Source organism: Lissotriton vulgaris, chromosome 9 (genome assembly GCF_964263255.1).
Source record: "Lissotriton vulgaris chromosome 9, aLisVul1.2, whole genome shotgun sequence".
NCBI classification, from domain to species: domain Eukaryota; kingdom Metazoa; phylum Chordata; class Amphibia; order Caudata; family Salamandridae; genus Lissotriton; species Lissotriton vulgaris.
The window spans coordinates 710283099-710355187 of record NC_141697.1 but is presented as its reverse complement, the minus strand read 5'-3'; the positions used below and the strand labels follow the sequence as shown (position 1 = coordinate 710355187).

The window sequence follows — 72089 nt, the reverse complement described above, 5'->3', positions numbered from 1 at the left end:
CTATCTCGACCTTGAGGTCTTTGTCAAGGAGAGTTCCTTACACACCAGGCTCTACCGCAAGCCTACGGCTGGCAACACCGTGTTACACGCGGCGAGCCACCATCCGAAAAGCATGATCAAGAATATCCCCTTCGGAGAATTACTGCGTATAAAAAGAAATTGCTCAGATTCCAGCGATTTCAGGCAGGCACGGGAAGGGGCGGTAGCCAGGTTTAGAGAGAGAGGGTACTCTAGGTCACTCCTCACGGAAGCAACTAGGCGAGTAGACCTTATTGACAGAAAAGACCTCATACAGACTATCACGAGGGATAAAGTGGAAGACTGTACAACAAGGATGATCACCAGTTACAACATGAGATCAAACGAACTGGTGCAGATATTCAATAAGAACTGGCACATCCTAGGTACAGACCCAGTAATGAAGAGAGTTATACCGGCAAAGCCATCTATTACTTACAGACGCTGTCAGTCCCTCAGTGACCATCTTGTAAAAAGCCACTATGTAGACCCCCCCAAAAGTGTAAAAAATAAACCCATCAACGGTTTCTTCCCATGCATGTAATGCAAGGCATGTAAATACAGCAAAAAAAGAACCAAATATGAAGGGAGAAGCAATGACCCACGGCCAATGAGAGAGATAAAGAAATTTCTAAATTGCAACTCTGAGTTTGTAATTTACTGCCTGGTATGCCCGTGTGCCAAAAGGTACATTGGGAGCACCATCAATCAAGCCAAGAAATGCATCCTGGAACACATGCGTGCCATCGCTAATAAGGATAAGAACTACCTGGTGACACGCCATTTTGAGACCCACCATGGAAGTAATAGGGACCTATTATCCTTCTACCTAATAGATCAGCTGGAGAGAAGGGAACGAGGTGGGGACAGGATAAGGTTACTAAGAGCGATGGAGTCCAGGTACATCATTGACTTTCAGAGTATGCAACCAAAAGGGCTTAACAACGACGAAGAACTCTGGGTGCATCTAGAATAGACAGTACTCACTCCCAATTTGGTTCGGGAAGGTAAATCTATACTGCAAATAGAACAACCCAACACTGTAAACTAATATGGGTAACTTTCCAGTTGGCAGCAAGTAAGCTGGTATCAATAGATGAGAATAATATGGATTCCTGCCCATACAGGGCATCACAACTTGTGCAAGGTAACAGGGTCAATAAAATAACTGTCCATTGAGCTCATCCAGGGCACAATTCTGTACATTAATGAATTAATTGTAAATATATTCAATTCCTCCATGTACATGGGCGAAGGAAAGTGCATTATGAACTGTTGATGTAAAATATGTATATAATCAATGGACACTAGTAGACATACACCCTGTCACTTGACCTTTGTTTTAAGGAATTTTTATTTCTAATGAATGTTTTTGCACTAGAACTTTTTCCAAACGCCATTTGTCCCCCTGTATACACTGTAAATAGTGTTATTGGTGATATGTTGAATTGCACGTTCAAACATGGCCGCCGTAAAACATCTTGGCGAGCATTAGTCCACTGTCTATGTTGTGAGAAGTGGTGGGGGATTTAATGGCGACATGCACAAAGAATGGCTGACACTGAGGAAGCCAAATAGGTGAAACGCGTCTGTCGAGGGGCAGGGGGGTCTGCCAATAAACCATCCTGGTTAATACACTGACTTGGAGTGCCGTCCTTTTTTGACCTCTGGGCGAATCACGGAGGTGTGTGGAAACATATATATATATATATATATATATAAAAGTTAGGAATTAGCATTAAAAAAACCTATGAAATTCACTGAAAAAAACATAGGTTTCACACCAGTTATAGTTAGGAATTAGCATTTAAAAAACCTATTAAATTCACTGACAAAACCAGTTATAGTTAGCTGGAAATTTTACTGATATAAAACCAATGAAATTCCACGTTATAGTTAGTTGGACTCACTATAACTTGCGCGTGCAATGCACTGCTGATGACGTCACATATTACATCACTCATGACATGGTCAGTGACATCACTCATGACATCACTGATGACACCATCCAGTGAATATGTGTCTTTCTGAAAAATAAATATTAGTGAGTAATGTTTAAATATTTAAATATATATATTATTGTTTCACTTTGTGTATAAGTGGCTACATGTGTTGGTAAGTAGCTACATGCGTATGTATATGGGTTATTAGATGTTTCTCTTAGTATCAGTATGAGTGTCTATATGGTTTGGTGGGGGTATTACTTAGCACATAGATGCATGAGTGACTGACTCGCTGTTTGTATGTGTTTTGAAGACAGCATATGTGCAGGACTGTATGGATGGATGAGTGTGTATATGTGTTTGTTAGTGAGTGAATGACTGTCTCACTAGTGTCTTTATCAGTAACTACATATGTTTTAATCTAGTATATGTGAATATTGATGTATATAAGTGAGTATATGTGAGAGTAAGAGATTGTAAGAGTTCCTGTTTAAATAAGTATGTGTTTCTATAAGTGATTGTTTAAGAGAATAAATATGTGTAATTTTCAATACAAGTAAGGTGGAAGTGTGTGTATAACTCTATATTCAAATAAATGGATGTTCAATAGTTTATTTGCACGTGTGAGTATGTGTGTGAGTAACTTTTGGATGACTGTCGGTGTGTAACAGGATGTATAGGTGTATCACTTCATATGATGAGTGAGTATATGTATGAGTGACAATATAGAACTGTTGGTGAATGACTGGATGTGCATATAGATGGTGGAATTACTGAATTGCTTGTTGTAACTGATATGGGTATCTCCATTTTTTTTTAAATTTCAGTTTCTATTTTTGAATATGTGTTTCAAGGGTTACATTACAGTGAAAGGAGGTCTGTCACTATGTCACAAGGATGGTGTCATCAGTGATGTCATGAGTGATGTCACTGACCATGTCATGAGTGATGTAATATGTGACGTCATCAGCAGTGCATTGCACGCGCAAGTTATAGTGAGTCCAACTAACTATAACGTGGAATTTCATTGGTTTTATATCAGTAAAATTTCCAGCTAACTATAACTGGTTTTGTCAGTGAATTTAATAGGTTTTTTAAATGCTAATTCCTAACTATAACTGGTGTGAAACCTATGGTTTTTTCAGTGAATTTCAAAGGTTTTTTAAATGCTAATTCCTAACTATAACTGGTGTGAAACCTGTGGTTTTTTCAGTGAATTTCAAAGGTTTTTTTTAATGCTAATTCCTAACTATATAAGACCTGAAAGCCCACCAGGAATCTCCAGTATGCGCCAGGGGACTGCATTGCAGAGAGGTGTAATGAAGCCACAACCCTTTTTACACCTCTCTGCAACGCAGCCCCCGTGCATGTTTGAAGAGGGGAAACTAATTCCCCTTGCATACTGGGGGCCCCTGGGGGCCAATTAGCCCACCTGGAACCTCCAGTATGCGCCTGGGGCTGCATTGCAGAGGTGTAATGAGACTATGCCCCTTGTTACACCTCTCTGCAACGCAGCCCACTGCCGCGTTTGCAGAGGGGGAACTAATTCCCCTTGCATACTGGGGGTCCCTGGGGTCAACTAGTCCACCAGGAGCCTCCAGTATGCACGAGGGAGCTGCATTGCAGAGAAGTGTAATGAGGCCACACCCTTGTTACACCTCTCTGCAATGCAGGCCACTGGCGCCTTTGCAGAGGGGGGACTAATTCCCCTTGCATACTGGGGGTCCCTGGATCATATCTGCCCAAACACCGATATTCCGAACGATTGTAAATGACTTTTCTTGAGAAACATTTGGATTTGGATTATCATGTCCTATACTTTGGAATTTTTGAAAGACTGACTTTGAGGATGCTATAAATTACTCAAGTCTGCCCGAATTGTGTGGGTAAAATTGATACCTAGTCACTTTTAATAAGAATATACTTATGTCTCGTCTAACATTTGGAAGAAATATCTAGTTATATGACAACGGGATACCGACATAACTTGAAGGAAATAAGAACGCCCTGAAGAAGTTCTGTTGTACAGAACGAAACGTTTCGGCTGGCTGTGGTACATAAACTTAAGGAAAATAAAAGCATTTGAATATACACCAAGATTCAGCGCTTCAATAAGTACTCTAAGTGATATGATTTGATTGGACTCATTGTGAAAGTGGTGCTGTGCCAAACTTTGGAATATTCTCCACTACTCTCTACTACTTACTCTCTCCCACTCTCTACTACTCACTCTCTACTGCTCTCTACTACTCACTCTACTACTTATTCTCTGCTACTCTCTACTACTCAGTCTCTACTACTCACTCTCTACTACTCTCTACTACTCACTCTACTATTCACTCTACTACTCTCTACTACTCACTCTGCTACTCTCTCTACTGCTCTCTACTACTCTCTACTACTCACTCTCTACTCTCTATTACTCACTCTCTACTCTCTACCTCTCTACCTCTACACCTCTACCTCTCTACCTCTCTCTACACGCACACATATAGACATATATGCATATATATATATGTGCATATGCATTTATATATATGTATGTGTATATATAAAAAAAACAACTAAACATTTTTTTTTCTAATCAGCTACTTTTAAAACTGTCATTCTTTTTCCCCATGGTACACTCCCCGGTACGCTTACCGGTGCGCGTACCGGGCGCTCACCCCGCGAAAATCAAAAATTTTTTTTATTTTTTTTTTGCCCCGTGGGGCCCTTTTATGGCCCCCACATCAAACCTAGGGGGTCAAGGGGGGTCTACTCTGCCCCCTTATGGTCATTTCCCCCTTTGTTTTGGCCACCTCTTGTGTCTTGATCCTACCGAGACACAAGATGGCGGCCGCTCCGGACTGTTTAGAATGTTTACAGACACCCCAGAGCCAATCAGCTTTCTCCGCGCAAGTCGCGTGACGCGCCCGGTGCGCGTACCGGTGCGCTTACCGGAGCGCTGCTATAGATATATATTTTTTTTTGAACCTTAATTACTCAAAATCCACTGGAGCACATATCTTGAGACATAGCAAAGGCACATCGGGCTACCAGTCCCTACAATTTTGCCAAGTTTGGTGGAAATCCATTCAGCCGTTCGGGCTAAAAGTGAAATCGACCGCCCTATGGAAATTAACATGGGGAAAACGCGTTTTGGGACCCCCCTTTTATCTCGGCCCCCGCTTGACGAATCCCCCCCAAACTTTCAGGGAAGGACCGGAACGCCGCGAGGCCATTTTGAGGAAATTTTCAGGCAGATTCGTCAACCGGCGCCAAAGTTATTCCAAATAGAATTTTCAGATTTAACATTGAAAAAAATCCTAACTATAACTACCTACTGGCGACCGCCAGTAGGTAATATATATATATATATATATATATATATATATATATATATATATATATATATATATATATATATATATATATATATATATATTTAAATATCGAACCAGATCACATTAACTGGATGATGTTATCAGTGATGTTATTTGAGATGTCATCAGTGATGTCATCAGTGATGTCACTGACCATGTCAAGAATGATGTAATATGTGACATCATCAGCAGTGGATTGCAGGCGAGCGAGTTATAGTTAGTAGAACTAACTATAACGAGGAATTTCAATGGTTTTGTACGAGTGAATGTTTTTTTCAGTGATATATATATATTATACATAGCAACTGAAAGCCTTAACCAATGCAGAAAAAAGTATTACACGATGATTGAAGTATTTCTTCCATGTCTATGGCAAATGGTTAGCACGTGATTCACTTTTTGAAAGCACTGTCACTTTAAAAAGCCTTCGTGTTAAAATGAAATTGTCGAGTGAACAAGCGGCGTTCGCGCCGCGAAACGCGTCTCAGACATCTTGGCAAAATAAAATAACAAGCAGCACGAAATTTTGGGTCCGTGTCCTGTTTTGACTCCAGCGCGTGAATAGAGACGTGGCGTCTTCTACAGGATTTGTTGTATATTAACTGGTTGTTCTGGAATACCAGTTTAGCACGGGACCCCTCCTCCAACGTTGGGCCAGCGGTGAAGAAACGGAACCGTCTTCCGGATTACCCCGGGGGACAATTAAAAGTCCTGGAAAGGAATTACCGCGGCCCCCTCAGCACCCAGAACATCGATTGGGTGCCTGTATCGGATGTGACACGAAGACACCGGCCGGCTGCGAGGGTTTCTGCTCTCGCAAAAAGCAAGGAGTTCCGAGGTCCAAACCAACAGGTACTGTTTGAAGCGACATTGCGGGGGTGGAGGAGTATGCGAGACTGTTGAAAAAAACACGTGAAAAACGCACTTATAGAGACCCGCGTTTTAGCAACAAGTCCGAATAAAACAAACAAAGCCAAGATGTCGAGCGACATCGTGAGAGAAAGGGAGGCGGCTGCCACCGGAATGTTCAAAAACGTTCCAACAGCAAGCAGCAGTACAAAACCAAATGATAATGTTATAGCACATCCACCAGACTCTGTGGCATATAAAATGAAAATATTGGAAAAGAGAATGCGAATGGAAATGTCTAAGTGGTGGGAGTAAAGGTCCCTACAAAGTTATATAGAGGTGGGTAGAATCCCACGGGGACTTCGCATCTTAACTGCACCCACATATGAGGAGCCACATCCTGAATTGATGCGCGAGTGGGCAGAAGTGAACCTTGACTCATCCCGTAGACTTACATTATTATTGATTAAATATGCAGACATTTACAGGGCACGCCTGCTGACAGAAATAGATGCCCTTAATGAAGAACTAGCAAGCATGGGCCAAGATGAAGAAATTGCCTGTCTAAGAAAAGAGATTACAACTCGACTAAAGAAAGAGGAAGATAAAATAAAGGATAGAAAAACTCACAAATTCCAACGAGACAAAGTTGATTATGAGATGGGACAGATCTTTACCTTTGCTCGTAAATTCGACATTGTACGCAAGAATCAACAAAAACAGGGGCGAGGTATTCCAAGTATATCCATTAACTGCCAGAGGAGAACAGAGGATGATGCTGCAACAACATCAAGTGAACAATATACATCCAACAGTGAAGATGATTCGGAGTTGAGAAACGCCCCTACTGCCCCAGCTGGGGCCAGACCATCGCCAGGGGAAGAGATGGAAATTTTAGCCGCCCAAAGAATGGCAACTTTGAGGCCAATGACCCGCTCGCAAACACACAAAAGCGGGCAAACATCAAGCGGAAACAGCGGCGCAATGCAGCAAAACACAAATACAAATCCAAATCAACCGCGACGGAAACGAAATTACTTGAAAAAGAAGTAAGACGAACAATAATCAATTTATCCAACCTAAAATTGACTCAAAAGGAAGAAAATACTTTGAGTCTGGGATTATCATACTGTCCACCAAACAACTTTGATTACCCCAATACCCGGATGGATGTATACAAGGGAGTGAGAAAGTTGAAACTCGATAAATTATATGCAATGAAAAAAACAAATTCAACACATAAAAATCCTGATACTCCTCTAACAACAACGCTACCTCTAGAGGCCGACATGGAACGGGAACTAGAGTAACTATGGAACCAAGAGAGTGTTCAAGTCGGAACGCAAAATCTGTCAAGTGCAAATATTTCAAACAAAGGAGCAGGCCTGACAAATTTCAAACCAAAGTCAAAATATTGCCCTATCATGCTGCATGATGCCATAGATACGTTCCATGAAGTTATCACTCAAAAAAAATAAAAAAAAATAAAAAAATTGGAACCAGTACAATTATTCAGAAACATCGCAATCAAGACCATATGTATTTCCAACTAATGAAAACATTAACTAACAACAAGGAAGTCATAATCCGTAACAGTGACAAAGGAGGAAATATAGTGCTATGGCCGCATGATGAATATATGAAAGAGGCCATGAGCCAATTGAATGATAGATAATGCTATTCACAAACTGATGTTGGCAAATTGAAAGAAATGTATCAAGCCTACTGTAAAAAATTATCAAGTTGGCGTAATAAAAAACTCCTAAGCGAGAATGAGTATAAGTATTTAAAAAACGATAATCCCACTGTACCTACAATATACTTTATACCCAAAATACATAAGGATAGTAAGAAACCACCGGGGCGTCCTATTATCAGTGCCAGAAATAGCATTCTAGAAAAAACATCAGTCTATGTAGACTTTTTTCTTCAAGACTATGTATAATCACTGGAATCCTATGTTAGGGATACAAGTGACTTTCTAAACAAAATAAAGAACTTTCAATGGAACCCTGAATACATCATGATGGCAATAGATGTATCATCATTATATACCAGCATAAAACATGATGACAGCATCCAAGCTGTGGAATATTTTCTCAAAGACAGAGAGCCCATTTTTCATCAACACAGTGAGATGCTGGTGGCAATGATAAAATTCTGCCTACACAACAACATATTCATGTTCAATCATCTATCGGACTCCCAAATACAGAGAGTAGCCATGGGGGATAACTTCTCCCCGAGTTACTCATGCCTACATATGGGCAAATGGGAGAAGCTAGTCCTAGGGGAAGTACATGGTGATATAATGTCAACCAAAGTCAAAATTTGGTTAAGATTTAATGACGATTTGTTTGTAATCTGGCACGGAACAAGGGGGAAGCTGAAAATTTCATGTGTGATTTGAACAATAATGATCTTAACTTAAGATTCACTGCAGATATAAGTAAATCAAGGGTGAGTTTTTTAGACACAGAAGTGTATATAGACAATAACACTTTACAAACGACTTAACATCGTAAAAAAAACTGCTGGAAACTCCCTATTACACGCCTCAAGTTCACACCCACATCATTTAGTGAACAGCATTCCCTACAGGGAAATGCTCAGGATAAAGAGGGTATGCAGTACACACAAGGAATTGCAACAAACCCAAAAACAGAGTAAAGAAAGGTTCCTAGCCAGACCAGAGGTTATGCCAAACAAACTATAGACAGGGCCATTGCCAAAACAATGTTAGTAGATAGGGAAAGTCTATTGGTTAGCAAAAGAGACAAAAGCGATAAAAAAGACAATGAACATCAGGTAAGCCAGGCAAATATGGAGGAAAAAAAAATTCGTTTGATTTTAGGGTACAGTAAACAACATAAGGCAATACAGAAAATCATTCAGGATGAATGGCCTACACTTTCGAGTGACCCAGTATTAGGACCCCTGCTTCCGCAGAGGGCGTCCATTACTTATAGTAGGTGTCCCTCAATGGGAGATTGTTTAGTTGTATCAGACCCTGAAATCATTGGCAAACCAACTTGGTATCAAAATTTGAAAGGTTTCAAAAAATGTCCCACATGCAAAGCTTGTACACATGGTACAAATACAAAAACATATCTCAGTCCCTTTAAAACCAAACCTTACGTGATAAATAAAATGCTGAATTGCAAGACAGAATTTTCTGTATATGTGCTAACGTGCCCATGTGGGTTAAACTACGTGGGTTCGACCAAACTGCAAGCACATGTTTGAATACTTCAGCACCTTCAAGCCATCACAAACACCGACAACACCTACACGGGTGCCCGACATTTTAAAACATTCCACGGGTCAAATAACAAAGGTTTAACATATTACCTAATAGATGCAATTCCCCCCAATAGACGAGGAGGGGACCGTGAGAATAAATTTAAGAAACTAGAGACCAGGTATATCCTACTGTTAGATTCAAAACATCCGAATGGATTGAACCTAACAGAGGATTTATACACCTGTCTATTTTAAACAAACACGAGGAGAAAAGATTCTGAGATAGTGAGAAAAAAAAAACAGTCAAATATGAATCCTTCAGAACAGGAAATTAATTTGATATCCCGTAGATAAAAAACACACAAAACAAACTACCAGATATAAAAGAGGAATAACGAGGTGTTTTATGTTGTAAATAATGTATATATGTATTTTATGAACAATTGGGGTATAAATGATTTTAAGATTTGTATATATCTTATAATGATTGTTTTTTAAACAATATTTATAGATGTGATCAAATATAACTATCTGGTTTCTAAGGGATACATAGGAAGATTGGCACTGGTAGCTATATTACACATGTGGGACAAGACGGGTAGATGAATATCGATATATACCAATGAAAAATGTTCAATGATAAAATAATTGGAATGGTGAACCACTATTTGAGAATGTTAATAATGAGATAAATGGAGAGAAAAATCAATAAGATAAAAAAGAGACATGTGATATATGATATATGGAACGAATGGATCAAAGTTAAAGCAATCAAAGTTAAGAGGATGTCTACAATATGTAGACAGTAAATGAAATAATTTTTAACATCACTATCACTGTAAAGCACTTTAGTTATGAATTTTGGCCATGGTAAATGGATAAATCAACAATCTAGTCAATGTAAAGGTTAGAGGGCCAAAGTATTTTACAGAAATTTACAATATCAACAAACAAAAAAGATTACATGAATTGTATTTTATACTTGTTTGGGTTGTATGTAACTTTGAAAAAAGTGTATTTTACGTATATTATACATAGCAACTGAAAGCCCTAACCAATGCAGAAAAAAGTATTACACGATGATTGAAGTATTTCTTCCATGTCTATGGCAAATGGTTAGCACGTGATTCACTTTTTGAAAGCACTGTCACTTTAAAAAGCCTTCGTGTTAAAATGAAATTGTCGAGTGAACAAGCGGCGTTCGCGCCTCGAAACCCGTCTCAGACATCTTGGCAAAATAAAATAACAAGCAGCACGAAATTTTGGGTCCGTGTCCTTTTTTGACTCCTGCGCGTGAATAGAGACATGGCGTCTTCTACAGGATTTGTTATATATATATATATATATATATATGGAGTCTTCAAGTAAACTTATGGCTATCCTGGTCAAGTATGCCGAAAAGGACCGCTGCAAGATACAAGCAGAATTTGAACAACTGGAGATTGAGATAGCCAATTTGGGGACGAGTGAAGCAACGGACAAAATGAGGGCTGACATGATGATGAGGCTTGGCAAAGATAAGGACATGATTAAAAAATGGAAAGTGTACAAATTTGAACGAGACCGCATTGACTATCTTAACGGGCACATTTTTACCTTTGCCAAGAGGTATGAGAATGTGAAAGCGCGAGCTAAGAAGACTCACCCAAATCAAGCTGAAGATACCTCAGCCACAGTGTATGATTGGTCTTTTCATCGCTTTCTGTGTCCCATTAAGTATGTAATTTGTTTGAAGATAGACTTTGCATCCTCTGTGCAATTAAAGAACCTCTTATTATTTCTAATTACCTTACCATCTCTACCCCCCCAACAAGACAATAGAATGCTCTTGGATTCATTTGAATATATTAATGAAACTACAGTAAAAGAAAGGACTTCCTATGCTATAATTATTGGAGATTTTGATACAAAGATCTCTGATACAAGTCCACAGATATTTTGACTTGGAAGAAAGTTGAAGAATTCCTGAAGCACAGTTTCCAAGGACATTTGGAGCAGATAAACAAGGACATATTTTACAGGGAGAAATGAAATCTTTGGGACTCTTCATTTTGAATGGTAGGATGGCTCCAGATAGCCCAGCTAAAGCTACCCAATAGGATCAGCTGAGTTCCACTATCATTGACTATTTATTAACATCCTATCCACTATTCGATTGAGTTTCAGATTTGGCTATAGTAATTGTAGGAAGGTAGATATCTGACTATATGGTTACCCCAACTTTTTGCCTAGTGTTTAGCTGGTTTTCGACTTAGTTGGCCTGGGATCCTGCTAATCAGGGTCCCAGGCTATCTGCTCTCTCTGTAAAATGAACTCCATGTACTTTAGGTACATATCCAATTGGGTATTGGGTCACCTTTGTGAGCCCCTGTATAGTGTACCATAGGTACCCAGGGAATAGGTGCATCCAAGGCCTACCAGGGGCTGCAGCATGTATTATGCCACCCCTGGCTGGCCATCCACATTGACACAACTGGCTGATCACTCAGCTGGGACAAGGTTGTGTAATCACCCCTTGCTTAGGTATAGTATCCCTGTACCTACCATTATATATAGACACATATATACCTATAAGTCACTCCTCTGGCAGGCCTTGACAATCCTGAAGGCAGAGTGCTTGTTTTTATGTGAGATGCTGCTCTAGCATGAGCTGAGCCTATCTGCAGCTTTCGGAACCATGTCCTTATAGCTGTTCTATGATATAGTATTCAGAGATATCTCCCTCAAAACGACACGCCTCAAATCACTGAAATAACTAACATACAATGAAAATGACGGGGCCCAGCCCAGCCAACCTCGGCCACTGAGGGCCACAGAGGGCCCGCCCTTTGCCCGGGCTTAGCCCCGGGCGCTCCCGAGTGCTCCCGCGACGCGGGTGGTGCTGGTGGTTTTGAAGGCGCCTCCGGGCGCTCCTGCGTCACTTCCTGTCCCCGAGTGCTGGGGCACCTGGGAGATGTAGTCTCCCTCCACTCGGCGGCCGCGTTTGGAACTGCGGCGGAGGGAGGGAGACAAGTCAAGCAAGCGGCGAGTCCTTTTTGCTGGAATGGCGAAGGCAAGGTGAGTGTCGAAAGTCCCCTCGCAAAGAAATTGACTGGGTAGTAGTATTCTGCTTAATTCAGATGCTCTGTCCATCACTGCCCCCTCTTCTGAATCGTTTTGTCCTCCACAAGCGTGGAAGGGTATGCTCAGACATGAGTCCCTTGCTCACTGCACCATCAGGATTCAAACAAGCCGGGCCGAAGACAGCTGTAATGCCAGAAACCGGTCCACGGAAGCTTGTTTCCTTTCCAGTAAAAGAATTGGCTTGGTAGTTTGGTCTGCCCTGTTCCCATGATGCACTGGGCCAGGGACAGACTAATTTGCATGTAGCCAGGTTCTGAGCTGGGATGGTGCAGTGAGCTAAAAAACGGTGATGGATTAAGCCCTGATCTACTGACTGGGTAGTAGTATTCTGCTTAATTCAGATGCTCTGTCCATCACCACCTCCTCTTCTGAATCATAGTGTATTGGGGGCAGGGTGGGTTGAATGAAATGAGACACTGCTTGGGGCATGCAAGGTGCTCCATGCATAGCCCGGTTCAAAACAGTTGCTGCAGTACTCCAGCCTCAGCTCTGACGCGAAACTGGACAATGGGAAAGGTTTGTAATCACCCTTTCCCAGGTTCCACCCATGGGAGGGACCTAGCAGGTAATCCAGCCCCTTAGATTTGTATAAAGCTAGGAGCTGAGTCTAGAGACTTTAGATTATCCTAAACTGAAACTCTGAACGAAACTCTGGACGTTCGACATTCTACTGCAACTAGAAGACTGAAGAATCTCCCTTGTGGTCAAGGAGTGACCACCCTGTGCAAACAGGCACCAACTAGTGAATTGCCAGTTTGCTTTGTCATCACTCCTGAAAGATCCCAACAACTCTGCTTCACAGGACTGGACTTCCAGACTTCTCAGACCTCGACCCACACCTCCAGCAAAGCTGAGACCCGTGAAAGACACGAAAGACGCTGGACCGGACACCTGGCCTTTTTGCTCTTTGCTAAACTGTGCAGCTTCTGAGGCGTCCTTGGATTTGAGAATTGGGGATTGAGAAGCCCCAACCTCGAGTCGTAAGTGCACTGAAGCTCAGCCCTCCACACTCCACAAGTGCTGCGTCGGGCCCGCTCTTGCATTTCTTCTTGATTCGTCTTTGCAGTTGCTAACACGCTGGCTAGTAGCCCCCTGAAGACATCTTTATAAAACAACACCACTTGCCTGGTTGCGTCGGGCTTGCTCCTGCTTTCCTGTAAAGGGGAAGCTCTCCGGACCTTGCTGGTCTGAACAGAAGCCGATCTTCCCTTCCTGTGTTGGTTGCCTTTGCCAAGGCTTGTTGACTCAAATCCGGAAGCCAACACCGCCAACAGCGAGATCCTTTGTGGGACAGTCCGTATCTAGCTCCTAGTCATTGTCAGATACAGATAATTTAACATAGGAGAATGCCAAACAATTTAAGTGTGTTTTGAAGAATGTGATGTATGAATGTATAGGGGCATGTTAGTGCAACTTCATGCAAGTGTGGTAGAATGGCCTTACTGTGAGCTCTGTATCTTTATAAAACTGTGTTATGTGGGGAGGTGGGGTTAGCAATCTGCTGTTAGTTATATTAATTTGCTTAGTGCTTTCTGCATTTGTATCATGGATATATGTTTAAGTTGTTTCTTTTTCTGTTTTAGTATGCCACTGGTAGAAACCCCCAGAGGAAGGTTAAACACCGAAATGCGTTGGTGACAATTATGTCATTTTTAACCAGTTTTTCCCATAAAATATTTGCAATTGACATTCAGTCCTGTTGCTGTATTGATTTTTGTCAATTTCTTTGTGTGGCTATACCCATATGGAAAAAGATTTATGAAGGATTTTTCGAACTTATGACTTCAAATGTGTATGTCTGTGAGTCATTTTAGTATATATTTTTTATATCAACGATAAATTGTGTAAGGAGACAAATAAATAAAAAATAAAAAATATATATTTTTGTAATATATACGTGTGAAGTATAGTCTTTACCTGGATATCTATGATATATTTGTGGCACAAATGAACAAGTAGCACCTTTGCCCAGTGCTGACCTTTTTTCCAATTAAGTTGTTTTCCTTGTTAGGATATTATCCTTTATAACAGGGGGCCCTGTGTGCTTTGTCAGAAATCCTTCCTGGTTCCTTCCTGGTCACTGGCTAGTGACCCAGACTATGACCCCTCTGCTTTCAGGTTCTTCACTGCTTCGATCCACCCTTGGATCCAACCTGACATCTTCCTCCTAGTCACCTACAGCATCTTCTTGCAGCTCTCCATAGGATTTGACGACGAAACCCGGCACGAAAGATCACCTATGCACCCGGCTTCCCTGGGTGAGGTAACTCGATTACTCCGGTGCTCCCGTGGGTAATAACTATCCAAGTTTCCTACTTTAACTGGGTTTTCCCGTAGTCCATCCGGAAGTGCCCGAAATCAACTACTTTGTTAACTATACGTTCCCATTGAAAGTCCATGAGAACCTGCGTGTGTGTTTAGACACTAAACACGCATCCTGTGAGACTCCTACTTCCTAACCTGGGGTTGTTCAGTGTAGTCCCAGCGATTCCCTAGGCCTTAGGCTATTCACCTGTCCTGAAGTGGTTCTTATACCACTTACTTAGTATATGGTTTGTGAGGCCCCTAGGGCAGAATTGTATTTGTGCAACTTATAGTATGCTTATTGAGTAACTTGTGCTATATCTCAAACTCTGACCTCATAAAGAGTGCAGGGGGGTTGTGTCAGTAATAAATACATATATGTTTGATATATACCTTGTGTGGTGTCCTTTCATTTGGTATTCAAGGAGTTATTATTGGTAAAACAATTGGCTTCATTGCTCTCTGAAGTATTACCCTAAGACAGCTTTGTCGATGCTACCACTAGGATAGCTGGTCTATAAGGTTGACTTTACAACCATCACCATAAGGGCTGTTTGGACTGATACAGGGTGCCTACTAGAATAGTGGACATCACATATCAGGCCAACTTCTCACATTGGTGTGCAGTGGTTGGGATAGGAGCGTTCTGATTGTTTTAGCATAATATCTTGAGATATCATTTGAAAGATCACATTAAGGTACCTTGAGGTACATACAATACAAGTCTTAAAATACTTAAATTCTACTGAACTTAGTTGTTGTAGAGCAAAGGGCCTAGCACATCCTGACTACAACTCCTAGAGAGGTTGTAGTAGGTAACACTTAGTGTAGGTAGGTGCACATACCACACCTCACTAGATCATGTCTCTGAGAGCAGAACCAATTAATACTCTCAAAGTGGAGGTAGATCCTACAAGGATAGCTTCCAGATATCATCCCCTAACCTTCCATGATTTAAGGCACTTGTGCACATCTAGGAGGTTGAAGCAGGGTTCTAACCCTACCCTCAAGCACCTGATTGAGCTCATGGAAGAATATGATGCTCAGAAAGACTCTAATACAGGTCTGTCAGGTAATGCAGAAGAGGGACAGCCCTCAGCAGAAGATTCCTCTGATCAGAATCTAATTGATGAAGATGAGGTAGAAGAGGAGGACTCTGGGGAGGATCCTGAAAGCCATGTCCAAGTGGGAGAACTTAGCCAGGCCAACTTAAGCCTACATGGGGCTGGAGGGGGCGTAGCCCCATACAGACCCCCAAGCAGGCTTAACACTGAGAACAGGAGGAGGAGATCCCTGCCCAGGGACTCCCAGCACTATAGAGTCTCAAGAGGGTCAGATGCTCTCAGGAGAATGACTTCCCCTGAAAGAAGAGAACATCAGGCCAGAATGAAAGAAGTCAATCTGAGGATTGAGAGGCAAGAACTTGCCCCAGCCAAAGAGAGACTTGCTCTTGCAAGAGAGCAAAAGTTAAGTGGGTTAGAATCCACTGGTGGCAGCAATATCCCTAAGGATTAAGATAGGATTAAGCACCGTCAAACATAAGGGAAAAGGCAATATTAAATCAGATACAAAAATTGAAAGCAAAGTTCAATAATCTTAAGCTAAAATAAGCTAAAAATATGTATGAATGAATATGTATGAATGCCTACAGTGGCCTCAAGTCTAAAAATAAAAACAAAACTTTCGAACCAAAAGTCATTCGCCAGGTCTCAAAAATATGAAAGTAAGACCAGGTCGCATCAATCCAAATGTCTGTAAGAGAAAAAACAAGGCACTTATCCGATATCCAAAGTCATGTGCCACAATGACGTTATCCTCAGCGACATCACGTGATTGAATTCTCCATCAGCTGAACACACTCCATCTCTCCAATTCAGCGAGGAGAAAGTCATATTTCACAACAAAGCACTCCTCCCAGGTATGTCATGAATGGAAAGTATATGCAAAGAAAGTTGCAACAGCCTCCAGTATGAAATCACTGCCATCATCCGAAAATAGTTCAGCCATCCAATTCAGCAATGGGAAAGAACATACGTGCTCCTCCAGCATCGGATCCTCCTGTAACGCCAGAGGACAACTCGGTGGGTTCACCAGATCGCTGTGTGTCAGAAAGGCATCCGCCGCTGCAGAGATCTCCCATTGGCCCAGAACTCCATTTATTGCTGCCAAGGCCATAACTCTCTCGCCAGAACAGATCAACTCATGAGCCACCACGGGACGCATTAGCTGATCAAAATCGACGTCAGGAGCAGTCCTCAAGCATAGGCACAAATCAATGGCCCAATCGAACTCGCAGTTCAGGCAGTGAAACACAGGTTGGACACACGTGAAGTCGGTGAACCGAAATGACAATCTATAGGCCGTGCTTAATGCTGCAAGCGGCAATGTTCCATAGTAATTGAGCATCCGATTACGGCACAGTGTCAGGAGGCGTTGAACGGCGTCTTGTGCAGGATGGGCATCCATGTTTTATGAAGAAAAATACCAACAGAATGCCTGCGGCTACAGCCAATAACACAGGTAGTCCACCAAACAAACTCGAAAAAATAGTGTGAAAAAACGTGGGAATGATCCCAAAAACCTTCTCAAACGTAGTCACGAGGCCACTGCTCACTAACTTGAAAAAATGTGCCAGCCCAGTCGTTGAAGAAGCATTAAAAATCTGGTGTACCAGCTCGCAGAAATGAAACGGCAAATCAGTATTTAAAAGCGCCTGCACCTCTGTGCGGGTGTTGGCTATGTGAAGGACATAAGTTTCCCGGGCCGAACTCAGGGTCACTTGTTTTTGAGACAAAAGGGCCCTTATTCTGCTTAAACCATTGAATTTTGCTTCCAAGGTTAGAATCCGTGGCCAGATGGAGGCATCTGAAGAACCATGCGTGGGTGGGTATAGAACATTCTTGCAGCACACTACACGCTCTGATACAGTTACCACATATGCCACACCAATTAATAAACCACAACATAATTCGTTGTTTAAAAGTAAATAACTACCATTAGCTAACAATGTAAATGTGGGAACCACTGCTGGAACTGGCGTGCCTTTTAAAACACATGCTAAATTTGGGCGGTCCTGATTACAAGAACCGTGTAACTGAATGTGTCTGCATATTAATGAATGGTCAGGTGACTGTGTGCATTCCTCCCCATTGAGATTCACTTCTTTCCCATCCTTCAGACATCTGTATGTGTATGGTAATGACCATGTCTCATGTAGGAATGCATTGCCTAGTGGTTCATATCGTCCTATAGCAATATATCGCATACAGTTAGTAAATTTATATAAAGGAAATGGTAATGTAATTAAACCATGAATAAGCCACGTGGCAGTAGTGGTTTCAGCAACAGAAAAAGGCAAGGATTCTAGCTTCTCAATATGTAACATAGAAAATGATGCATCACGCATTGAAAGCATGCGCCGTTTTTCAGTAAGATTAAAAGGGGCAAAAAGTGATGAAACGTTCAATGAGGTCCAGGGAACTCGACCAGCCTTAATTGTCTGTAGAGTCCAGGCAAACTGCATTACAGAACGCAATTGATTTTGACCATGGTATAGCGTGGACACTTCATCATGTACAATATCAACAACAGAAGAAACAATATTATCCAATGTGTAAATTCTGGAAGAAAGCGTGTTAATACTGTTATCGACCACTGCAAGCACTTTTTCCAAATTGGCTTGATCAATAGCCCTCAGGCGTTTAGCTGCTTCGACTTGTGAAAATTTCCAAATTTCATTGTAAATAGCATAAATAAAGCGTTTAGACCTACCCATAGTCGGGCCTTTTATAAAATCATTTAACTCTATGTTCTCATTCAACTGGGACAGATGCAGTTTAACTGCAGCTAAAGTGGAATGTTGTAACCAGTTCTGACACAATTTGCCTACTGAATAAGTTGTAACAGTGTGATCTGAGTCAAACCTGGGATCTGGCCTGATGCGTGTAAAACCTTCAGACAAACCCAAAAAACGACGTTGGCAAGAATCAGAGCTTCTTTGCCATAAAAGCCACCCATCTGGATCAAAACTGGAAATATTAAAGGAGGAATTCTGCAAAAGTGCTTGTATCTCACTTATGGACAATGTAGTGAAATTACTCCAACCTGAATATTCTTCCAAATCAGGGATAGTAGGGGTATTTAATTTTTTAGATGTAGCCAATCCAAAACATGTTGTTTGGGAAATAGTCGAATTTAAAAACAACATGTGATTCGGGATGAGACATGCACGATGCAAAGCCTCAGTGCCTTGTACCTGCCAATCTTTGGTACCCCAAACCGATTTAAGGCCAATAGCATCCTTCCATAACTCATAGCCATCCACAGATAACCTTTCTAGAAAGGACTTTGAATACAACAATTTTGTGTCAGTCAGTCTAACTTTTGGCATGGATTTCTGTTTCACTTTGAAATAAAACGACTCAGGATTTGATTGATTAAAGTCTGTAAAGTAAGAGTATTTTCCCAGAAAAGTACTTGAGCTCCCCTGTAAAGGAGTAGGGCAATGTTCCCACTGAGTGTAATTCACAGGAACCCGCCTGGAACTTGTCTTGTGCAAGAAATGATTTCCATAATGTTGGTAACAAAACAAATCACCATAATTGACAGAATCTAAATACAAATCCTCATCATCAAAGGCCGCATAATATTTCAAATCAGAGAACAATGCTTCTACGGCCTGAAGATCCCAATCATCAGAACGAATATTTTGCTTAATCACATCTCCCATGTTTACTCTAAGCACATTAGGAACATTAATAACTTCTGTGGGGCCATGTATCTGAAACCTAACCGCATCCCACACAATCCCATCAAGGACAGGCCAAGCAGTAATTTGTACTGAATGTAAGTCTCTCTTTAGTCTGTGTGCTGAATGTGAGGAGGAAAGAGGGGCCAATGTTCCATTAAGGTACCGAATTCCTGTTCTTTCTCTCACATAATGGCCATCAATCAGGCGGAAAAAATAAAACACAAAACCAATTGACATAAAAAGATAAAATGAAAATAGTATCAGCCAAATGTATGTCCAAGGTGGAATTAAAAAATGTTTTTTAAACAACGTGGCATATTTTGCAATAGTCGATGGTTTCTTTGAAAGTTCCGAATCAGAGTCAAAAGAGAATCTGGACTGGTTAGCCAAACGAGCATGTAAATCGGACATAGATAAATCAGCAGGATCTGCATAGGTCACCTCATCAATGTTAGTAACAGGAATAGTATTTAATAAAGGACTTGATATGGCAGGCATCTCGAGGGACACCTCCTGATCTGCACCAGATGTAATAGCCAGCACAGAGTGCCTCACCATGGAAGGACAGGATACAGCCGGTGTCATGCTATGAAGAATCGGCCACCCTGTGTGTCTTGACATTGTCAATAGAAATAAATCTGTTTTCTTTACGACCTGGAAGTGGTGGTAAAATGACTGTTCTTGTGCCCTTCACTCCAAGGACCCGAACCGGCGCTCGATATGAGGGACCAAACTCCTTTTTGTTATCGATCTTCTCTCGAACCAGTTCTCCAACTTGGGGTAGCCAGCCAACTACCGGGATCTGCAACGCATCATCCGACGTGGAGGGCAAGTGTTCCTTTGCAAGACTGTCTCTGGTCTTTTGTAGATCCTGTAAAACATTGCAATGTTCATCTACGTCAAAGGCCGCGGCCTGGGCCTCGCAGTCTGCACCATCAAGGTCAGGGACGTACATCTTGATACCAAAGAGCATTTCGTATGGGGTCCGCCCACCCAGAGACCTTCTAGGGAGATTATTAAGCGCACGCTGCACGCCATAGAGGTGGGTCAGCCAGTTTCTACCAGTGCCTATAACTCGGGCTGTCAAAGATTGCTTTAAGTCGCGGTTCATTCTTTCTACCACAGAATTGCCCTCAGGCCTGTAGGGGCTTGAAAACTTCACCTGTACTCCCAACGAAACCATAGCATCCTTATACGCCTTAGAGGCGAAAGCCGGACCCTGGTCCGAATGGAAAGCACCACAAGCAAAGATTCCCACAAAGACACGCAAATCCTTAATGACAGTCCGTGAATCAGCGCTGCGATGCGGCCATAACCACACAAAGCGTGTGCATGAGTCAACTGCTACTAAGATGTATTTATACGCAGTATCAGAAGAAAAAGGACCGCAGTGATCCAAATAAACACATCCAAGTGGTTTATTAGAGATGTACAACTGTGTCTGAGGCGGACGCGCAGCAGTAGAAGGCTTAATCTGCTGACAAATGTCACACATAAGGACATAATCGCGCGTCTGTTTGTACAGTCCCCGCCACCAGAACCTCTGTTGTAGCTGAGATACAGTGGCTGAGACGCCCGCATGCGCAGACGCCACACCTTCATGAGCCGCTGTAATCAGAGAAGCTCTGCGATCCGAGTTGGGAACTAGACGCTCTCCAACTTCAGGAATTTTCACATAAGGAACCTTATCGGGACTTAAGTGGTATGTGTACTTCGAAGGGAACCCCGCAGGATATTTACCTCCCTTCGCCGTGGCAGCAACAGCCGCCAAGATGTCATCATCTATTTTGCTTTTGGACCTTGTGACTGCTGCAACTATGTATTTTGATACCGCTGACTTCGCTGCTTCATCAGCAAGCGAGTTGCCAACAGCGTGGACTCCCACGCGCTGGTGGCCCAGAGTATGAATCACAAACACGAGCGGCAGCTTTTCTTTAAGTTCCGCCACTCGGACCCAGATCATTTTATGTTTTATTATGCTACCTTTGGAATCACGAAAATCATTCTGAATCCAAAAGAACAAGTTCTCATTGTAAGACTGGACACAGTAGTAAGAATCACTTACGATTAAAGTCGTCACACTAGGATCTGCGTACTCCAATGCGAGCATAAGAGCACGGAGCTCTGCTAATTGTGCGGTGCAGTCTCCAAGCGTCTGCGTGTGCACGACACTGGACTTGAACTCATCGTTCACCATGGCACCGACCACAATGGCGCAAGCGGAAACGTAGGCATGTTTAGAGCCATGCGCAACCTGCGCCGAACCATCCGTGTAAATGATACAATGGAAATCCTCCAACGGCCGCATTGCTAAAGGAGCAGGATGAACAAACTCATACTGCAAATACTCCTGCGACCGTAAAGCGGCGTCAAAAATAAACGTGACATCCTGAGATGTCAAGGATGTAGCCCACTGAATCCACCGAGGGTGCAAAGCTTTAGAATTAGGTACACTGGCTTTCGTGACCGCCTCCAAGGCAGGACACGGGGTAACAACCAACATGCGCTTTCCCTGCGACAGGGCACGTTCTTTAAGAATTGCCATCTGCACAGCCGTTAACACTTTCTCCACAGTGGAAAAACGCAGTTCAGCCGAAGTGTACAAGTGTGACTTGTAAGCAATAGGTACAGTATCCCCCTCATTGAAAGTCAGGTACGTGAAACCCACCGTCCCAGGGATAATTCTTATCAACAGGTTGGTCTGGTTATCACGGGTCAGTAAGTAGTCAGAAGTGAGCAAATCAGCCTGCAAAGACTGCAGAATGGCTGAATGCTCAGGCAGCCAGCATGATTTGGAAAAAGATGGTTGTACCAAGGCATATAAAGGCTTGATACGCTGGGCATATTCCGGAATGTATGTCCTCCCGAAATTTAAAAAACCCAGTAAAGACTGTAATTTTTTCAGAGTTGTCGGAGAGCGCAACTGCGCGCACTTCTCCAGGAAGTGAGGAGCCAATCCCTTTCCTTCATGGTTAAGTTCATAACCTAGAAACAACACTGTGTACTCCGCAATGTGTGACTTCGCAAAGTTAAACTTGTAACCCATGTCTGCAAAGTTACAAATTATGCTGTTTACTCGACACAGATGCACCCAAAGCTCGTCGTCTGTGAGATAAATGTCATCCACATACGAACATGCAACCGGATCGAAACTCTCCAAAAGAGAGACTATGCGGGCGGAAAACACTCCAGGACTATTTTTATATCCCATTGGGAGTCGTTTAAACATTTTTTGTACGCCGCCGCACGTAAAACTGGTCCATTGGGAACTTAGACCATCTAATCTATGTGCATAAAAACCATTGGAAATGTCAAGCGTGGTTTTGAACCGTTTACGCTCAAGACTATTCACTAGGGCAGAGCCGTGAGTATTCTGTACTGCACAGTTACGGCAATGCGAGTTCAAATGCCGGTAATCCAAAACCAGACGATACGAGCCGTCTGGCTTGTTAACAGTAAAAAGGGGATTATTCATTGGTGACACACACGTTTCAATTACACCTTGATATTCCAATTGTTCAAGGATAGCCGCGACCGAAGTTTTTGCTTCACGCCGTACGGGATACTGGGGTTGTGGCTGAGGCTGTGACCGTAAAGGAATCTCATGGCTAGGGGACAATTTATCCCAGCCACACTGATTTCGGTACACAGCCGGCGCAAGCGCCAGAGCCCACTCTTCTGCAAAATGCAGCGCTTCCACTCTCGGTACAGTGTGCGCGAAACTGGGGAGGATTACCTCCTCCCCTCGCGGAGCTGCGAGAACAAAAGGTGGGGGCCAGTCAGCCTCCGAAAGCAAAATGTCATACGTATCCGAAAGATTCTCCCAAAATACCCCTTTTACAGTTCGCTGCATGTCACCTTCAATTAACAGGACAATTTCAAAAAGTCTTTCAGGGGGAGCAACATGTGTATCAGCTGTTTCGATTACAACATAAGTGTCAGTCGCTGTCACCTTCAACAGTGGACGGAGGGCCTCTCTCACTATGGTAATCTCCGCCGCGCTGTCCAGCAAGGTCAGAGCCCACGTCAGATTCCGAAGCCGCGTTCTCACTATCTGGGGCATATCGATGCGCCGTTAAGGCTGCGACTTTCTTCTTGGCAAACTGCGGTCTCTTTGGCGTAGAGTCGTCCCGCTGGTCCCCTTCACTTCGCGTGCGGGGCTGGCCACGTCCTTGCTGACCACCCCTGCCCCTGCCGCCCCCTCCACCACCGGTTGACGGAGCCGATGAGTCCTGAAAGGAACGAGGAGAGCGTTGGTCAGATGCCTGATATCTGTCAGGCGATTTAATCGTAGCGCGATCGCGCAATTCATAAACTCGCTCTGACTGCGCAGGTTGTGAAGGCGCCGGACTCGAGACCTGTGTCTGTTGTTGTTGTTGCTTACCCTGATTCTGCTTTTTAGGCCAATTTTGTTTCTTGGACCTGGGCTGTCCACCTGTTTCCGAAGACTGCCCCTGGGGCTGCTTCTTTTCTTTATCAAGAAAAACCTTCGCACCCTTAGAATTGCGGCCAACCATTTTATAAGCCGCCACAATTATTCTTGCCAGCTGACGGGGTTTCTCGGCATCGGGAATTAACGCCAGACCATTGGCCACCTGAAAGTTCACTGCATCCCCTTTTACATTGGCAAGGATAATACCGCAAACTGTCTCAAATGAACCGTTCAGGCGCATACCCAACTCAACCGCCGACTCAGGTCCGTGATCATCTTGAACACGTTTGAGGATCGCAGACAGGTTCGACACTGACGGTGTGCCAAAGCACCGCGAGTAAACCGCTGCAAAAGTCTTACCCCATGTCTCACAGTCAACAAGTTCCGGGGCTAAATCTTTCGGTAAACTAAGCGTAAGAATCCGGTGTTTCTCACCCGGAGTCGTATTAGGAAACACAGCCTCCAGCTGGTCGAATTTCTCGGCAAGCCAGTAAGGAAAATCATCCTTATTTTCTGGCTTTCTGCCCATAACGGAATTCACCAAGACAGGACTGATTTTCAAACCAGCCTGTTCTGCTCGAAGCTGCGCACCTGCGGGGGCTGCGCCATGAATATTACGACCAATGTAATGAACAAGCGCTCTAATCACTCCAACCGCGACCTCATGAAGACGCCGCAGGTCAGCCACATTACAAGTGGTGCGATTAGGATGAGGAGTAAATCCACCCAAAGCGGGCCAATATGTGCCCGGAATGGATAAGGGACCTAACCTCGGAGCCGTTAAAGAATGGGGTAGGGCGCCACCAAACCAAACTCCGTGCTGCCAAGCATCGATAGGTACTTCCAGTGCCCTGTACGGAGCATAAGCCGCCGGTACAGCCGAGGCAGTGTATGAATGATAGACACCCGAATTAGCGTCCATTTCCGGAAAAGTCACCCAGGAATAAAACAATTCGTACGGGTACGCATGTTCCGCACTCACCACTAGAACCACAGCCAAGCCTTCCGCAGGTACATTATATGCCCGCAAGTGGTCGCGAACCGCGACTCGGCTATGCTGCGCAATTTCCACGGCCATGTTAGCACAGGAAGTGTAAAGAGACAAAGAACAGTTCGTAGCACAACTGGGCAGTAAGTCAAAGAAACCGTTTATAGAAAAATTCAAGCTTGAAAAGACCTATTTCAAAAATAGGTAGGTTTTTCCGACACCACCGTTTACCGGAAACGGTAATGAAGGTGTTAAGGTTTGAATGAGAAACTACTCGAGTGTCATGAAATACGGCCAACCAATCCGTTGGGCGCCATGTAGCAGGGTTTCCGTTCTCCCACAGAACTGTGCATAGAGATCTAGAACCTCAGTGAGTTAGGATGATCCAAAAACTCATCTCAGTGTCAGAAATCTCGTTACCTAGCTAGCTACAGTGTCTCATGGATCATTATGGAATGATCCATGTATTAGACAAACCAGAACATGATCTTTAGAATACCTCAGGAGTCGTGGAACACATGAACACTCTTTCGTTATATAATCATTTCAAACCAAAACTGAGAGTCAAAGAACACAAGTGCAAGTTTGAAATATTTATTATTCAATGCAAAGTTCTCAAACGCAGTATCTTGTATAATACCAAAATGCAGATTATAAAAATCAGAGTCAGCAGCATAGTCACTAATCCATAGTAAGCAAAAGGTGCTAGCATGTTATAATGCAATTTCTATAGAACTCTATATCACCTATATTTCGCGCACCCTATCTAGCATATTATATTATATCTAAGAAGGTCTCATTCGGGCTTTAGCAGGGCGGCCCCATACCTCTCAATGTCAGTAGGAGCAGTTCACATCAACCGCTACCAGCTCTCTTCATGCGCAGCACCAAGTGTCTACGTTCATTCCGTGTAACTCTATCTTAAACCCGCGTAGAGCCCAAAATGTTGGCATCAACATTATTTGTGTTATGTCTAATGTGGTGCGAGGATCAAGCCTCCCAGCAACCTTGTGTTAGGTTAATTTTAGAGTGTGCAGCTCTCAGTGTGCAGACAGTTGTACCAAGTGTACCAGGCAAAGCTGATAGCATAGAAATAACATATTATTCTCAAATAAACCACCTCACCGCTTCTAGGGTGAAGGCGACAACAACAAGTATGTGTCGTGTGCAAAACTGAAGCCGAAGGAAAAAAGGCTGTTTAAACATGTAATGCACTCATGCTAACTTAACGCAATATATGTAACGAAGTATCCATATGACAATAGGTGCTTTGGAGAGGGCTTGCAAAGTACAGCAGGTACCCCAAAGACAGCGGGCAGCAATCTTATGGCTCTCCTTTTCAGAAAAAGGTAGAGATAAGCTCCTCACAGTTAGTGATGAGGATGCTATTAACTACAAAGTCCTGAAGAGTGCTCTGAATGATGGGTTTGGCTTAACCACTGAGCAAGATAGGTTGTTTTTCAGGGATACCCAGAAGACACAGACTCAGGACTGGACTGATTTTGTAGATTGTGCTACTAAGGCTCTGGAGGGCTGGTTGTTGAGCAGCAAAGTACATGACTATACAGGATTATATCATTTGATTATGAGGGAGCAGATCCTTAGTAATTGTCAAACCCAGCCTCTACACCAGCACCTGTCTGACTCTGATCTGACCTCTCCACAAGAATTGGGTAAGAGGGCAGACAAATGCGTCAGAACCAGGATTAGGTGTAAAAATCAGGGTGGTGACCAGAAGAAAGATTCTACCAAGCCTCAAGGGAAAGGTGGGGATAAATTTAAGGACAAGTCCCCTGCAGGGCCCCAAAACTCCACTGGGGGGGTCCCAAAACACTTCCTCGAACCCCAAGAAACCTTATTGCCATGTCTGTAAAAAGCCTGGCCACTGGAAGACTGACAGTAGTTGTCCAAAGGCCAACAATAAGGAGAACATTCCTACAAGTAACACTCCAAGACCTCCTATTACTATTAGTAGTAATCCCCCAGGTGGTGGGAGTACCCCCAAAACTGTGGCTTGGTATACTTGGGGAACTCAGGTGGACTCTGGCCTAACCAGGTCCCCTAAAACAAAAACCCTAGCCTGTGAGGAGGGCATGGGATTTGCCAACTTTCCAGCTTGTCCCAACACTTTGGGAAAGTACAGACAGGAGCCCCTCATCAATGGCCAGAAAGTTGAAGCCTACAGAGACACGGGGGCTAGCATCACTATGGTGACTGAGAGTCTAGTCCCCTCAGGACAACTTTTACCTGGGTTCACCTACCAGGTGATCAACATTGATGGAGTAAAGACAGATCATCCCATGGCAATAGTAAATCTCAGCTGGCGAGGTGCCACTGGCCCCAAGAGAGTGGCAGTGTCTACAAACTTGCCTGTAGATTGTCTACTGGGAAATTATCTAGAGATCTCAGCCTGGGCTGGGGTAGAACAAGAACCCATTCCAAAATGGTAGGCCTTCCAGAAAAGGTTAGTGGGGCTGTGCTGGTCGCACCCCCAGCTCAAGCAGAATTCCTCCCTGAAAAGGTTGGAAGGGCTGTGATGGGCACAGCCCAAGCTCAAGCAAAATTCCCTGAAAAGGTCGGCAGGACTGTGATGGTCACAGTCCACACACAAACAGAGTTCCTTCCTTATAAGGTTGGTAGGGCTGTGATGGTCGCAGCCCAAACTCAAACAGATTTTAGTGTTGTGAAGCCTGAAACTATAGATCACTCCACTCAGACAGAGAGTATTGGTGAGGAAGAAAAGTCTCCCTAGAACCAGACATTAGGTGAGAGTCAGCCTCCTCAGGGAACTGACCCTACCCCTTGTGAAGAAACGGCCCCAGAGGTAGTCAGACCTAGCCTGGCAGAGCCTCTGATGTCAGTGGACCCTTCCTAGGTGGGACCCAGTCTAGAGTAGGTAACCTGCCCCTCTCTACCCTGCCTCAGTCAGCCCAGGGCTGTAGAGGTCAGGGAGGCCAGTGGACCCGAAATGGCCCCCTGTCCACAGGAACACCCCCATCAGCAGATTAGGGGCACCAAAGCTAGCAGCCCTATTAAGGTGACAATTCAAAAAACTTCTGAGGGATCTCCCTTCCCCTTAGGTAGGAACCTTCCCCAGATGGACACTGTTGGGCACAGCCAAACATGGGACCTTGTGTCCCCAAACCTGACCTGTCCCTCCAGTAAGCCAACAAAAGGGACCCAGAGTGCAGCTGTAGGTAGCCAGAGGTTGACCCTGAGAGCACAGTGCAACTCAGTCCTGGAAAGAAAGGCATACATGGTGGAAAATTATTGGAGGAAGCTGAGTCCTACATTAGAGGAGCCTCACTTCAGTACTCCATCTCAACACCAGCCTTTTACTTTGCCAAAACACACCACAGGTAGAGATTACCTATGGTGGAGACCCTATGATACCCTTAGGGTAAGGGATTGCTTAGTGGACCATGAGATAGGGGGTAACCATACTAGTGCAGGTACTTCCTTATATGGACACTTAGTCAATATAGGCTTACCTGGTCAAGGATAGCCTTATCTCCTTTATTTATTTTTGGGGGGGGGGGGTTGTGTAGGAAGGTGGATATCTGACCATATGGTTACCCCAACTTTTTGCCTAGTGTTTAGCTGGTTTTCGACTTAGTTGGCCTGGGATCCTGCTAATCAGGGCCCCAGGCTATCTGCTCTCTCTGTAAAATGGACTCCATGTACTTTAGGTACATATCCAATTGGGTATTGGGTCACCTTTGTGAGCCCCTGTATCGTGTACAATAGGTACCCAGGGAATAGGTGCATCCAAGGCCTACCAGGGGCTGCAGCATGTATTATGCCACCCCTGGGTGTCCATCCACATTGACACAACTGGCTGATCACTCAGCTGGGGCAAGGTTGTGTAATCAACCCTTGCTTAGGTATAGTATCCCTATACCTACCATTATATATAGACACATAAATACCTATAAGTCACTCCTATGGCAGGCCTTGACAATCCTGCAGGAAGAGTGCTTGGTTTTATGTGAGATGGTGCTCTAGCATGAGCTGAGCCTGTCAGAAGCTTTCTCTGAAGCTTTCGGAACCATGTCCTTATAACTGTTCTATGATATAGCCATACCATATACTCTTAAGTGCATTATAATCCTCGCGGTTAATGCTAACTTTGGTTTGGCTTTATCAAAACATGTCTTGTAAGGTGTCATACGCTTTGGAATACTACCCCCCTCCCCCGCCAGTCCTGGCTGCGGGGGTAGCATTCCACCCTTCTAAGGGGAGAAAACATGTATTTGTAGCTTTACCCGGTTAAAGGTAAACAGAGCCTCAGCATCACATAATGGATGCTGCTGCCATAGACACAAGTCTGACCTACTGCAGCTGGGAGCCCTTCCATCGAGGGAGACCTGGACAATAGGTTTCCTGCCTTGGGAGGTGCTAGAACCCCCCCAGACAGGCCATAGTGTATTGGGGCAGGGTGGGTTGAATGAAATGAGACACTGCCTGGGGCACACAAGGTGCTCCATGCATAGCCTGGTTAAACCCAGTTGCTGGGGCACTCCAGCCCCAGCTCTGGCAGGAAACTGGACAAAGGGAAAGGGGTGTATCCACCCCCTTCCCAGGTTACACCCATAGGAGGGACCTAGCAGGTAATCCAGCCCCATAGATTGGTATAAAGCTGGGAGCTGAGTCTAGAGACTTTAGATTATCCTGAACTGACACTCTGAAACGCAACTCTGGACCTTAGACATTCTACTGCAACTAGAAGACTGAAGAATCTCCCTTGTGGTCAAGGAGTGACCACCCTGTGCAAACAGGCACCAACAATTGAATTGCCAGTTTGCTTTTCCGATGCTCCTGAAGGATCCCGATGACTCTGCTTCACAGGACTGCACTTCCAGACTTCTCGGACCAGACCCACACTTCGAGCACAGCTGAGACCCGTGGCGGATACGAGAGACATGGGACCGGACACCTGGCCATTTTGCTATTTGCAAAACTGTGCAGCTTCTGAGGCGTCCTCGGGGTTGTGCATTGGGGAGTGAGAAGCCCCAACCCCGAGTCGTAAGTGCACCGAAGCTCAGCCCCCCACACTCCACGAGTGCAGCGTGGGGCCCGCACTTGCATTTCTTCTTGACGCATCTTTGCAGTTGCTAGCCCGCTGGGTAGTAGCCCCCCTGAAGAAATGTTTATGAAACAACACCGCTTGCCTGGTTTCTCCGTGCTTGATCCTGCTTTCCTGTAACGGGAAAGCTCCCCAGACATTGCTGGTCTGAACAGAAGCCCATTTTCCCCTTCTGCGTGGGTTGCCTTTGCGAAGGCTTGTTGACTCCAATCAGAAGCCGACACCGCCAACAGCAAGATCTTTTATGGGACAGTCCGTATCCAGCTCCTGGTTGTCGCCGATGCCTCCTGGTCCACGTGGCTGCAGAGACAAGCTTCACTTCTTTACCTGTTAGCTCCTCGACATCGCTAGTTCCTTCCTGGTCACTGGCTAGTGACCCAGACTCTGTCCCTTCTGCTTTCGGGTTCTTCACTGCTTTGATCAACCCTTGGATCTAACTGGACATCTTCTTCCTGGTCGCCTGCAGCATCTTCTTGCAGCTCTCTATAGGATTCGACGACGAAACCTGACACGAAAGAACACCTATGCACCCGGCTTCCCTGGGTGAGGTAACTCGAGTACTCCGGTGCTCCCGTGGGTAATAACTATCCAAGTGTCCTACTTTAACTAGGTTTTCCCGTAGTCCATCCGAAAGTGCCCGAAATCAACTACTTTGTTACCTTTACGTTCCCATTTAAAGTGTATGAGAACCCTCTTGTGTGTTAAGACACTAAGCACTCATCCTGTGAGACTCCTACTTCCTAACCTGTGGTTGTTCAGTGTAGTCCCAGTAATTCCCTAGGACCTAGGCCTATTCACCTGTCCTGAAGTGGTTCTTGTACCACTTACTTAGTATATGGTTTGTGAGGCCCCTAGGGCAGAATTGTATTTGTGCAACTTATAGTATGCTTATTGAATAACTTGTGCTGTATCTCAAACTCTGACCTCATAAAGAGTGCAGAGGGGTTGTGTTAGTAATAAATACATATATATTTGATATATACCTTGTGTGGTGTCCTTTCATTTGGTATTCAAGGGGGTAATATTGGTAAAACAATTGGCTTCACATGCTCTCTGAAGTATTAGCCTAAGACTGCTTTGTTCAGGCTACCACTAGGATAGCTGGTCTATAAGGTTGACTTTACAACCATCACCATTTGGGTTGTTTGGACTGATACAGGGTGCCCACTAGAATAGTGGACATCACATATCAGGCCAACTTCTCACAGCAATGATTTTTGATACTATTATGTCCTTCTCCAAATGGATGTTTCCCTCCCTATCAGGAATGCTTATAATTTATCATTAAAAATGGAGATGAAAAAAGAGATAATCTTAAAACTAATGCAACAATTTATTGGGATCCAAGAAATATACTGTTTTTAATATACTAATTGACAGCATTCATATAGTCCCAATGGAATCTTCAGTTACAGATCCAATTGTTTCTATTGAATTCGTCATGTCTGACTAGGTGGAATATATGACAAATAAATCAAAAGAAATATCAGTCTCTAAAAAGCATGGGAAGGAAGAAGAGGATGCTGTTTTATCAATAGAAATAAATAATTTGAGAGAGTATCCATTTATTTTTATATTCATCAGATCATGCACAAATGATTAGATCTCTAAGAAGGAAATGCGACAAGCTGAGGGCAGGCCAAAGGAATAGGCAGTGTGATCAGATATTGTATGAGTTACTTTGTGCCGCATATAACAAAAATAAGAGATCCTTCTGGAACATTGTGGCAAAACATTGCAACTCGACAGTGAAGCCTAGGGCAAATTCAATTGCAACACAAGATTGGATTATCTATATTACAAATCTTTATAAAGAGAATCCAGTCTGTTCCCTACAATTCAATTCATCAGTGAACTTTGTGATCAACCCTCCCAGTTATAGGGAAATTGTGAGCCACATAAGAGTAGTCTAGTTTATTAAATTAGCACAGTTAATTAAAACCATTGCAGTAAAATATCATCATAGCGCTGTTACCACATTGTAAGCAAAAACAAAGAAAACCATCAAATTTAAATTCATACAAATATTACTGATGAGGCAGTCTCGTAGTTACTATTGTAATCACAAGACAGGTTTCCAAAGCTAAGGATAAAAAAATTTGGCACAGGGATGCTAGGGCAGTGGGCAAAAAAAGTATGTGATACAATTATTTTTTTGGGGTGGGGACTGGTACGGTGGTGTCAGGAGAGGGTGAAAGCAGATTGTCCAAGAGTCTCACATATGTTCCAGACCTTGCAAGCACTTGAATGTCTGGGGAAGTGCAGCAGAGGGCAGATGCCTCCCAGCATGTCCTCATGCCCCCTTTCAAATAGAAGGGTTTTAAAAGAAGTCCTCTGGGAGAGACAAGGGTGGGACAACAGCGCAGAAGATTCAACCATGATTCAGACCTGTAGTTGCACAGTCTGCAGGCTCCCTCCTCACTTGTTGGAGCCCATCGGTTGAAGGCAGTGAAGGGCAAACCTAAGAGACACATGAAAATTATATTTTTTTGGGCCACTGCATTCAGACTATCCAGAAATTAAGATTGAGGTACCCCAGGGAGTTATGAGTCATTCAAGAGAATACGGATAGTTGTTGTTTTAAGGACCTGAATGTCCATCTGGTAGGAAATTTGTCTGACTTGCTTGTTGATAACCCTTTTCCAGACTGTGTATGGAGTAGAGTCAGCAGGTAGTAATGATTCATTTATATGTAGCGTTCTTATGGCCTTTACAATTTGACGGTTCCACAAATTCCCAGAGCTGGCAAGAGTTTCTTTTAACCGGGCTTTAGGGGTGTTGTCTGCAGCTTTTAATGTCCTTATATAATATTTCAGGTTTTCAGCCCCACAGAAAATGGATTGTCTTTGAAGCCCCAGCTCCAGTCGTAGTCTTGCCTTGTGGATGTAATTCGGGAGATGGAACAATTTTTTATAAATTGAAACCTGGGCGTGGTCGAGACTTGCTGAGCATGCACTAGGAAAGGCCTGATGCCCATAACTTAAGCAGGGAGAAGAACGGCTTTAGTCAATTTCTGAATGGGTTCAGCAGAAGGACTACTCAGGGACTGGTTGAGTCTAGTCAGGCTGTATGTTGTTGCTCCAGCTCTCTTTTTCAAGGCGGCCAAGTGGACTGATCTTCTGGATGACTCGCTAAACCAGACCCCAGGTAGTTGTATTTTGATGTTGTTTTGATATTTGCGGGCCCAGTGTTCCATGTTAAACTTTTATTTTATTTTGTAACGACTGAAAAACAAGACCTTGGTCTTATCCTGGTTAATTTTTAGAGCGTTAGCAGTTTTGTATTTGTGGAGCATACTCAGGTTTTTTTTAGGCCAGATTTTGCCTGGTCCATTATAACAATATCATCAGCGTATTGCAGAATGTGCAGGTTCATTTTTGCGAGGCCCAGTTTTGGTGGAAGGAGACTGATTTTCTCTAGGAATCTCCCCAGATCGGCGGTGTAAAGGTTGAACAAGAGGGGAGCAAGAACGCATACTTGCTTTAGGGCGTCTGAGCATGCGGTTGGAGGCTCTCAATGGGAGTACCCATGGAGGCTGTAAGTATCATGGGAGACATAGAGACTAGGTTTACAGCACAACAAGCGTTGATTGTTAGTGTATGAAATGTTTATAAGGTTATCCACTTTTGAAGCGTCTGGCAGACAAACATGGGTTGCACCCGCGACCCCTTCAGAACACTGGTGTTCAGCCTCACTGGATCATCCTGAAGAAGAACGTGGGGATATTTTTGTTGGAGAGGGGCCAGCTTTTTATACCTCAGTCTTCAAAGAGTCATGCTTCCCCCAAAATTTAATCCCTTAGGGATTCTTGTGATCATATTGCAACAGTTGCTTCCGAAGCAGGCATTGAGGCAAATTTGACTCATGTAAGATAAGTAGAAGTAATCCCAGAAAGCGCTGGGACATGCTTGAATAGGCAGATGAGGTTGTTTCTATTAAAAGTGTTGTGTGGGCCCTTGTGGGCCCTTGTGTGCAAAGTGAGAAAAAAAACTCAAGGTCTGCATCTTTTGCCGGACTTTGGTATTTCTGTTTCCCAACTATTTCAGACAGAGGCAAAGGGGCCTTAAGATGTTCGGGTGTAACTTCAGATAGACAGTAATTCCCCACCAATTGACTTTGCCCTCAGTGGCCTGTATCAATTGAGACTGAGAAGGCCTCAGCATTTGTGTAGGGTAGTCCCGAAGAGTTTTGGTTGGGTCACCTGATGAGTAAGATGGAGAAGGGCCCATCAGTACTCCATCTGTTGTAATTTGGAAAACGACTTGGGTATGGTTTGCATTTTCCGAGCAAATGTTTGGGCCGTTCCATTTGTTTGGGGCTTCCCTTAGAGGCTGAACTATGATGTATTGCCTGCCCAGACTTTGGCCTTGAGAGGCTGTCCCCTTGATTTTTCTTTTACAAAGATCCATGCTTCAGAATGGTGGGGTATAGTTCAGTAACTCCAGGGTCCAGGGGGGTCCCCTTGGGTGCTTCCTGTGTTAGATACCGGAGGTTATCGGTGGAGTCATTATTGTCAGTGAGAGTCATTCTAGTCTCAGGGGTTTTCATTTTAAGTTTTAAGGCCTGGTTAAAAATGGGGAAGTAGGATAGCCCTCTCGCTTCAGAAGCTGGCATACCAGTGACCTCTGTCCCATCAAGCCCCAATCTCCGTTTTGCTAGACATTGTCTTTTGGTTTACTTTTTGAGTTTCTTTCTCTCCCTCCTAGAGAATGGTGGCTTCGTGGGGAGAATAGAGGGCAGGTGGGTGATGTTTGAAGGAGCTGGTTCAGTGAGATTAGGCTGAGTAATCGCTAATGGGATGGTCATTAGACTGCTGATGTTAGCAGTCTCCAAGCCAGCTTTGGGATCACTTGTGCCGGTCGCCAATGACTAGCAAGACGAGAAAGTTGAGTTTTTGAGGTCTGATTCCAAGGGGAGGGAGATAGTTCTTCTCGCTGATGATAAAGAATCTAATGTTGCTAGGCACAAGGACTCCTCAGAGGGAGAACCAGTTTGACCCTCTTGAGTAGATTTCGGTTTCCTGTTGCTGTTGGTATTAAGCTTCACGCTGTCCAAAAGCGAGCCCAGAATTTCTGGATGAGATGAGAGTTTGAGCTATTGGGAGGCCCTACAGATCTTTCGAGAGAACTTACCCTGGAGCCCAAGTCAGACAATGTTTAAGACAAAGCTTTAATTAAGTCGATTTGTAGTTCCATTTTCTGGGATTGCCATAATAGAGCTGTTGCAATAGAGTCTTGTTTTGCGTGAAGGGACGTCAACAAGATAGAGAAAGGACTTGTAGGCCCGAGGGCATAGGCATAGGCGGGTCCTTGTTTTCTTGCACAGTACTGAAAGAATTGTAATGAGGGCTGAAGCCCAGAGTATGCACCAGGGAAGCCTCAATTGGGGCTTCTAGGGAGGCCAACAATCAATCTGATAGGTTTTTGGATGACAAGGGGCTTTCATAAATTGGGCTCTTCCTTAGAGATAAGGAATCATTGGGATCAATTTGGTGTGCACCCGGGCTGCAGCACGGAGAGGGCTTGGATGATTAGTGAGCTGCTGCCGGGTCACCGCTGCTTTCTTGAAGTTTTAAAGGGGCAGACGAGGTGCCGTCATAGACTTGAGCCTCAACTTGTAATTTGGCTGCAGTAGCTGTTGCAGTAATTCTTGTAGAGTCTAAGACAGGGTCTGGTACAGAAATATTTCCTGCACCGATGGGGTGGACTCTTAATGAGTCAATGGAAGTGTCCTGGATCGTGATGACATCCTCCTGGAAAGGCCATTATGGCGGTTGATTCTCAGGTGAAACCTGAGCCTCAGGCTAGCACAAACAAGAACCCTCAGAAAATAATCTTTTGATATGGCCGGGGCTGTGGGAGGAAAGCTATTCGTGGTCCTTGGCTTCTACATCGCGCTGCGATGTCCTGGTAGGGGCAGGGCCAGTTTGAGAAGCAGCATTGGAATAGCTAATAGGTCTCGCCTTTGGGACCTTATAAGCGTTTCAGTATGCTGCACATTATTCTAAGTATTGTATTGCTAGGAATTGAATAGCTGTGCAATTTCTATATATTGTGTTATGCTTGCCTCTTCCGGGTGCTGTATGCATGCATTTCAATTTAATAACATTTGTATCTCCTCTTTTGTCCCGATGTGCTACTGTCAGTGTGTGCTTCCTACAGTGCATTCTTTTGTGCCACTGCTTTTGTGCTCTACTGTACTTGGGACTTATGGCCCCAGGGCTTTAAGTGGGCCGGGTCTCAAGGGGTCTGAGCACCGGCAGTTTTTTAAAGGGAGCCTCGAAACGGGTCTCTATCGGGCTCTGTTTTGAGCCCTGGCGCAGGCGCTCCGTTTTTTTCCGGACTGCAGTGACAGCAGTTTTCTGTCAGTGCAGTCCAGAAAAAAGTGCCAGGGCGCACAGAGCCAGATAGAGAACCGTTTGAAGACAGCAGGCACATCGGTGTGTCCTGCTCACATTGCTCACTTCTCACTAGGGGAGAAGTTACGGCATGACGTCATGCCAGGTGAGTGGTGTAGTGGGAGGGAAATCCTTTAAAGAGTCATTTTCTTTCTGGATTTCCCTTCTATTTCTGAAATGCTAGAGCAGCAGCATTGCGGTAGGGTCACCAGGGCTTCAATTGGAAGCTTTTTCAATGTTATATGTAACCAGCCATAGTTGCTGCTTATTTATCTTATGCAACTAATAACCATTGACAAAGCCAATAGTCCTTACTTGTTGTAGGTGTAATGTGACTTGTTGTCTCACATATTTGGATGCAATGACAGGAACAGCAAAATACAAGTCGGGCGGCACACTTTTAACGTAAGTGTGTTAAAGCCATGCCCCTAATTACATTGACCACGCCCCTGTGAGAGACCCCCCAGTTTTTTCATCCCACTTAAAGCCCTGTATGGCCCATTACTGCTGCCTGTACTGTCAATATCATCCGCATCACCCTTCTCTTAGTGTGACAATTCAGACTATTCCAGGCCTTCAAAGCACTTGCAAGGCAGGAATGTGCTATTTTAAGGTATATTGAATTAATAATCAATAGTTGTTGTGCTCTTTTCTATGTAAGACAAACAGCACCACCATGTGGCAGACTGCTATAAATTCTGGCGTTGACAATTAAGTGTGGGTGCGGCTCAAAATAAGCATTGATTTGCCATGGTGCAAACTGTTTGTCAATCTGCTACTGTTTTTGTTCAATTTAATACAACACGAAAAAAGTCCAAATTCATTTGACTTATTTTTAACACTTAGGCATTTTCACAAAAACAGGCTCAGAAATGGTTCGCTTAAAGTTCAGCAGCATAACAGGAGGCATTTAAATATTCTCAACGAAACACAGTTTAAGACTGGCTTTCTAGAGAAACGCAGCTTCCGGGTGAAGACAATGCCTTTAGTTTGTACATATTCACGGGACTCCTTATATTTGTTCGATTTGTAAACTAAACGTATCCGTTTGAGCTGCCAGATGTGTTTCCCAATTCGAGCACAGGGATTAGGCGACAGGTACAATGTGAGCCCATTTAAAACGTAACTTTATGAGGCACGGACGGGGTTCGAACCCGTGATCTTCGGTTTACGAGACCGACGCCTTACCACTTGGCCACCGCGCCGCAGTTGTTAGACTGCCTCACCAAGTACAGTCAGATTTGACAACAGCTTAAAGCTCATAAAGTACCATTACCCATGGACCCAGCGAGTGCCTTTGGTCTTCTCCCCAGGGACCCAGCATTAACAAGACAATAACAAGTGCGGCCGCGAAAGTTAAAGCAACGCGCTTGTTTTCGTTTCCAGTTTACATCTTTGCATTTCTTGCCCATATATTAACCTGAGACGTCCTACAAAACTCTAACAACTCACCTCACAATGATCTTCATAAACACGTTATTATACCAGGACTGACGGATCCAGTTCAATTATTCATTATTGTTGCAACCAAAAGGTTTTTTCTAGCCTCTTTAAAGTTCAAGGAACGAACTAGAACAAATGGAAATGCAAGAGTCAGGTGCAGGCCAGGCTATTCCAACAGGTTTGATAGACCTTTTTGTTTTGGGCTTATGAAAGTTTTGATTTGTCCTTCATTGTTGCCCTGGTGCAGGCTTAATTGACGAAGAGTCTTGCATGTCTAGTTAGAGGACAAGGGGCAAGACCAGTCTAAGGTGCTTGACATGTTGTGAAATCACATGCATTTTTAAGGGTGTGGTATATAGCTGGTGGTGCACTTTGGAGCACAATGTCACACATATATTGTATTAATACATCATGGTGTGCCATATAATTCACTTTACAGAAAACGCATACTGCAGTCAGTGAAAGAAAACACCCATATCCAGGTTAAATAAAACATGTAAAGGATTCTTTATTGCTCACTCGCCTTCCGAACTCCATTATTATTAGTTTGGGGTGCTGCCACACCTCGTGCGCCCATACCTCCTGGGCTTATGTAGCAAATAGGACTATTTCCATACTTGACATTTCTGCAATTAGTCAGGGTCTCGTACATTGATAACCTAGATTCTAAAGCTGGTCGAGTAATGCCCTAGGACTAGGCCAATACCCCCTCCCCACTGCTACCACTGTCAGAACTTTTAACATTTTAAAAAACCCAACCTAGAGGCCCAAGCCTTCTCACTTCCCTAGACTTGCAACTGCTAAAATACCCCTGGTCTGGAACCATTTCTTACAGAGACGTTCCATTTTTAAATATGACATTCACTAGATTTGCATATACTTTTTGTCGGCACCGCAGTCACAAAAGGAGTGTCTGTCTATCTGATGTCACATTATCAAATGCCTAGAATAGAGACGTTTAAGGTTGCTTTTGCAGATAAGAGTAAATTTGCCTTTAATGTTCAATGAAATAAACTAGAAAATAGTATTTGGGGTCTGTGCTGTTAAACTCCGTTTTACTGAGCACGCTTTTTTAGTTGCACTTCCATGAACAGCTTTGGTTTATATTATTGTGTCTTTATAGCAAATCTTAACACCTTGTATGAGGCTGGGATACAGGGCCGTGCACAAAAGCAGAACTAATATTAGTTTAGTAGGTGAGTGACCGCACAGCACACATTCCTGCTTGCTTTCAAGACGGATCCGCGTTTCCACCACATCGCACAATAAACTAGGGACCTCATTTATGAAAAGTGACGCATCGCTGCGTGAAAACAGCGATGCGTCACTTTTCATTGCGCCCTCCTTGCGATACCAATGATGGGTCATATTTACAGTATGACACATTATGTCACAAGGAGTTACAGATACGTCAGTATTTTTGATGTATCTGTAGGCGCAAAAGTGACGCATTGCTGGAGAGTATCACAAAAGGGACGCAACTCCAGCAATGTGTCCTTTCACATGGGGCAAGCCCAATGTGAAAGACCTACGTCAGTCTTGCGCCTGCTGTGAGGCAGGCGTAAGATTTTGAAGCATTAGAGTCCTAGAAGTGGCGCAGTGAAATCTCATAGATTTCACTGTGTCACTTCCATGACCCATTCTTGCGTCAATAGGCCCCCCTTGCATACATTATACCTGGCGCAGGTATAATGTGGCGCAGGGGTTTACAAAGTGACAGATCTACCTAAATGAGTCACTTTGTAAATAAGACGCAACAAGGTGCATTTTTTACGCCACTTGTGCGTCACAAAAAGTGACGCACCGGTGGCGTAAAAGTGACGCACGGCCTCATAAATGTGGCCCCGGGTGTTTTAGTCTTGGAATCAAGAAGAACCTTGCACGGGCTGATGATTTTATCTGATTGTTAAATTTGGGACGTTTAGGCAAGTAACAGTGCATGAACCAATGAGCGAACACTTAGCCAGAAAGCAATGCCTAGTAAGTGCCTTCTCAGTAAGCAGTGCGCTCTCTTGCTAATGAATTACTTTGAGTATTATTAGAACAAAGACGTATATAGTGCACCTTCCAGGTGATGAAGCGAGTTTTAGAAATTAAATATGTTTTGACTCGCAAAGTTAAACTTCCATAATGAATTAATAATATTAATGAGTTTATGCATGATTTGTACTAATTCAACCTAGTTTAATATGCATTCACGAACATATGGGGAATAACATTGCGTGCTCTTTGTTGCATGTGCGAGTACGTTGAAAAATAATAAATTAACTTTGTCTATTTGTATTGCCAATATTAATTGCGGCTGTTTAAATAATGGCATGTGCTTATTTTAAATGTGCTAAAAAACGGTGTTGGATCAAGCCCTGATCTCTTGACTGGGTGAGAGTATTCTGCTTAATTCAGAAACTCTGTCCATCACCACCCCCTGTTGTTTAATTATTTTGTCCACCATAAGCGTGGAAGGGTATACTCAGACGTGAGTCCCTAGCTCATTGCACCATCAGGATTCAAGCAAGCCGGGCCGAAGACGGCTGAAATGCCAGAAACCGGTCCCCGGTAGCTTGTTTCCTTCCCAGTGAAAGAATTGGCTTGGTAGTTTGGTTTGCCCTGTTCCCATGATACACTGGGCCAGGGAAAAAATTATTTGCATATAGCCAGGTTCTGAGCTGGGATGGTGCAGTGAGCTCTAAAACGGTGTTGGATTAAGCCCTGATCTCTTGACTGGGTAAGAGTATTCTGCTTAATTCAGAAACTCTGTCCATCACCACCCCCTGTTGTTTAATTATTTTGTCCACCATAAGCGTGGAAGGGTATACTCAGACGTGAGTCCCTTGCTCATTGCACCATCAGGATTCAAGCAAGCCGGGCCGAAGAAGGCTGTGATGCCAGAAACCGGTCCCCGGAAGCTTGTTTCCTTCCCAGTGAAAGCATTGGCTTGGTAGTTTGGTCTGCCCTGTTCCCATGATGCACTGGGCCAGGGACAGACTAATTTGCATATAGCCAGGTTCTGAGCTGGGATGGTGCAGTGAGCTAAAAAACGGTGTTGGATCAAGCCCTGATCTCTTGACTGGGTGAGAGTATTCTGCTATATTCAGAAACTCTGTCCATCACCACCCCCTGTTGTTTAATTATTTTGTCCACCATAAGCGTGGATGGGTATACTCAGACGTGAGTCCCTTGCTCATTGCACCATCAGGATTCAAGCAAGCCGGGCCGAAGAAGGCTGTGATGCCAGAAACCGGTCCCCGGAAGCTTGTTTCCTTCCCAGTGAAAGAATTGGCTCGGTAGTTTGGTCTGCCCTGTTCCCATGATGCACTGGGCCAGGGACAGACTAATTTGCATATAGCCAGGTTCTGAGCTGGGATGGTGCAGTGAGCTAAAAAACGGTGTTGGATCAAGCCCTGATCTCTTGACTGGGTGAGAGTATTCTGCTTAATTCAGAAACTCTGTCCATCACCACCCCCTGTTGTTTAATTATTTTGTTCATAATGTTGCAGGCAAAACTAATAGAGTTATTGAGCACAAACCAGAGATCCACCAAGATAGATCTGTTGGTGATTTTTCTACTAATTCTTTGTCAAGACTCTTGTCAGAATATGTAAAAGTCATGGATGTGAAGGATTGTTATGTCTGTGTGAAGCTTCCTGCTTCAGTTTCAGAAGGGGTTAAGTATAACATGCTTCCACTTACTTATAGCATTACATGCAGTGTTATAGCTAGCTTGTTCTATCAAACAGGTCGTCTGGAGTACTATTACTCAGATTACGATGACTTTTTTGCTAACCTGAAAGTTGTAAATAGCTTAAGCAAAGTTAAACCTGCTAAACAGATGAGGGAATTCTTTTTAGTGACTAATGAACTTACCTATGAATATGCACATAAAAACAATTTAACATGCAAAATGAGAGATGAAGAAAAGCTGTGGTAGAAATAGTTATGCTGCTATTCCCATAGATGATCCTGTTAGTGGAAAATGTTGTATTAGGAGAGATAATACTTTGTACGATAACTTTTTTGTGGGTGCTAGTCAATGTGAGGATGCTTATCGTATTATAAGGGGATGGTGATTTAAAGGTGGTAAAGATCCAATATTCCCTGGAATTTATTTTGTCTGTGGGAACAAAGCTTACTTTAGCCTCCCAGACCATTGGTATGGGACGTGTTATCTTGGTTTGGTTTTTTCAACATTTTTTCATGTAGACAGAAATGCAGAAGGTTCATTCGAAATTGGCAAACACCTGAACAGGATCAGGAGAGAAAGTTTTTCAGAAATCATGGGTGACATATTTGGTGCAATAATTCCTAAGGTGGGAATAACCCTGAATGCAATCAAAATCAGAAAGGTTTCCACAATTGTAGACAGATTGTCCACAGATACCGCAAGTGGTTTTCAATTAGTTAACACAGAACTTGTTGCCACAAGAAGCATGGTTATGCAGCACCGTCTTGCATTAGACATTCTGCTAGCAAAAGAAGGAGGAGTTTGTGGGATTTTACATGTCCAGCATTGCTGTACTTATATCCCAGATAAGAGCCAGAATATAGAGATGCTTATCAAAAATATCACTGAATTTCACTCAGGTATAGAACCCATGGAAAATGACAATTTTTCAGAACGTCTGAGCAAAAGATTTGCAGCAATTAGAAATTGGTTTCGAGAAATTGGCAGTTTAATCATTGGCAAAATACTTTATCCTGTAATAATCATAGTTATAGTGACTCTTTTGTTAAAAATGAGTTGCATGATTCACAAGAGAAAGAAGCTTGTGAGGGAAAAGAGAAGGATTTACAAACTCAGAAAGGCACAGGAGAAGGAGAAAGAAATGGAAGAGTTTCGTAGAGCACAATATGAGAGTTGCAAATAAACTGCTGAGACAGGAGTTAAGAAAAACTAACACAGAGAGTGTTCAAAAAATGTTGTCTTCAAAAGTTAAATTTTCTTTGGTAAAATGTTTGGGTAATGTTTGGTGATTTAGAAATCACCAGATGAGGGAGTTGATGAAGCTAGTTTTAGAAATTAAATATGTTTTGACTCGCAAAGTTAAACTTCCATAATGAATTAATAATATTAATGAGTTTATGCATGATTTATACTAACTCAACCTAGTTTAATATGCATTCACGAACATATGGGATTAACATTATGTGCTCTTTGTTGCATTTGCGAGTACGTTGAAAAATAATAAATTAACTGTCTATTTGTATTGTCAATATTAATTGCGGCTGTTTAAATAATGGCATGTGCTGATTTTAAATCTGCGTTCGTCTATGTCGTGTCTTTTAATTGGCAAAGGCTCGTGGAGAATCCTGAGGCCCATGTGAAAAAGGTTTTTATAAAAGCTGCTTAATTGTGCTTAAAGCTTGATAACATAAACTAATGGGTTAACATTAGTAAAGGGGCGGGTAAGAGAATGACTTTCATTACTTAAATTAATTAATGTTTTGTGTCGACATTGCTCACATTGGTCCCCCCAACGGCGACGACATTTAGTGTCATTGACCTCAAAAATGCGTTCTTTTCCATCCCCATCCATCCTGATAGCAGATATTTATTTGGCTTTACGTTAAATAATAAATCGTATAGATTTTGTCGTGTTCCTCAAGGTTACACTGAGAGTCCTAGCATCTACAGCCAGGCTCTAAAAAGACAGCTTGATTCTTTTGAATTGCAATCTGGAGTAGCCCTTATACAGTATGTTGACGACCTCTTGTTAGCTGCAGACACCTATGTACAATGCGAGGAGAGTACTCTTGCTTTGCTTTCCTTCTTGGCTCAGAATAACCACAAAGTTTCTAAGAAAAAGCTTCAATTCTGTAGACCCAAGGTGACCTACCTCGGTCATCTTTTGTCTAAGGAATGGCGTGCATTAACATCAGATCGGATCCAAGCGATTTTAGACACACCAGTCCCCCGCACTCAGAGAGATGTACGTTCCTTTATAGGATTAACGTCCTTTTGTAGACAGTGGATCATGGGGTTTTCGCACATTATAAAACCTTTGTTAGCATTACTGTCAAAAACTACACCAATGCCCCTCGAATGGACAGATGAATGTCAAAATGCTTTTTATCAATTGAGACAAGCCCTTTGCTCTGCACCCGTGTTAGGTACACCAGATTATACAAAGATCTTCACGTTGTACGTGCACGAGAAAGATGGGTGCGCGTTATCAGTGTTAGTGCAGGCACACGGGGACAAGCAGAGGCCATGTGCATACTTTTCAGCGGTTCTTGACCCTGTAGCACGAGGGTTACCTGGGTGTTTTCGAGCAGTTGCAGCAACAGCGGTAGCTATACGACAGAGTGAGGGAATAGTTTTATCGCACAAATTGTTGGTGTTAGTTCCTCACGCAGTAGATGCCCTGTTGAATCAAACGAAAACACAGTGTCTCACGAGCGCACGTTTTGGTGCCACACATTACATTGAAAAGATGCGCTACCCTGAACCCTGCCACTTTATTGCCCTATCCGGTTGAGGAGGGTCAGGAAGAAAAACATCACGATTGTGTTTTCCTGACCGAGGAACAGACAAAGGGTCGTGTCGACTTACAGGATATGCCACTTCCAGATGTGGATGGGGAACAGTGGGTTGATGGATCGTGTTTGAGGCTGCCAGATGGTACGACTTCCGCAGCATATGCGATCACGACACTTAAGACAGTGGTAGAAACAGCTAGAATACCACAGAAATCGGCTCAAGCAGCAGAGCTGATAGCCTTGACAAGAGCCTGCGAACTGAGTGCTGGCCTATGTGTGAACATATACACAGACAGCCGGTACGCCTTCGGAGTAGCGCATGATTTCGGGCTACTCTGGAGAGAACGTGGGTTTTTGACTTCTCATGGAGTACACATTATGCACGGAGAACTGGTGCGTGATCTCCTAAACGCGTTGCTTTGTCCAAACAAAGTAGCGATAATTAAATGCAGTGCCCATAAAAAGATCACTGATAAAGTGGGTCAAGAAAATGCTTTTGCAGACAGCATAGCAAGACAAATAGCTATGTCCCGAACTGACTCCCCCATGAATGTAACAAAATCACAGGCTGAGCGATGTTATGATGCTAGAGCGGAGATACTAGATATCCAAAAATCAGCGACTGAATCAGAACTTGCGGCATGGGCAGCAGAAGGGGTACTAGATGATGAGGGTTGTTGGAGAAGCAAGGACATGGAGAGATGGAAATTGCCTGCAGCTTACTTGCAGGCGATGGTTCAGATGACACACGGATTAGCGCATGTGGGAGCTCTTGCAATCACTCGATTGTTAACACGAGTTTGGGAGCATCCCGAGATTGCCAATACTGCCAAGAGAGTAGTGCAGACCTGTCTGATATGTTTACAGCACAATCCTGCAAAAGGGACTCATACTCCGAAAGGAGGGTTCGTTCCACCTTCTGCACCATTCGAGGTACTCCAAATAGATTACATCCAGCTTGAGCGCTGCAATAACCTTAAGTATGTCTTAGTGGTGGTGTGCGCCTTTAGCAAATGGGTTGAGGCCTTCCCCACGAAAGATAATATAGCTTTGACAACAGCTAAGGTGTTGCTCAAGGAGTACTTCCCTCGATTTGGAGTTTGCAAATTTCTGTGGAGCGATAATGGGCCTCATTTCGTTGGGAAAATTGTGGAGTATGTACTGAAAGGCTTGGGGATCCAGCAGAAGTTTCATGCTGTGTTCCACCCTCAGTCAGCAGGTCTTGTCGAGCGGTACAATGCTACGTTGAAGTTGAAACTGGCTAAGATTGTGGCGTCCACGTCGTTGAAGTGGCCGGATGCCTTGCCGCTAGCATTGCTCTCTCTTAGATAAGTGCCCCACTCTCGAACAGGCCTCACACCGTATGAAGTGGTGTTTGGAAGGCCTATGAACATATGGGGAGTGCCTAAGCCGCGATTGATACATGATGTGCCTTGCATAATGATGAACGATTATTTGGCCCGATTAACAAATGATTTGCTTTCTATTCATCAACAGGTTGGAGAAGCGCTCCCTGACAATTCTACTGGAGAGGCTCACAATCTTCGTCCTGGCGATTTTGTGATGGTGAAGTCGTTTGAGAGGGCGAATAGCTTGGAACCGAGGTGGCGTGGCCCCGAGCAAGTCCTCCTGGCAACTCGAACAGCTGTGCGAGTGACCAACAGAAAGCGGTGGGTGCACTCAACTCACTGCCGCCGTGTCTCTCCGGATCTGGTGAATCCTACTGTGCTGTCCGATTACAAAGAAATTTTGGATAAAGAAAAAAACCCAGCTGTGACGTCGGCCGAATCTGAGGGAGCCTTCCCGGACCACACTGTTTCTGGACGACAGCGCTACGATCTGCGGCCAAGATAGGAAGAAGATTTTTGTGCGAGACTGGTTGGTTACCGCTCTGGGGTTTGGGAAACGGAAGCCGGGAATCTCAAGGGGGGAGATCAGTTCTGCCAAGAGTAGCGACACCCGTCTTGACCCCGGAGAAGAAAACAACGGCTACCTCGGAGCTCAGCACCATTGTTTTTTTTTTGATTTTTGTAGTTGAACATTTGAGACATTGTGAACTATTGAACTATGGCGTCTTCTGCATCACGAGATAAAAGAATTCTTGGTGCCATTTTGTTCATACTGACAATTGTAGTGATAGCAGTAAAAGCCTGGGTAGTAGAACTTGTGGTGCCTGTATGCGAACACTTGCTGCCGACTACCCCGGCTCCATCTGAACATTTTCACTTCACTTTGCCCTACCATGAAGAACGGCACCGACAGGCTTACTTGAACAATAGCTTCATTCAGATCTTGCATCATACTCACAATATGACGAACACTTCAAATTGTTGGGTGTGTGGGATGTTGCCTGGTCATCAGAAGAAAGGGGGCACTCCACTCATCCCACTCCCATTTTCGCATAATGGTTCCTGCAATGCCTGGTATACTCTTCTATTCACTTTACGATAGCCAACAAAAGGGGGGGGTGCTCTTCCGTTTGAACAAGATTTGTTACCATGACCGGGATGGGTATCCACGAGCTGAGGGTACTCGATTTGAATGGGAAGAGTATCGCCCCGATAATGTGTCTGCACCCCGTGTTTACCGTAATCAAAGGAATATTAATATGTCCAGTTCACATGTTATTATTGTCATCACTACCTAGGCTGATCTCTGCATACGTAATAAAGGTACAATCCCGGTGGGGAAAAGTGAATGTAACACTACACTTACATTTGACAGTCCGAATGGTATATCATTTGTGGCATCTCGAAATACTTACTTTATCTGTGGTAACAAAGGCTATCATCAGCTCCCTTTAGGATGGTTAGGTACATGTTACATATCTTTTGTATTGCCCCCTGTATTCATTGCCCCACCAATGTACCATAATGATTATGTGCTCTACCATGATTTTGTACTAAATCGTGTTAAACATGCTGTGGTCTTGGACGATATTGACCAGACCGATACTGCCTTACAGCAGTATGTAGACTTTAATTTGGGACTGTTTTCCTTTGTGGGGCCTGCTTTGAATAGTCGGAAAATACGACGACTGACTTGTGTTGTCGAGGCTGTAGCCAATGACACTGCTATTGCATTAGGGAACATAACAGAAGAACTCCAGATTTCTAGGATTGTTACGCTTCAGAATCGTATGGTTCTAGATGTGGTTCTAGCTGACCGTGGGGGGGGCATGTAGAATCATCGGAAGTAGCTGCTGCGTGTACGTGCCAGATAATTCGCCGTCTGTTTATGATGCAATATCGAAGCTTCACAAGATAGCTGCTGAAATACACCCGGACAATGGCACTTGGACTCTTTCAGGGTGGTTCTGGTCAATGTTTACCACTTGGGATTGGAAACTGCTGACGATTTTATGTATTATTGTTGGGATACTGTTCTTTGTATGTTTATGTATATAATGTGGCCCTGCCTTATGTTCCATGTGTTTATCAGCTTGTATCCCATCCAGACGAGCTCTTGCTCATAATGAAATGATGCTTCATAAAGAAGTTGCTCAAATAATGTTAATTGATATCGAAGATGAGTATCTCGACTACGTCCACTATGAGGTAGCTTCAGCTAAACGCTAAAAGGGTCGTCTGTCGTAATTTGACGATGGCCGGGTTAGCGCTTAGCTGTGCTACACGTTATTCCCCTTAACTTGGCCATAATAAAAAACGCCATTTTGTATGTTACGGCAGCCATTTTAGGGAATGAGCGGCCTCGTGGTCAGCATGCCCTTTAGTCTGTTGTCCGTACCACTGACCACTCGACTTTGCCCAGCAACAGGCTATTTTTAGTAACGGTCAAGCCTGTACATGCGCAGTCCCAACTGACCAGTCACCCCTCAGGAATGTTCCGCCAAACTGACCAGTGGAGTTGTAACCCCTCCCATGAGTTGGCTGTGCTCCAAAACTGACCATATATGTACATAAAGCTCTGTAACCTTGTACCGCCTACCTTTTATTACCTGTAAAAATGTATAAAAGAAGGATTCGCACCAACGTTCGGTGTGATACTTCTTGCATTGCCGAAGGGTGCTGTAGGAATGTACCACCACCCCATGGGGTCTTAATAAACTTGTCCTTTGTACTTTTCAGTTTCCGTGCCAACAGTTCTTTCGGAGTAAGTGGGTTATCTACGGAGCATGTAGGCCTTGGGAAGCCGATACCACAAACCCAGGGAACCCTCCGTACACTTAAGATTTTCGTAGCAGTGTCCTCGGTTAGAGGCCTATTGGTATTTAACCAGAATTTTGTTTTGTTTAAGAGGTCCTCGCTTTTCTCATATTTATTCTCTGGGATTAATGGAACACCTGTCAGGATTTCCATATATGGGGCAGACTCCGGGGGTATGTTTACATAAATCTGTTTACCTTGTAAGGGGGTTTTACTAGGGACCAGAGGTTTACTAGCTGGGGTTTCTTTCCCTTCAGTGTTAGGCAAGGTCGGGGCAGCTGTGTTAACCGGTGTAGTCACCGCCAAAGAGTTGCTAGACTTAGGGCCTGCTGTAGTCACCTGCTTAATTTTAATTAAAGGAGCTGGTCCTATACAAGGGGTAATACCATTAGGATTTGTAGATTTTGCCGGTTTAGGTTGCTGTGAATGTATCTGGTTGTTTTGGGGGCCCTTTGTTCCTAAACTGCTGTTATTACTATTAGTATTAGTGTGGCCACCAGTAATAACGGATTGTTTGTTATTACCTACCAAACTCTCCAGTAAGGCGGTGTTCTTAGATGTTAAAAACTCCAATTGATCTAATTTTAGATTTATGATTTGGGTTTTTTTCATCAGGGGGTTCAGCAGACTTTTTGTAAGCTTCTCAAGACTGGCCATGAGATCCTTATCTTCCTTATGGGATGGTTTTTTCCCCAAATTTGAGAAGCTTTTTTCCATGTTCGAAAGCTGGGATCCTATCTGAGATAATCTATCTTCAAAGGGATTTAAAAGTTTTTTAAGTGTTTCCCGTACCACGGTCAGAAATTCAACATCTTTCCCATTTATAACGCAGAGTGGTACCCCACTAGTTTCATTCTCTATAACGAGCTTATTATTATCGTGAGTTATCGTCAGCGAGTCTACATCAACTTCTGGTGGTAAATCAGAAGGCTGCGTATTAATCATTGGGGGCGGAGATGGTGGCTTAGTAGATAACTGAGCCTTCGCAATCTTGGCTTTTTTCCTAGCGTATGCTGTTTGGTTATTACGCTTCCTTTTCGTATGTGGCCCTTGCTGTTTAGTGGCAGAGATTCCTCCAATCTGCTCTATAGATGTTGATTTTAGCGCCATTTCCGGGGAGCCTCCGTTACACTCCTTCATTTCCCCTATTGACCCAACCTTAGTCGTTTTTAAAAAGTTAGAGGATACTGATGGTGAATCCTCCTTCGGTATGGATATAGTGGGTGCTGATGGCTGGTGAATATCTGCCATTGTTTCAATCAGGGTAAGTGGTGGGCCAATTAAACGGTCAGGGGTTTTAGCAAGAGCTATGGACCCTAGTGAGGATTTTTTAGCCGCTGCTAACTCCTGTGAGAGTCTCCTTGCAGCATCCAGTTCAATGGAAACTCGACGTTGCATTTTAGCAATCTCTGTATCTATGGCTGAGTGAGTCCTGGTAATAAAATCATCTAAGGTGCCATTTTTCAGTTTGGATTTAGCAGCCCTTTCTTTGTACTCACGTGATGGCATCGTGAATAGTCACGAGAGAGTCCGAGGGTTAGGATCAAGAGGGATGGCCCAGTCCAGGAACGGCCTCAAACGGCCGTTCCTGGACTGGGCCATACCCCCTAACGGGAGTTAGGGGGTATGATATAGGGGGCGTGTTGGGCGGGGGGCGGGCCGGCAGGGAGAGCGTACCGTATGCTGGTCTACCTGGTCTCGCAGGGACTCCTGGATGCTGGAGTCCCCGCACGCTCGCAGCCCCGCCGAGCCTCTCTCCCTGTCCGCCTTGCTGTTCCTCCTCCTTCAGCTGAAACGCCCCAACGCTCCAAAGCGAAGCGGCACCCGCAGAGCGGTTGCGGCAAGAAGGGGGTTTCTCCGCCTTGTGCTGCAGCGCCTGAGATAGCGCCTAGTCTGCGATGCCGCCGTGGGTAGGAAGGTGGGTTTCTCCGCCTTGTGCTGCAGCGCCTGAGATAGCGCCTAATCTGCTATGCCGCTGTGGTTTGCAGAGTCTGTGTCCCAACAGGTGATGGTGGAGGGAGCTTTTACACACCTCAGCTGGGCGGGGGCGGGCCGGCAGGGAGAGCGGACCGGATGCTGGTCTACCTGGTCTCGCAGGGACTCCTGGATGCTGGAGTCCACGCACGCTCGCAGCCCCGCCGAGCCTCTCGCCCTGTCCGCCTTGCTGTTCCTCCTCCTTCAGGTGAAATGCCCCAACGCTCCAAAGCGAAGCGGCACCCGCGGAGCGGGTGCGGCAAGAAGTGGGTTTCTCCGCCTTGTGCTGCAGCGCCTGAGATAGCGCCTAGTCTGCGATGCCGCTGTGGGTAGGAAGGTGGGTTTCTCCGCCTTGTGCTGCAGCGCCTGAGATAGCGCCTAATCTGCTATGCTATGCCGCCGTGGTTTGCAGAGTCTGTGTCCCAACAGGTGATGGTGGAGGGAGCTTTTACACACCTCAGCTGGGCGGGGGGGCGGGCCGGCAGGGAGAGCGCACCGGATGCTGGTCTACCTGGTCTCGCAGGGACTCCTGGATGCTGGAGTCCCGGCACGCTCACAGCCCCGCCGAGCCTCTCGCCCTGTCCGCCTTGCTGTTCCTCCTCCTTCAGGTGAAATGTCCCAACGCTCCAAAGCGAAGCGGCACCCGCGGAGCGGGTGCGGCAAGAAGTGGGTTTCTCCGCCTTGTGCTGCAGCGCCTGAGATAGCGCCTAGTCTGCGATGCCACCGTGGGTAGGAAGGTGGGTTTCTCCGCCTTGTCCTGCAGCGCCTGAGATAGCGCCTAATCTGCTATGCCGCCGTGGTTTGCAGAGTCTGTGTGTTAATGAGTCAATGGAAGTGTCCTGGATCGTGATGACATCCTCCTGGAAAGGCCATTATGGCGGTTGATTCTCAGGTGAAACCTGAGCCTCAGGCTCGCACAAACAAGAACCCTCAGAAAATAATCCTTTGATATGGCCGGGGCTGTGGGAGGAAAGCTATTCGTGGTCCTTGGCTTCTACATCGCGCTGCGATGTCCTGGTAGGGGCAGGGCCAGTTTGAGAAGCAGCATTGGCATAGCTAATAGGTCTCGCCTTTGGGACCTTATAAGCGTTTCAGTATGCTGCACATTATTCTAAGTATTGTATTGCTAGGAATTGAATAGATGTGCAATTTCTATATATTGTGTTATGCTTGCCTCTTCCGGGTGCTGTATGCATGCATTTCAATTTAATAACATTTGTATCTCCTCTTTTGTCCCGATGTGCTACTGTCAGTGTGTGCTTCCTACAGTGCATTCTTTTGTGCCACTGCTTTTGTGCTCTACTGTACTTGGGACTTATGGCCCCAGGGCTTTAAGTGGGCCGGGTCTGAGCACCGGCAGTTTTTTAAAGGGGGCCTCGAAACGGGTCTCTATCGGGCTCTGTTTTGAGCCCTGGCGCAGGCGCTCCGTTTTTTTCCGGACTGCAGTGACAGCAGTTTTCTGTCAGTGCAGTCCAGAAAAAAGTGCCAGGGCGCACAGAGCCAGATAGAGAACCGTTTGAAGACAGCAGGCACATCGGTGTGTGCTGCTCACATTGCTCACTTCTCACTAGGGGAGAAGTTACGGCATGACGTCATGCCAGGTGAGTGGTGTAGTGGGAGAGAAATCCTTTAAAGAGTCATTTTCTTTCTGGATTTCCCTTCTATTTCTGAAACGCTAGAGCAGCAGCATTGTGGTAGGGTCACCAGGGCTTCAATTGGAAGCTTTTTCAATGTTATATGTAACCAGCCATAGTTGCTGCTTATTTATCTTATGCAACTAATAATCATTGACAAAGCCAATAGTCCTTACTTGTTGTAGGTGTAATGTGACTTGTTGTCTCACATATTTGGATGCAATGACAGGAACAGCAAAATACAAGTCGGGCGGCACACTTTTAACGTAAGTGTGTTAAAGCCATGCCCCTAATTACATTGACCACGCCCCTGTGAGAGACCCCCCAGTTTTTTCATCCCACTTAAAGCCCTGTATGGCCCATTACTGCTGCCTGTACTGTCAATATCATCCGCATCACCCTTCTCTTAGTGTGACAATTCAGACTATTCCAGGCCTTCAAAGCACTTGCAAGGCAGGAATGTGCTATTTTAAGGTATATTGAATTAATAATCAATAGTTGTTGTGCTCTTTTCTATGTAAGACAAACAGCACCACCATGTGGCAGACTGCTATAAATTCTGGCGTTGACAATTAAGTGTGGGTGCGGCTCAAAATAAGCATTGATTTGCTATGGTGCAAACTCGTTGTCAATCTGCTACTGTTTTTCTTCAATTTAATACAACACGAAAAAAGCCCAAATTCATTTGACTTATTTTTAACACTTAGGCATTTTCACAAAAACAGGCTCAGAAATGGTTCGCTTAAAGTTCAGCAGCATAACAGGAGGCATTTAAATATTCTCAACGAAACACAGTTTAAGACTGGCTTTCTAGAGAAACGCAGCTTCCGGGTGAAGACAATGCCTTTAGTTTGTACCTATTGACGGGACTCCTTATATTTGTTCGATTTGTAAACTAAACGTATCCGTTTGAGCTGCCAGATGTGTTTCCCAATTCGAGCACAGGGATTAGGCGACAGGTACAATGTGAGCCCATTTAAAACGTAACTTTATAAGGCACGGACGGGGTTCGAACCCGTGATCTTCGGTTTACGAGACCGACGCCTTACCACTTGGCCACCGCGCCGCCGTTATTAGATTGCTTCACCAAGTACAATCAGATTTCACAACAGCTTAAAGCTCATAAAGTACCATTACCCATGGACCCAGCGAGTGCCTTTGGTCTTCTCCCCAGGGACCAAGCATTAACAAGACAATAACAAGTGCGGCCGCAAAAGTTAAAGCAAAAAAAAAAAAAAAAAAAAAGCAACGCGCTTGTTTTCGTTTCCAGTTTACATCTTTGCATTTCTTGCCCATATATTAACCTGAGACGTCCTACAAAACTCTAACAACTCACCTCACAATGATCTTCATAAACACATTATTATACCAGGACTGACGGATCCAGTTCAATTAATCATTATTGTTGCAACCAAAAGGTTTTTTCTAGCCTCTTTAAAGTTCAAGGAACGAACTAGAACAAATGGAAATGCAAGAGTCAGGTGCAGGCCAGGCTATTCCAACAGGTTTGATAGACCTTTTTGTTTTGGGCTTATGAAAGTTTTGATTTGTCCTTCATTGTTGCCCTGGTGCAGGCTTAATTGACGAAGAGTCTTGCATGTCTAGTTAGAGGACAAGGGGCAAGACCAGTCTAAGGTGCCTGACATGTTGTGAAATCACATGCATTTTTAAGGTGGTCGCTCCCAGTGCCTCTGCTGAGACCTGGTATCGTAGCGCTGCATTGCCTCACAAGCTGCTTTTCACCTGCCTGCCAGTGCCTAGCTAGCGCTAAATATCTTTGTCGCTGTATTTAATTTGACTGTGCTGTGTTTTAACGTGATCTGCGCATCAGCCTTCAGCGCTCCGCTCATTGCCTGCAAAGTTGCTTTTTGTCTTGCCTGCTTGTGCCCAGTTGCTATTGGACTCATTGGCGCTGTGTTGTGATAGTTTCTGCTGCTTTTCGTGGTTTGCGCGTTGTGCTCCGCTCTGTTCCCCCCCTCCGCCTCCATTTTGTTTATTTGTTGTGGTCGTCGTCCTCGTGTGCCCGCCCCGCCTCCCAGCTGAGACGCCCTCCCACTGACCAGAAGTAGCGCTCCTCACCCTTCGCTCACCGTGACTCGCTCCTCTCTGACAAGCCGAGTGGTCGCTCCCAGTGCCTCTGCTGAGACCTGGTATCGTAGCGCTGCATTGCCTCACAAGCTGCTTTTCACCTGCCTGCCAGTGCCTAGCTAGCGCTAAATATCTTTGTCGCTGTATTTAATTTGACTGTGCTGTGTTTTAACGTGATCTGCGCATCAGCCTTCAGCGCTCCGCTCATTGCCTGCAAAGTTGCTTTTTGTCTTGCCTGCTTGTGCCCAGTTGCTATTGGACTCATTGGCGCTGTGTTGTGATAGTTTCTGCTGCTTTTCGTGGTTTGCGCGTTGTGCTCCGCTCTGTTCCCCCCCTCCGCCTCCATTTTGTTTATTTGTTGTGGTCGTCGTCCTCGTGTGCCCGCCCCGCCTCCCAGCTGAGACGCCCTCCCACTGACCAGAAGTAGCGCTCCTCTCCCTTCGCTCACCGTGACTCACTCCTCTCTGACGAGCCGAGTGGTCGCTCCCAGTGCCTCTGCTGAGACCTGGTATCGTAGCGCTGCATTGCCTCACAAGCTGCTTTTCACCTGCCTGCCAGTGCCTAGCTAGCGCTAAATATCTTTGTCGCTGTATTTAATTTGACTGTGCTGTGTTTTAACGTGATCTGCGCATCAGCCTTCAGCGCTCCGCTCATTGCCTGCAAAGTTGCTTTTTGTCTTGCCTGCTTGTGCCCAGTTGCTATTGGACTCATTGGCGCTGTGTTGTGATAGTTTCTGCTGCTTTTCGTGGTTTGCGCGTTGTGCTCCGCTCTGTTCCCCCCCTCCGCCTCCATTTTGTTTATTTGTTGTGGTCGTCGTCCTCGTGTGCCCGCCCCGCCTCCCAGCTGAGACGCCCTCGCCCCTCCCCCTCCACTATCCATATATGACAGTAGTTCCCGCGCGCAGCGTCCACGCACAGCGTTCGCGCCCAACCCGCGCCGAAGGTGCGCCAAATGTAAGCCCGTCTACGCCCGTCCGCGCCTGGACCGCGCCCAGCGCCAGACCCCCTGTCCCCCGTCCCTCCCAGCCCCCCCGCATTACCTACGATGCCGCCACCCTCCTAGCCCTTAACCCCGGTCGCGCTCCCAACTGCGTCCTAGCCACCCCTGGCCAAACCCATGGACCTTTCTCCAGCTACTCCTGCAAATTCAGCGGCACCGACAACATCTCCGCCACGACCACACCACAGATTCCCGACCCCAACCACCTACAATGCATCCTTCTCAACACCCGATCAGTCCACAGGCACGCCATTGACCTATGGAATCTACTAGACACCATCTCCCCAGACGTCGCCTTCCTAACAGAAACATGGATGAACACTTCCTCCGCCCCAGACATCACCATTGCCATCCCGGAAGACTATAAGATCACTCGCAAGGATCGTACCGGCCACACAGGAGGAGGAATCGCTATCGTCCATAAGAATTCCATCCGAATCTCTACCAGCTCTGACGCCAACCTCGCCAACTCCGAACACCTTCACTTCCAGATCCACATCGACCCCAAGACCACACTCAGAGGCACCCTCCTCTACAGACCACCAGGACCCCGCGCAAAATTCAGTGAAGACATCACGGACTTCATCACTCCTCATGCGCTCCCCTCCAAAGACTACATCCTTCTGGGAGACCTCAACTTTCACCTCGAAAAGATCAACGACCACAACACCGCCACCCTCGTGGACAACCTCGCCAACCTCGGACTTAAACAACTAGTCACTTCCCCCACCCACATCGCAGGTCACACACTCGACCCCATCTTCACATCCAGCAACCATGTCTCCTTCAGCCACACTACGGACCTCCTCTGGACCGACCACAGCTGCGTTCACTTCACCTACAACAAGCCGAAACCCATCAACCACCCCCAACCTACCCTGCAAAGAAACTGGAACAAAATCACCACGGACCAAATCTCCGCATCGCTCCTTCGAAACTCCCCAGCCCTCTCTTCTAACGCCAACGAAGCCGCCACCAACCTCACCCTATGGTTATCCAACACCGCCGACACCTTAGCACCACTGAAAAAACGTCAAAGAAAACCTGGCAGCAAGAAAGCCTCATGGTTCAACGATGATCTCAAGAAGTCCAAGAAACTCTGCCGCTCCCTAGAAAAGGCCTGGAAAAAAGACCCAACCACCAGCACCAAGGACGCCTTCAAAAGCGCCACCCGCACTCAGCACCAACTGATCCGAAAAGCCAAGAAAGCAGCATTCAAGGATCGACTTGACAACAACGCCCACAACAGCAAGGAACTTTTCAACATCGTCAAGGAATTCTCCAATCCCTCGGCCAACTCCAACGACATCACCCCCTCCCAAACCCTCTGTGACTCCCTAGCCTCTTTTTTCCACAACAAGATTGCAGACATCCACAACAGCTTTGACAACCTACCCGGAAACCAACCCACCCTACCATCTGCTGACCATCTTCCCCCCGTGAACACCCTTCACGCCTGGAATCCAATTTCCACTGAGGACACCATCCGCCTGATGAACTCCATCCACTCAGGATCCCCCACAGACCCATGCCCTCACCACATCTTCAACAAAGCAGACTCCGTCATAGCACCGCACCTCCGAGACGTCATCAACTGCTCCTTCAACTCCGCTACCTTCCCAGAAAACTGGAAACACGCTGAACTCACCGCCCTTCTGAAAAAACCAACAGCGGACCCCACCGAACTCAAAAATTACCGCCCCATCTCGCTTCTTCCATTCCCGGCCAAAGTCATCGAGAAAGCCGTCAACAACCAGCTCGCCGCTTTCCTCGAAGCCAACAAATCCCTCGACCCCTCACAATCGGGATTCAGAGCAAAACACAGCACTGAGACCGCCCTCATCGCAGCAACTGACGACATTCGAACTCTACTGGACAATGGAGACACAGTCGCCCTCATCCTCCTCGACCTATCTGCTGCATTCGATACAGTCTGCCACAGCACCCTTCTTCAGCGCCTCAGAAACATCGGAATACAAGGAAAAGCACTTGATTGGATCACCTCCTTCCTCTCTGGAAGAACACAAAGAGTCCGCCTCCCACCATTCAAGTCCGAGGCCACTGAAGTCATCTGTGGCGTACCACAAGGATCCTCACTCAGTCCCACCCTCTTCAACGTATACATGAGCCCCCTCGCGGCCATCGCACGCCAACACAACCTCAACATCATCTCCTACGCGGATGACACCCAACTGATCCTATCACTCACCAAAGACCCCAACACCGCCAAAACTAACCTACACGAAGGAATGAAAGAAGTTGCCGAATGGATGAAACAAAGCCGTCTGAAACTGAACTCAGACAAAACAGAAGTCCTCATCTTAGGTACATCCCCCTCTGCTTGGGACGACTCCTGGTGGCCGGAAGCCCTCGGAAAAGCACCCATCCCGACAGACCACGCACGGAACCTAGGCGTTATCCTGGATTCTTCACTCTCAATGAACAGACAAGTCAACGCCGTATCCTCTTCCTTCTTCAACATTCTCCGCATGCTCAGAAAAACATTTCGCTGGATACCCTCCGAAACAAGGAAAACAGTCACCCACGCTCTGGTCACGAGCCGACTGGACTACGGAAACACCCTCTACGCAGGTACCACCGCCAAACTCCAGAAGAAACTCCAACGAATCCAGAACGCCTCAGCCAGGATCATACTAGACATCCCACGCAACGAACACATCTCTGGTCACCTTAAAGACCTCCACTGGCTACCCATCAATAAGAGGATCACCTTCCGACTGCTTACCCACGCACACAAATCACTCTACGACATCGGACCAGATTGCCTCAACTCTCGACTGTCCTTCTACACCCCCTCCCGCCAACTACGTTCTTCCAGCCAAGCCCTCGCCACTATACCTCGCATCAACAAGACCACCATGGGAGGCAGATCCTTTTCATACCTGGCTGCTAAAACATAGAACTCACTCCCCGCTTACCTTCGCCTCGCCCAGAACCACCTAGCGTTCAGAAAGCAGCTTAAAACGTGGATATTTGACAAATAATCCTCCTCCCCTTCCTAAGCGCCTTGAAACCCTCTGGGTATGTAGTGCGCTATACAAATTTTATGACTTGACTTGACATATAGCTGGTGGTGCACTTTGGAGCACAATGTCACACATATATTGTATTAATACATCATGGTGTGCCATATAATTCACTTTACAGAAAACGCATACTGCAGTCAGTGAAAGAAAACACCCATATCCAGGTTAAAGAAAACATGTAAAGGATTCTTTATTGCTCACTCACCTTCCGAACTCCATTATTATTAGTTTGGGGTGCTGCCACACCTCGTGCGCCCATACCTCCTGGGCTTATGTAGCAAATAGGACTATTTCCATACTTGACATTTCTGCAATCAGTCAGGGTCTCGTACATTGATAACCTAGATTCTAAAGCTGGTCGAGTTATGCCCTAGGACTAGGCCAATGCCCCCCGCACTGCTACCACGGTCAGAAGTATTAACATTTTGAAAAACCCAACCTAGAGGCCCAAGCCTTCTCACTTCCCTAGACTTGCAACTGCTAAAATACTCCTGGTCTGGAATCATTTCTTACAGAGACGTTCCATTTTTAAATATGACATTCACTAGATTTGCATATACTTTTTGTCGGCACCGCAGTCACAAAAGGAGTGTCTGTCTATCTGATGTCACATTATCAAATGCCTAGAATAGAGACGTTTGTGGTTGCTTTTGCAGATAAGAGTAAATTTGCCTTTAATGTTCAATGAAAGAAACTAGAAAATAGTATTTGGGGTCTGTGCTGTTAAACTCCGTTTTACTGAGCACGCTTTTTTAGTTGCACTTCCATGAACAGCTTTGGTTTATATTATTGTGTCTTTATAGCAAATCTCAACACCTTGAATGGGGCTGGGATACAGGGCTGTGCACAAAAGCAGAACTAATATTAGTTTAGTAGGCGAGTGACCGCACAGCACACATTCCTGCTTGCTTTCAAGACGGATCCGCGTTTCCACCACATCGCACAATAAACTAGGGACCTCATTTATGAAAAGTGACGCATCGCTGCGTGAAAACAGCGATGCGTCACTTTTCATTGCGCCCTCCTTGCGACACCAATGATGGGTCATATTTACAGTATGACACATCATGTCGCAAGGAGTTACAGATACGTCAGTATTTTTGATGTATCTGTAGGCGCAAAAGTGACGCATTGCTGGAGAGTGTCACAAAAGTGACGCAACTCCAGCAATGTGTCCTTTCACATGGGGCAAGCCCCATGTGAAAGACCTGCGTCAGTCTTACGCCTGCTGTGAGGCAGGCGTAAGATTTTGAAGCATTAGAGTCCTAGAAGTCACGCAGTGAAATCTCATAGATTTCACTGCGTCACTTCCATGACCCATTCTTGCGTCAATACGCCCCCCTTGCATACATTATACCTGGCGCAGGAATAATGTGGCGCAGGGGTTTACAAAGTGACGGATCTACCTAGATGAGTCACTTTGTAAATAAGACGCAACAAGGTGCATTTTTTACGCCACTTGTGCGTCACAAAAAGTGACGCACCATTGGCGTAAAAGTGACGCACAGCCTCATAAATGTGGCCCTGGGTGTTTTAGTCTTGGAATCAAGAAGAACCTTGCACGGGCTGATGATTTTATCTGATTGTTAAATTTGGGACGTTTAGGCAAGTAACAGTGCATGAACCAATGAGCGAACACTTAGCCAGAAAGCAATGCCTGGTAAGTGCCTTCTCAGTACGCAGTGCGCTCTCTTGCTAATGATTCACTTTGAGTATTATTAGAACAAAGACGTATATAGTGCACCTTCCAGGTGATGAAGCGAGTTTTAGAAATTAAATATGTTTTGATTCGCAAAGTTAAACTTCCATAATGAATTAATAATATTAATGTGTTTATGCATGATTTGTACAAATTCAACCTAGTTTAATATGCATTCACGAACATATGGGGATTAACATTATGTGCTCTTTGTTGCGTTTGCGAGTACGTTGAAAAATAATAAATTAACTTTGTCTATTTGTATTGTCAATATTAATTGCGGCTGTTTAAATAATGGCATTGCTTATTTTAAATGTGCTTTCGTCTATGTTGTGTCTTTTATGTGGTGAAGGCTCGTGGAGAATCCTGAGGCCCATGTGAAGAAGGTTTTTATAAAAGCTTCTTAATTGTGCTTTAAGCTAGATAACATAAACTAATGGGTTAACATTAGTAAAGGGGGTGGGTAACAGAATGACTTTCATTACTTAAATTAATTAATGTTTTGTGTTTCTTTGCATACTAGTTCTTCGAAAAAGAGGCCTGAGGCCTAGCTTTTAAAATGGGTGTTTGGAATCCTGTCGTGATAAGCCAAGGACAGCAAAAGAATGAAAAAAGTTTGTCACATTCATAATCGTCAGTAAACAAATATGAGGAACTGTGCAAGATGTGCTCCGTGTTGTATAATTTCCAAGGACAGGAAGCAGCAGAAAAGCCAAGCTGAGGAAGCAGCGAACTGTTATTTAATAAGTTGTTGCAAAAACCTTGGAAGCTAATGTCGCTTGTGGACAATAGACAAAGACGCTTTAGAAAGGCACGATTTTGGATCGCAAGAGCTATGAGCTCACATGAACCGACAGTTGACAGCCAATCAAAATGCTGAATGTTATAGAAAAAGTATTCTTTTAGTTAGTTTTAGATAGAGAAAAGGTAAAAAACTTGGCCCCTTGGCAGGAGGGCTGCTGGCTCGTTCCTGAATCCTGAAGGGCGTGAGATGCTGTCGGACTTTTGACTCACGTAAGGGAAACTGAACTAATGACTTTTCTTTTAGGTTTTAATTAGTTTAGTCACGGAAATAGAATTTAGGGAATGAGATCCTTTCTGCTTAAATACTTTTCATGTTGATGCGTTTTAAACTGACAGTCTAATGTGCCTTTACTTAATAAAATGATGCTTACTAAATGCTAATAAAAAAGAATTCTTAATTAAAAACGCTCTTTATTTGAAAATAAAGTTAATAAAATAGATTTTGAAATGACAAGCTGGTCTTGTTTATTCTGAGTCTAGTTACCATTGGTTGATCCATTACCTAGGTGACTTAATTAAATGTTTTTATTTTTATAAAAATGATAATGATAAACTGCAGTTGTATATAGATGTAAATAGTTTTGTGAATGGTTCCTATTAATTAGGTCACATGATTCAGTTGGCCAGTACTTGTCTCAGTCATTTATGGGCCTTGTGAAGAGTTTATGAATAATGGTGAGTATCATGGTGTTGGGTAGTGCTGTTGAGACAGAATTTCTATAGGGCCTCTGAATCACTGGCAAAACATGTTTTGTTCGCCCATCAAACATGCAAGTTACCAAGGCATCAGATGCTTTTGGATAAAACAAAACCTGCTCCGTCATTTGAAATCATGTTTAGTTTTTTGCCATTCAGCAGTGGAAATGGGACAGTAAGGGGCTAACAGCACACTGCTGCAAGACTGCTCTGCAATACTCTTATTGGTAGTGCTATTCCCACATCACTGATTCAGACACACCAAATAACCCTCGCATGTGCCTATTCAGCGGAGACCCCAGTCTCCATACTTACCGGCCCCCGCATTCGGCTGTTGCCAAAGGTGGGAAATAATGTCAGCCAACAAAGCCTGGTATCATTAGTGGTCGTTGTTGGCCGCAGTTTATTAATAACCAAAGACATATTAATAACACAAACAGGTTTCAAGCAATCTTCCATTTTGCGAACATTACTCATCAATCATAATTGGCATATTACACATTATGGCACCCTCTTGTGATAGCGGGTGTCAGTCTCTTTGTGCCCTCCTTAGTTCGAAAATGGGGCTTGTACACAAACCAGTTTGTTGCCATTCTATTGGTGCTCCAGTGGTTGGTTGCCCACGCCTTCTGCGTGTTGCGGAGGGGAGCTTTCCAGTCGGGAGTTAGGTCCCCAGCTCGCTACCAAATTGCGCCCTGCCGTCCGGCCGGGTCTGGGCCGCGAGTGCCGTCTCCTCCTGTTACTCCCCTCCTTTATGCCGCCACGTCACCCTGCCGTGCGGCATTCAAAAGTGAGTGGCCATCCTCTTACACACCGCCCGCCGGTGTGTTTTCTTAGCCAACCAGTGTAGGATTTCCGCTAACGCCCTTTCCCTTATCCAGCACTGCGACTTTTGCTGTTCCTTAGGTGTGGGTGGGTGGGCTTCAGTCGTTGTTGCTGTCGCGCCGTTCTCCCAGCTCCTCGATGCGATGTGCTTCTGCTGGGAGGGCGGCGTCGCTTAAATCCTCTTGAGCCCTCCATGCAGGCCTCAGGTGAGTCCCCCTGATTGGGGGGTTCAAACAAAGCCAGGTTGACCATTGGGTGCCCTTTGGGGGCGCTCAGGTCAACAGGTCACTTCCGGTCGGGTGGCTGGTGCGCACCCCGCTTCCGCTGGTTCCTGTGCGCATCGAAGCGCCCGGAACCAGTTTACCCCCGCTGGTGGCACCACGAGGGTTATGGCGCCGGCCTTCGAGCCTCCCCCACCCTTCGGGCGGGTGCGGCGGCCTCTGCAATAACCCTCGCATGTGCCTATTCAGCAGAGACCCCAGTCTCCATACCTACCGCCCCCCGCATTCTGCTGTTGCCAAAGTGGGAAATAATGTCAGCCAACAAAGCCTGGTATCATTAGTGGTCGTTGTTGGCCGCAGTTTATTAATAACCAAAGACATATTAATAACACAAACTGGTTTCAAGCAATCTTCCATTTTGCGAACATTACTCATCAATCATAATTGGCATATTACACATTATGACACCCTCTTGTGATAGCGGGTGTCAGTCTCTTTGTGCCCTCCTTAGTTTGAAAATGGGGCTTGTACACAAACCAGTTTGTTGCCAGTCTATTGGTGCTCCAGTGGTTGGTTGCCCACGCCTTCTGCGTGTTGCGGAGGGGAGCTTTCCAGTCGGGAGTTAGGTCCCCAGCTCGCTACCAAATTGCGCCCTGCCGTCCGGCCGGGTCTGGGCCGCGAGTGCCGTCTCCTCCTGTTACTCCCCTCCTTTATGCCGCCACGTCACCCTGCCGTGCGGCATTCAAAAGTGAGTGGCCATCCTCTTACACACCGCCCGCCGGTGTGTTTTCTTAGCCAACCAGTGTAGGATTTCCGCCACGTCGCAGGGAGGCCCACGTCTCACTGTGGCTCCCCCCCTGCACCTGGTTCGTGGCTCCCACCTTTCTCCATATTTTTCCCCTTTTTTCCTTTTCTCTTTTTTTTTTTTTTTTTTTAGTTGCAACCTGCGAGTGACATTGCACCCCACAAGTTATCCCAAAACACCTTCATCCCCTTTTCGGATAGGTGTACCCCGTCTTGCCCATAGAGCTCCGGGCGGCCCGGGTGGATGAGGCCGTGCCGAACTGATTCCAGGCCATTGGCGAGGCAAAACTTGTGCATTGCCGCATTTAGCTTCCTTCTTGCGTTGTCGACGGCCTTGTTGGAATCGGCCCCTCTCCAATGTTTCCTGCTGATCATTTCAGACCAGACTACCGTCGTGGGTCCCAGCCACGCTGCTGTCTTGGTGAGATCCCTTTGGATGGCTTGCCCGACTGCTTTTCGCCCTAGCCGGGTCAGGTCGTTGCCCCCAAGGTGGATGATCAGGACGTCGGGCAACCAGGCCGACTCTGCCATGAGGCCGTCCAGCGTCGGCAGTAATACCTGGCTGCCCTATCCACCGGATGTACGTCGCTTTGGGTCTGTTTATGCTGCGGCCCCCCTGCCGCCACCAAGACTCCATCCGGGACACGAATGAGTGCCCCACCACCCAGACCAGCTGCGGGCGTCCCCCTGTCGAGAGAAAGCATTCTGTTAGGTGGCTTTCTGCGCACCGTGTGCATTTAAGAGAGGGAGGGGGGTACTGTCACCCTGCTGTGCGGCATCCCAAGGCGACTCCCTCTCCTTCCCCCCCCCCCCATGGCTTTCTCTCTCTTTTTTCTTTTTCTCTTTTTTTTTTTTATTTTTTTTATATGAGGTGAGGGCGTATGTAGGACTTGTACGCCCTGGAGCGCCATCTGCCCACTGCCTGGATCCTGTCCTCTCGCATGCCATGCTGCGCTGCCGAGGTCGCTGCGCCGATCCTGAAGGAGTGAGAGGCAAACGATGCCGCGCAATACCCGGCTTTACCAAGGCCTTGGCGCATTATGGCTGTAAACTGGAACTTACTCAGGTTCCTCCCGTCCTTATGTATGAAGAGAGGACCCTCACCAGCTGGTCGAGCCCCCATGTACTTGAATAACCAGCATACCGCGCAGAGCCCCGACTCTGGGATGCTATGGAGACGTATCGTCGTCCCCCTCCTAGCCCTGTCCGTTTTGGACTGTCTTAGCGTTAATTCAACTGCCCTCTCCATTGGTTTAATGTCTCTTGCCTGCAGGCATTGCTGCGCTGGGCCCGATTTGCTGGGGGCTACCAATTCGCTGATACGGAATGCTCCGAAGAAAGCCGTCGTGAAAGCCGCCCTAAATAGCAGCAGCTCATATTTATCCGATATTAAGCCCGTGAGGGCTCCAAGGAGCTGGCCCAGTTTGGCAAAATCGATGGGACGCCTGTGGTCCTTCTTTCTACCTTCAACCCTCCTCCAGCCCTTTAAGGCCGTCTTTAGATAGGCCGAGGTAGTGGGGTCCTCGCCTGTGTAAAGCCTGGAAAAATGAGCGATGGCGGACAAATGCGCCTGGGCCCACGATCTCGTTATTCTCGACTCGAATGCCCATTGCACGAATTTCTCGACCGCTGTGCGAGTTTTTGCCCTGTCTTCCAGCGATCTTAGGCCCCCAACTCTCATCACCGTGCCCGCGTATGTCCTGTATCTTCTGTTAGCCTCTGCGGTAAGTGATTGCCCTATTAACCATGATAAGTCTACTCCCCCAGGTCCCAGAGGGACGATGGAAAGGGGGTCATCTCCTTGTCCGCCCCGGGCACCAGTTCTCTGAAACGTTTCATTTGGGCCCGTGAGAGCGCGTCTGCTGCTGAGTTCTCCGCCCCTGGCACATGGCGTGCTTTCAGCTCCAGGTTCCCTTCCAGCTGCAATTTAATTAACCCTCGCATTAGCCTCAGCATGTCCGGGCATCTCGCTGCGCCTCTGTTAATGGCCTGCACTACTCCCATGTTATCTGACCAGAGCGTGAGTTTCAGGTTTTTTATTTTCTCGCTCCAAATGGTCAGAGCCACAATGATCGGGAACAGCTCGAGAAACGTGATGTTCCTGGTGAGCCCCTGCGCATGCCACTCATCCGGCCCCTGGCTGGCGCACCAACTGTTTCCCAGGACCGCGTCGAAGCCTAGGCTTCCGGCCGCGTCTGTGTAAAGAGCTATCTGTTCGGCCGTTACCCACCCTGCCCTCCAAATCAGCACCCCGTTGAAATCTTGTAGGAACTCGTCCCACACCTGCAGGTCCTGTTTCACGCCTGCGCTCAGCCTGATGTGGTGGTGCTTGTGGGTGACGCCGGCTGTTAGCCCTGTTAGGCGTCTTGAAAATACCCTGGCGGGCGGGATTACCCGAGCTGCGAAGTTAAGTCTACCTATCACTCGTTGAATTTCCCTCAGGGTGGCCTTGCTCCGACCCCGTAGCTTCGATACTTCCTCGCGAAATTCTTTCACTTTGCCTGGAGGCAGCCTGGCCGTTCCCGCTATAGAGTCCAATTCTATGCCCAGGAACGTGAGACTTGTGGTCGGGCCTGTAGTTTTTCCTTTTGCGAGGGGGACCCCTAGGGACCTAGATAGATCCTCGAAGGCTGCCAATGTGCTTGCGCACACTGAGGACCCTGCCGGGCCCGTGAACAGGAAGTCGTCTAGGTAGTGCAGCTTTTCACCTTCCTGGTGCCGGTCATGCAGCGCCCATTCTAAGAAAGTGGCGAACTGCTCAAAGTATGCGCATGAAATTGCGCATCCCATGGGCATGGCTTTGTCAATAAACACGTCCTCGCCCCATTGGAAACCCAATAAATGGAAGCTGGAGGGGTGGACCGGCAATAGTCGGAACGCAGATTCAATATCGTCTTTCGCCATGAGGGCTCCTCTGCCTGTCGCCTTAACCAGCTCGATAGCGTCGTCGACTGACGCGTAGCTCACTGAGCAAGCTTCGGGGTCGATACCGTCGTTCACGGAGGAACCTTCCGGAAACGATAGGTGGTGTATCAGCCTGAATTGACCTTGTTCTTTCTTGGGGACCACGCCTAGCGGGGAGACGACTATGCCTTCTTGCAATTCCTTTGGGAGGGGACCCTCAACTCTACCCAGTTTCAATTCTTTCTCTATCTTGGCGCTAACCACTTCGGGGTGTTGGCTTGCCGACTTCAGGTTACTCTCCCCCGCCGAGGGGAGCGGGCCCTGGAATGGAATAACAAAGCCTTGCTCGAAGCCCTCTACCAGTGATCCGGCCTCTGCTTTGTTCGGGTATTTGTTTGTTAATCTGCGCAGCTGTTGCGTAATAATGGGGGATCTGGCCAGCTGGCGCCTACCAATGTCCACCAGTCCCCCCCTTTCCCCTGCGTTGGGGCTAACGTTTCTTGCTTTTTTCTCTCTTCTCTCTCTTCGCTTCGTGTTTGGAACCTTTGCACGCAACGGTGGCATGCTTGCCCCCGCAGCTAGCGCATGCGTGTTGAAACTTACAAGACGAGCCCCATGAGCAGTCCCCCGCCTCGTATCTCCAACAGATCGCCTTGGTTGCGGTTGGGGAGTACGATCTCCCGTTCGACCGCCTTTGATAAGAACCACTCTTCCCCTTTTGGTAGGAGCTCCGAAAGGGCTGGTCGCCTTTTCCCGCCCAGGCCCTAACATCTTTGGCTGTGAGCATCTTGTGGATGAAACCCGAGACATCCTCCTCATTCCACTCCATTTCGGGGTGCCTCTGCATTTTTAATCTAAACCCTTTATTGTATTCTAACCAGGCATCCCCCGGGAACTGCCTTTGTGCTAGGTGGATATTGGCCTCGTAAAGCCACAAGTCAGCCGCGCAATGGGGGAACCTTTCCACTATAATGCATGCCATGATTCTAAAAGCATCTAACCAATTGTCGAAACTGTGCTCTTTTCTGGCCCCACGCCTTTCTCTCCTGTCCTCTTCCTTCCTGTCGCACGTGGTTAGATCAAGTCCCTCTAGCTGTATTTCGAGCAGCGAAAATATGTCAATGAATTCCTTGCGCCATATCCTCTCTTTTACCGCTAGGGGGATGAGACATGCCAAGCCGGTGGCTTTCGTAGTCAGGGACGCCGGACCGGGGGATGGCCTGATGTAATGATCGTTGACTACCCCGCTCGGAGGCGGGCTTCCCGAAACGGGGCCGTAACCCCAACCGGGTAGTGGGGAGATTTGCTCCCCCTGGGCGGACAAGCTTACCTGTTCTTGCACTCTTGTCTGACGGGCCCACCCCGGGTCGACCATATGCCACGTGAGACCTGCCGCTTCCTCCGCGCGCTGCTCCCTAGGCCCTGGTACCCCTTGCCCTGTGCCATTAAGTAGCCCCGGCGCCAGCGATTTTAGACATTCCCTTACGATGTTGCTAATATGCTCACCCTTTTTCTTTTGGTCGGTGGTCTCGTTCTGGTCACTGCCCTCTGGTCTCGGCGGGAGGGGTTTCTGCCGCACTTTCCTCGGAGGGTTCCTCTTCGATGTTCTCTTCATCGGCGTGTTTTTCAACTTCTTGGGTGCGGAAGGCCCTGGTTCTTCGTCCGCCTGTTCTACCGGTCTGTTCTCTTTCCCTTTGCCCAGGTGGGGGTGAAGCCAGTCGTCGCCGTGGATGGCCGATAACTCGCGGATCTTCAACAGCACCTCTGCCATCTCGTCCGGCTGGCCTTCCGACATGTCGTGAGTCACTGCGCACTAGTGTGTGGCTTCTTGGTTTCTCGCGTCTGCGTCAGGCCGTCAGCTGGGGGCACAGCTAGCTGCGTGTGCTTCTCCCGGGCTCTGAGCTTGCCGCGGTTTTTTACCTGTTGTTGCTTCGGGGGAGCTGGCACGGCGCGCCGCGCTCCGTAATGCGTCCTCGGTGATGACGACCTTGATCTTCAGCTGGAGCCTTGCCGTCTTCCGCTTCGTCCTTCGCCGCGTCGCCTCTCTTCCTCTTCAGTCGTTGTTGCTGTCGCGCCGTTCTCCCAGCTCCTCGATGCGATGTGCTTCTGCTGGGAGGGCGGCGTCGCTTAAATCCTCTTGAGCCCTCCATGCAGGCCTCAGGTGAGTCCCCCTGATTGGGGGGTTCAAACAAAGCCAGGTTGACCATTGGGTGCCCTTTGGGGGCGCTCAGGTCAACAGGTCACTTCCGGTCGGGTGGCTGGTGCGCACCCCGCTTCCGCTGGTTCCTGTGCGCATCGAAGCGCCCGGAACCAGTTTACCCCCGCTGGTGGCACCACGAGGGTTATGGTGCCGGCCTTCGAGCCTCCCCCACCCTTCGGGCGGGTGCGGCGGGCTCTGCAATACCCTTTGGTCTCCTGCTTCTGTGAGTCTACTGCTGTAATCCATGCCTGCATCACAGACGTGATTACAGCAATATGACCAACGTGGTATTACACGCATTACACACTAAAAGGCTGCCCCCCTCTACTCACTGTTTCTCTCCCCGCATGCTTCAACTGCCTCCGCCAGAGATCCCCACAGCGGTCCGTGATTCTGACGAGGCACTATTGCTCCTTTCCCCCAGTGCCGCACGGAAAAAAATGTATTTCCTCTTCCACAGACATTCCGCACTGCAGCTCCTTTTCTTTTTCCCCAATACCTTCCTCGTGTGCAGCAGCAGAGAGAGCGCGTTACCGGTGCTAGGGACAGACTCCAATGGCTGATGGCACGATTCCGCCAGGCGCGCCAGAAACAACAGCTGCTTCCATTGCAGGCAATTCCTGCAAGTCCCGGCCACAGATGATCGTCACGCTGCTGCCTAATAACCTGCAAGACAAAATTAACAACGTTGTCTCAAGCTCTTCAGCCACACGATCTCGACCTGCAGCAAAGAATAAAGAGAAAAGATAATAAAGTACCATTACCCATGGACGCAGCGGGGGCCTCTGGTATTCTCCCCCAGGGACCAAGCGTTATCAAGATAATAACATGTGCGGCAAAGAAAGTTAAAGCAACATACTTGTTTTCCTTCCCAGTAGCGGACGAAAGTCCATGGACAGCCTTTCCTTTGCGGGAACGAGCAGTGCCAGGAGCGATGATTGCTAACACATGGCGCCAAAGCTCGCTCCCGCAAGGGAATCACCAAACGTGCACACATTGTCATTGAAAGCAATGCAACGCGTGCACGTTTTTGGGGAGAAAAGCAGATCGATTACAAGAGGACTTTTTCCTATGCAGCGCATGCACACTGTGTAGGTGAGACCTAAAAACTCACTGATCCACACTTGTGACAGTTGGCCACCTAGGTATGATGCTTTGTCTTGCAGTGACGTCGACTGTTGTGGGGCACCCCCGGGGAGACCTGGGGGGTGTCAGCTCGAAGGGTGGTACCCTTTCTCCAGGGCAGTTTCCTTAGTGGCATTGTGACTTGCCCCTCCGTAAAGCACCCGGGAAGTACTGCTTGCAGATTTGCAGCTTGGAGCTTGCAATTTCCCTGACAGCAACTCTTCTGCAATCTATCCAATGATTGCTTACGCCAGTAAAGGTGGCAGACTAGCTGTAGTTGTAAGCAGACAGTCTGTATGACGCGGTGGTTGAAGGAACAGGTAGGCGAATCCGCCTAGTCAAATCCCCGCAATTCCTGTCAGGTGCTCTCACTTACCAGCCACCCGAGGTGCTTGTTTGTGACATTTGCAAGGCCTTCCTTCCCCCTCTTTGCTGGTGTATATGCTGGGCCAAGCTGGCCCCCAGTGCACTCTCTTGCATTCACTGGCCACTCCGGCCTTCTTGCTGCCAAATAGTCTTCACATGGACACAGGCTGCAGCCGGTAGCTGTGGCTTGTGCCAATTGCAGTACGTTTGCGGGGCGTAACAGTCCAGTGGTGGGGTGGGTAAACCAGCTGTGGAGGGGGTTCAAAGGGGTTCAAAGGCAGGGAAGGGCTGCCTCTTCCCCTGCTGCCTGACACCCAACTGGGCAGCACTTGTGTGCTGAGGGAAGGTGGCAGTGCCCTCTTATTAATTGTTTAATTCAGCTTCGCATTTGGCCGAAGCTGATGCCAGATGCGGACCAGAGTGTCAGTCTGAGGAGCAGGAATCATTGCACGTAAATCACTCCTCGTAAATCATTGCTCTGTCATACAGGGATACATCCAGGAAATAGAAACCCTTGGTTTGGTTGACTGGCTGGTTACCCCCCCTCTGATTGTGTCCAGTCCGGGTCTACTTCGGGTTATCCTTGGGAGTGGGAGGGCTCTAATCCCCTGCTCTTCACCGCTTACCCGTCACTCTTTGTGAGGGAGGAAGAGGGGATGGTGAGCGAGCCTGGGGAACTGAGAGCGGAGGTGCAAGAGAGAACTGCTGCAGCTGCACCAACCTGCGCTGCTTGACCCTGCTCAAACCCTCACCTTGACCCCAGTTCCTCGAAACGCCAGCCCCGATCGCAGCTCTTCTCCGCTCCGCTCAGTCTGCACAGTTGGCTGGCTGTGGCTAACAGCGTGGGACTCCTCCTCTCTCCACATTAGAAAATCAAGGCCATCTGCTGCAGGAGCCCGGATGAAATTTTGATTGTTGTTTTCAAACAGAACCCAGAGGTATGGGCAAAAATCCCCAGGTTCCTTTTTTTCTACTGCTACTCCTCTGACCAGATTCCAGTATAATTGCACCACAACATACAAAGAACAGTTAAACTATCCCTGGGAACTATAGGCAGATTGCCCTATTAGATACAATATGGAAGATTTTCAATCGAGGAGTACTGGAACATCTGGAAATCTTGGGCAGAGGAGGCAAGCCTAATCCCACTGCCACAGTCTGGCTTCAGAGACAATCGACAGATTTTGGGTAACATAGCGGCGCTACAGGCTGTAGTAGATATATATGTGGGAAGTTAATGGCAGTCAGTTAATACTACATTTTCTTGACTTCTTAACTGCATTTGACCTAGTGGACATACCAACACAATGGCACAAATTGTTGTCTTTTGGGTTACCTTCTAACCTTGTTAGGATATTTATTGTCCTCCAGTCATCAACATGGTGTTAAGTGCTACGAGGGGGTGTCAAAGGTCTGTCTATTTATTTATTATTTATTTATTTATTCTAAAGTTTTGTATAGCACGAACAAGACCCGTGGGTATCAGAGCGCTTAACATAGAAGAGGTTAAGGATTAACAAATATATTAAAAGTTATAAGAACAACAAATATGAGGTAGATGGTATATATTCATAACACATGTGCAGTTTGCGTTAATAGTAAGTTGCGGCTTAACTTATATCATAAGCTATGTACATAAACATAAATGAGGTAGATCATTATAGGTTCATGTGGGATGCAGTTATAAGTCCACATTGATATGAGGTTGCGGTAAGGATATCGTTTAGTGATATACATGAGGTCAGTCTCACATCATAGATTAGCGTTCATGTTATTACTGTCTATGCTTCCCTTTCTGATGACAAAGTGTTCTGTATTAGGGCAGTAATAGATCAAAGCAGTGATCAATAATCTCTTCTATGTAGCGTATTTACTCATCAGAAGGCTCTTCACTTCCCGCTTGAATGTTGCAATATTGTGAATCTTCCTAATGTTTGGAGGGAGTGAGTTCCAGATTCTGGGGGCAGCTCCTGAGAACGCTCTGTCATAAGTTTTTTTCTTCCGGAAAATGGCTGGCCGTAACAGCAACTCCTCAGCGCTCTTAGCTGGTCTGTTACCTCCGGATAGCTGAATTTTCTTGGCTAGGTATCTTGGAGTGTTGTAGTGGAGCGCTTTATGG

General features: G+C 45.9%; 2 non-coding genes across 2 annotated transcripts; both read right to left on the bottom strand.

Moving 5' to 3' along the window:
- Nucleotides 1–37631: 37631 nt before the first annotated feature.
- TRNAT-CGU (transfer RNA threonine (anticodon CGU)) lies at nucleotides 37632–37703 on the bottom strand. Its single transcript has one exon. It is a non-coding gene; the product is annotated as a tRNA-Thr (tRNA).
- A 15483-nt stretch (nucleotides 37704–53186) lies between these two features.
- Nucleotides 53187–53258, bottom strand: TRNAT-CGU (transfer RNA threonine (anticodon CGU)). The gene has a single exon. It is a non-coding gene; the product is annotated as a tRNA-Thr (tRNA).
- Nucleotides 53259–72089: the final 18831 nt, after the last annotated feature.